Below are 67,164 nucleotides of genomic sequence, written 5' to 3'. Positions count from 1 at the left end.
GGGCCGAAGCCTGCGCGGGGTTAGTTTGCGACTTGCTGGTGTGAAGGACAATTTGAGATCGAGTGTGTGCTTTCGATTTGCGATGGAATTACAAGTTCCGTAGAATCGCCGTGGCGTTGCCCGCGCTTTTCACTGCACTCATTGTACTTCCTGTAGTTTCTTGTTGGGCGGATTTCCAGAGCAGGAGCCCAGGTAGTGCAGGAGTTCTGGCAAACTTGCCAGTGCTGTAGCCAGCGCCGGGCGGGCTGTGGGTGCTCCCATCCCAGAGCTGCCCGCGCCCTCAGCATCCCTCCTGCCGAGGGCGGAGAGGGTAAGACATGTTTGGGGGATGCGCTGGCGGTGTGAGGATCAGTGATACTCCTTTTCACTCGCTTTTGTTTCAGATTTTAGGCCAGAAGTGTAGAAATTCTCCAGGTTTTGATGTGTGAGTGTGTAAATCATTTAAGGAGGAAGCCACATTTTGGCTCAGAAATTTCCAGTGCTATGTAAATTAATAATTTTTGCCAATTTTTTTTTATTAAGCAAAAATAGGATTTTGTTTTTCGTTTTGCTGCTTATAGACTCTGTAGTTACCTCTGGCCTTGGTAATGAAATGTAGTTACCAAAAGCCTTTGCATGTTTGCTCACTTGGTGTTATTAGAGTAGGAGAGTTTTATTTTTGTATCCCCTTTATGACCTGGTCCAAATATTGCCAAGAAACATTTTTTTATCTTGCTTTTGGTTTGGAATTGCAAGTACGAGCTGAACAGAAAACTTGAGTAGTAAATAGGTTTTAATTTATGGACAGTGGCTTTCAGGGAATAAGACATTTTGGGATTTCAAGTATAATTAGACAGAGAATAATTAATTATTTATTTATGCAACTGAAGAGGTGGTGCACAAAACCAACCCAGATGTGGCCCCTTTCTTTTCACAGTTACATCATAGACTTTTTCGTCATTTACTATTTCTGTACTGATGATACTAATTTTTAATATACAGTAATAATTAATTTATGGGAATTGTTTTCTGTCCTGTTTCTCAGTTCTGCAGGGGTACATGCAGGCACTTAACCTTTCACACCAACTCGTCCATCCCAGAGAATTCAGCAGGACAGTGAGAGAATGTGGGGTCAGACGTGTGTTCATCAGTCAGGGCCTGTTAAGGGTGTGCTGTCCCTGCCTTTCCACCCTCATACACTTCCCCCTCACCCCAGTTTCCCACTCCTCCAGATGTCCAGGCTGTGTTTCAGTAGTATTTTCCCCCTGCTTTACATTCTAGATCTTACTTGTTTCTTGTTGTCAATATTATTTTATGTGCCAAAGAAAATAGGGATAGTACATACCTGGATCCATAAGAATGTTTCTATTGAGAAGTGAGATAAAATAAGACATGCTTAGCTCTTGGGACTTATTTCCGGAAAAATACATCTTGGGAAATCTCAGCGGGTGAGGTGGTGTGTTGGTACCTTTTGTTTTGTCATTCCATGAGTGTCTGGATATGTATATCCATAGAGATACTTCTCAGAGGTCTGCAGAAAGAAGTATGATGTAACAGTACTGGAATTAGTAATATCCTTTTTTTTTTTGGTAATTAATTTATTGACACAAGGATAAAAATGTGTATTTTTAGTTGAGCTTGTATGAAAATGGTTTAACAATTAAGCAAATAACCACTTTGCTCAATTTCTTAAAGTAATTATTTATCAAAAATTTTGATTTTTTAAAAATAATTTTAGACTTCATTTAGTGACATATCAATATTGAAGTTGTAGGCTTCGTTTCTTTTGGTGCATTGTATTTGCAAGTTGTAAGAGTAATTGTACTTGCAAAACAAATATGACCTGTTGATTCCATAGATGTGTTTCAGTGGCAATTCCAATATGTGCCTTTGCTGGCTTCTAGTTACCTCCTGGGAAGACACAGTGACCTTTCATTTTCTGTGCTCTACAAAGAACTGTGACCTAGTGCCTGAAATAAAATAGAGTTTTTTCCCTTCAGAACACTTGGTCTTTGTTCTTCACTCTTAGTGTTCAGGTACTGAATTTGAACCATTTACTTTGATTTATAGTGTAGAATCGAGGATTTTTTAAGTCAGGCATTATCTGATTGATCCACTGTTTGAAAAACATCCCTGGAGATGGTGCAGGTTCAGAATCCCCCACTGCCTGTGTGGCTGTGGTGGCAGCTGCCTTGTGTGGTCCTGTCAGCTGCTAAATAAGTTTGAGAGTCTCCAGTGTGGAATATGCTGTGAAAGCATCATCTCTTCCTTTGGCACTCGGAGATCAGAATAGCAGGATACGTACTCGAGATTTCCAGAAATCTAAATAGGGAGGAAGAATAATTAGGGAGAAAATAGAGATTGCTGAGGACTGCATAGAATGTCAGTGTAGGACATGATTTTCAAATGGCAGATACAGATTATGTTCAGTTATTATCTTTATGTAATGACATTTTAGCTGCTCAGTGACTTTTCCATTTTCTTATTTTATCTTCTGAGAATAGAAACTATATTGCATGTCCACTGCTCTTATATATAGTGCTGTTCAAATTGGCTGCCGTGTGCAGAAGAAATAATCCACTTGGACCAAACTGTACTTTTGCCTCTTTCATTCTAAAAAATGTACCTGTTCATCTGAGCTTAATGTTCTGATGGATACTATTCCTTGCAAGTGCTTTGGAGAAAACCATTTTCTGTTTACCTTTGTGTCTGCAAGTTAGGGCTATTTAAATAGGGAATAACACTGATATGCATTATTCCAGTAACTGTAAAGACTAAATAGATTAGCCATAACATAATTTGCAGGTGTTTTCAGGCATTTGTTTTCTAGAGAGTTAGGGAAAGGAAACCTCCTTTTGCTGGATTTTAACATCTTAATTTAAGCTGTGATTCCATTTGCTTTTCCTTGCTGTCAGTGCTGACACAGTCCCAGCTTCAGCTACTTTCCCTCTCCCTAATGTCCTCTTTAGCTGATTTGGAGGGGAGCCTGCTATTAGTTAGAAACTGGTTTGGCTGAACCTCCCCATCTCTCCCTTTCCTGGGTGATCAGTTAGATCAGGAACAGTGATCCAGTTCAATGACCAGCTGCCCATGCTGGGGGCAGGATCAGTGGAAGGTGTTGAAACAGGGCAGGGCTGTCTTACACCAGTTTCTCTAAAAACTTTACCCTGAAGCTGTTGCTTCTTGCAAGGAGGGGCTTTTATTTAAGTTGTAGCCATTACAGTTGCAAAAATACCATTCAGCATTTGGAAGGCCACACATTGTCTCTAGGGTTTTATTGGCAGCTTTTGTGCTCTGTTGTTTTACTAAATGACATCAGTATTAATTAATTAAAAATATTTATTTTATACAGCATATTTTAAATATTTGTGTAACAACAGGAGCATGCCAGCTTTACCAAGAGGTTGTTGAAGTTGGAGAAACTGTAAAGAGCTGGATTTGTGGGCAGGAAGGAAGATGTGGGAGAGCAGTTCTCTGTTTTCTTTGGAAGCTTCCATGAAGCTGGAAGAAAATATAAACATCAGAATCTGAGAGAAGACTCTGCTTTGGCATTTTTGTAGGAGTTCATAAATTTCATCTATATTGTTCTTTGAAGTTTTTTTTTTTCTCTTGGAGGTTGAGTAAAGTTGGCTGGGCTCAGGAATGGAACTTTGGGCCACCTGAGCTCCAGGACTGGCATTTGGGAAATCTGCAGAGTGAAAGTGATGGAAAAAGTGATTTATCTGTAAAATAGTCTGGTTTAGGAAAAAAACTAAATAAGGATAGGTTTCATGCAAAGTGGTAGATGCAGCGAAGTGGGAATAAGACTTTTGCCAGTTGTTTATGGTGGCAGTGACTGAAAGGTGGAGTTGCCACCCTTTTGTGTCGGTATTCTGAACATGGAGGAGCTGTGCTCACGTCTCATCAGGTGCAGGACAGAAATTTGGATATCTTTCTTTCAGCAGTGAAATTTAATTGAGCTACTTAACAGAACAGAAAAAACAATTCCGTTCCAGATTTCAACACAGGTGGGCAACGTCATCTGAAATCCTACCCTTGGTGAGTGTTAGGAAGACACTGATCCCGCTGAGTCAGTGCAGCTGCTGTAACTCTTAGGGAAACAAAATCACCCCTTTCCTCAAGGGTGCAGATGGATACAAAATGCAGTGCTGCGAGAATTTGTGGGTTTTTTTAATAACTGCTATTTAGCAACTGACAGATAGCAACGTGTAATTTTGTGAAGAATCTTGTCATCTTGTGCTTTGTCAGTACAGTTGCTGGGATGGTCAGCAGCAGTATTAAAGGTAGAACCAAATTTATAGATGGGAAGAGAAGACTTTAAAAATAAGAACTGTTGAAGGAGGAGAATAATGTGGCTCTCCAAAGCTGCTAATTGCTGTGGGATAAAGTTGGTCTGAAAGCTAAAATAGCTTTTAGAATTTTTGTGAATGCACCTTAATTCTGCTGCTCAGCTGATGTTTGGAGCGGCTCCACAGTGCCCTGGTCCCTGCAGGTGGCTTGGGAAGCATCACTGCACTCCCAGTGACTTCCAGACTTTTTTATCTTTGGCCTGCTTTCCTGCAGAATCTCTGTGTGCTGCCAGGCACTGAAGCCTTTCTGAGTACCATCATCTGCTTGTTGCTGGAGAAGCAGATTTAGTGTCTGTTACTTTTTTCTATGTTCTTCCTCAGGAATTGTGCTGTTGTACTGAGCATTGATACTCGTTGTTACTCTGTGTGATGCCTTGTCTATTGTCCTCCCTAAAAGCACCTTCAGCACCCACCTCTGTTGGGAGGTGTTGCTTTCCAAAACTTCTGTAAACTAAACAGCTGTGGAGAATCAGGAAATGGTCATTCCATTCTGCTCTTGCCAAACAACCTCCTTTCCCTGAGCAGTGCTCTGTCTCCACTCTGTCAGTGCACTAAGGCAGAGAGCATTGTATCACTGCCTTTTGTGATTGGGATTTTTACCTGCAGGTCTGAAATTGTTTTTGTAAGGGTGAGTTGTAGCTGCTGTGTTGGTTGCCGCAGGGTGGCAGCAGGAAGAATGCAGTTTTCGTGCTCTGAAATTCCTTTGCACAGTGTCTTTTATCTGTGTGATGATGTGCTATACATTCATAAACTCTCGGGGGAGGACAGGTTTCTGTAAGCTCCATATATGTAACTGTGCATAACAGATTACTGATCTGAGGGCCACAGGCAGTTTTGAATCACAAAAAAATCCAGCACCAAGTACAGAGGAAAAGTTTGTGGGAAGTGGTGTTTGTTAGTAAAAGATGCTTGTGATATTTGCTTCCATGTGTATTTTAGAGAACTGCTACTGGTACATGTGAACTTTTTATTCTCTGCAAAGATGTGCTTTGTGAGCCATGTATGATGTTGCTGGAAAGTGGATTTGGGAGGTCTTTGAGAGTAAGACAGAGTTGTTTTCTTCTGTTTGCTTCTTCCTACCTCTCTTTTTCTTAAAAGACCTTCAGACGTATTCCTAGGAGACTTTTGCTTCTCCCATATGAGGGCTGTATCTTTGTGTTGCTCTTTACCTTTGTGGACTTAGTTCTTGTTGTTGAAGTGCTTTTTGTTGCAGACCATTTTTTCTAAGTTGGTTTTACTGTAAAACATAGGAATGTACTTATTGAAAGAGAAATGCCTGAGCTGATGAATAGGGATGCAAAATGAAAACAAGGTCTAGTAGATTATTTTCTAGAGTAGCATTTCCTGCTTGTTCGTTTTGGAAGACTGGAGATGAGCATCATATGTTATTATTTCTGTAGAAACTGTAAGTTCCTGGTAACAAGGAGAATTGCTGATGTTCTGTAACTAATGAAAGATTTCAGCTAATGGAAATCTTTTATTTTGACTTAAAAAGCAATTGAGATATGAATTGTGCATCAGGCAGTAATGTGTTAATAGTAGATGTTATATCATTGAGGGATTTGTTATATCAGTTTTCTGGGATTTGGGCATTACATAATTTAAAAGTGTGTTCTCCATCAGTTAAGCTCATTTAAAAACCTGATTTTGTATATGCTGGTTTACAGTGTAAAGCAATAATGTCAGTTAGTACATACTCACAAATTGGACTTAAATTAGTGTTCCTGAGGTGGCCAGCTTCCATCTGTATACAATATACTAAGATCAGTTTGGAAATTATTTATAGTAAGCAAAAAGTAATCAAGCACTTGATGTAATCTTTAACAGCCTTTAATGGCAGTTCTTGCAGATGCAATGTAACAAACTTTTTTTTTTCCTTATAGTGCTGTTAGTGGTGTGTTTATAAAATCCAGCTGTGGAAATTTAGATGTTTTTAGTGGTAACAAGAACAGTCTATCTTTAATACCTTATTTACCTTATATTGACATTGTTCCTGATGTGACCTGTTCAGATATATCATTAAAATACATTAAATATATCTTTGTTCTTGTGTATTTGGATGTTGAAATTGAAATGAAAATCACATTCAGGGAACTGAATAAAAAAGCCCTGAGGTTGTTTGTCTGTTACTTGTTCTGTGCCTCACCTGCTCTTCATTCTCTCTTCAGGGCAGAGGGCCAGATGCAGTACACACCACTGGATCTGCTGATTCACATGTAAGTCCAAAATATTTTAAAACAAACAAACAAAAAACCAAAACCAAAATTCCAGTGAAACCCACAAACTCAAAATAGGCCTGTTTTTAAAGAAAACTCCTTGCTGCAGGCAGAGCCTGGTGCATTGGATATGTAACCTGTAGGTGTTTGCAAATGAACCATTGATTTTCATGTTTAAAAATATTCCTTGAAACTTTCAAAACAACCAGCAGTGTAGGAAGCTGTGCTGCAGGGTATTGCATTCAGAATAGATCCTTGGACAGGAAGGAGCTGTAAGGACTCTCTGTAGGTTTGTCTCTTACACTGAGGAATAGCTGAAAATAAGAGATGATCAGTGTAAGAGTCAGGATATCGAAGAGCCTTTTTGCATACAGTTGGCTTCTCAAAGGTGAGTTAGTATGGCCCTAATTCCATCCTTTATTTTGCTTTCTGATGGAATACACTTAGAGCAAAAGGTTAGAGAAATTCCCTGATCTCACTGGCCACCCCACCCCCTACCCCCTGGGTAGAGAGACCTTTGCCTGGTTGTAGGGTTGGCATTTTGCATGAAGACCCATCTATTTCTGAGCTAAAATGAAAATAGGCAGGAAGAGCCAAACAGAAAGTTAAAACCAGACAATTCATTCTGTGGTTTGGATTTTCTTCAAAATTTCAGTTTGATTTTGTGTATGCAAAAGTCAATTACCAGCTGTTAAATTGCCTGTAAGATAGCATTATTCAAGTGGTGATAGCAGACATATTTCCTAAAGAAGTAGGTCATTTTATTGATTTGCTTTACTTGCTACAATTTGGAAAATTACCCTAAAATCTCTTTTGAATGTTTTGTGCTGTTGAAGGAACTGGGACTTCAGTACTTTGTGCCACTTCACAGTCAATGCAGTGTTCTGTTTAAGGAGTTTGCTGTCATACAGATATTTGATTACTCAGCTGCAAGTTGTTTCTTTGCTTCTGTCATTTGCTTTACCCTTTTCTTGGTTTTTTTTCCATTTTTTGAAGGAGGAAGGCCTTCAAGTTTTGTATAGTTCTATTGTTAGGAGTTCTGTGAAGCTGTAAATGGGTAATAATAATGTTACAATTGCCTGCTGGAATCTAACTAACATCAGTTCAATCCTATTAACTTTATATTGCTCCAGCCACTTCGAAGGTCTTGGTTTGTTTTTTATTCCTGAGACCCTTCCAAAACCGAGGAGATCTTTAGTGCCAGAACTCTTTTATCTCACAGCTGCTTCCTGTATGTCACTGGAACATACATTCACGTGGCTGACCTGCAGGTATCCTGTAACATTAATGGGAGAGATTATGTTCTGATGCCAGGATAAGCCTCGGGTAGGAGTGTGGTGTTTGTTCTGTCGGCAGTGCTGTGCCATATGCCCATGTTTGCCAAGGTTGTATGTATATTGTTTGTCAGACTGAAATATAAGCTGTTTCTCAGACAACTGGAAAACTGGATTTTATTAAATTTAAAAACACACAGATGCATTAAAAGCTTCTGATAAAACTGTCTCAGCAGCTCATGTTGACAAACATGGTGTCATAAACCAGATAACTTCACAAACCAGGCTGCATTCATTTGTAACTGATAGCTTTCCTTTCAGTGATGAAGCAGGGAACACTTCTCAAAGAAATGTGAGCTGTTTGGTAATATGCTTGGCAGAGATCTAAGAGGTGTTTGTGATACTAAGCAAGGATTATAAACTGGAGATATTTCAGCTTGTTTTTCATTGTGCTTTTTTATGTAAAAAAATTTCTACTAGGAAGCTGATACTAGAAGTAAAACTCTTTACAAAGAAAGTTGTTCCTCGAGGAAACTCTTTGCAGTTGGTGTCAGAAATTTTCTCGTAATATGACAGTTGAGTTGTTCACCTGATTTGTCTTGATGTTTTATTGAGCTGGTTTTTTTTTTAAGACCTGTCATTGCAAAAAGGGTAATTTTAAGCATCACTGTGCACTGTGTAAGAGCACTACAGATATTTTGAAGATGAGGCTGATAGCTTATGTTTTGCTCCTGTGGGTCTTTGTTCTTGTGCTGATTCTTTATGAATTGCTGTGTTAAACTTGGAATTTCCGGAGAAGTTTCTTATCATCTCTCTGTTTTTACTTCCCATTACCCATGTCTTTGGAACATGCTTTTCATCCTGCTGTCTTTCTTCTCTTGACACTTTACTGGCTGTTAACTCCCTGAATAAAATCTTAAGAATTTTAATTCCATACTCCAGAAATTACTGTTACACATAGTACTCCTTCATCAGGGTTTTGGAAAAAAATTCAAAAGAATCTAGGAGTTGAATGGGAGGTCTTTTGTTTTATTTACCTAGTAGCTGAAAACCTCTAGAATGCATTTTCTTCTTCAAGCATTTTACCTTGAAGCACAACTGAAATTTAGCATCCAGTTTGTTGTTCCATTACACCTGTTCAGCCTTGCACAAACATGATTCTGGCAAAAATAGTCAGTAATGCTTTTAGAACTTTTCTTTTTCCGTTGGCTTTTTGGTTTTGTTTTTCAGAAACTGCAATGATCAAAAGGGTACTGTCGTGCAAAGCATGTGTTTCTGAAGGTTTATTAACTGCCTTGCATAGGGATAAGATCTCCAGGTTCTAACAGCAAGTGCCCTTCAGATTTCAGCTGTGTTTGAATGGGTCTATCAGAAGCTTCCTTATTAAACCCAATAGATTTAATTGGTTTTAGTTGTATTAGGTAATAACAACTTCAGAGATAAGTACAGGAAGCCTTTTCTTTGTTTTATTTAAGTTACTGGTCCAGATCAAGGTCAACAGTATCATTATTTTAACTGTTTTGTAAACAGTTTAATGTCTGTTTTCTGACTCCTTTTGCAGCCTCTAATGGAAAGTAAACTTAAAGCCTTCAGTATTGGCAAAATGAGTGCTGCCAAACGGACTCTGAGCAAGAAGGAGCAAGAAGAATTGAAAAAGAAGGTAATGGTGTACAGTGAAAATTTTACTTTGTATGCAGAACTGAAATAAATTTGCTTTTAGGTTGCAACCAGCTTTACCTCCAAATACCTTTATTTTGTTAACTGTAGCTCTCAAAGAATGAGAGTGAATTGTATTTTACATGTTTAATTTGTTTCTGGTATCCATGGCATTAAGATAGAGAGAGGCTTACTCTTTCCTTCTGTGTGAGAAATCAAGTTCTCTGGCTTCCTGAAATAGGAATTACAGTAATCTTTTGATTGTTATATTGCTCAAAAATGGGGACAGCCATCACCTTGAATAATTCTCTGTTCTTCATTTGCTTTCTGTCACTGAATTTCAGTAATTTGAAAGAGTACCTGTCATCTTTGAAATAGGTTCAGTACACATGCTTGTTATTCTGTTAAACATAATTTTGTCTAATGGCTTTATTTAGAGTTAATACAAATCTTAAAATTTGATGCTGCATTTTAGATTACTCAGGAATGTCCAAATTTTAGAAATATGTAGCTGGTGGTTGGTAAGGTGAAAGTTTTGGAAATACTGGGCTTTGAACTTTACACACACAACTCATACTGTATTTCAGTGGCTTATCTCCTACCAGGTTGTTGGAAATACTGGCCTAAAGATCATGGCAGTGCTAAATTCAGTGTCTCAGCTTAAGTCACTGAAGTAACTTGTTCTCTGGGGAATACAGAAAGGTGATCCTGCTGTTGATCTGTGGCCACGTAGGTTGATTGTGATGGGTAGGATGGAATGGGCACTGTTCTCTCCTGCTGAGGTCAGCAAAGCTCCAGGCTCATAATGCTGGTCTTTGATAAGAGCTTTTCTATTTGGCATCTTTTGAATGTTAAATTGCTGTGTAAACTCTTGTGAGGGAACAGTCATATTGGAGGCCTTACTGGCTTTGTGTCTTCTGTGTCGTGTTCTTCCCACATTTCTCAGAAATTTGAATTGCCTAAAATTGAACCTGCTTTGATGCCGTTTGTAGCTTGAATTCTAGAAAATAAAAAGGATTGTCACATAGCTAATTTAAGAGTAACTGTCTAGTGAAGGTTGTTCTGCAATGATAGTAAATAGATGAACATTTGCTGTGTAGGAGGATGAGAAGGCTGCTGCAGAAATTTATGAAGAATTCCTAGCTGCCTTTGAAGGAGGTGATGGTGGTAAAGTGAAAACATTTGTAAGAGGAGGAATCGTTAATGCATCTAAAGGTATAACTAATCCTTTTTTGGGGGTGGTGGGTCATTTGGCTTTGAGTAGAGATGGAGATTGGCTTTGAATTGCATTTTAAAATTGGTATGTTACATCAGAAGCAGAAAAGAAAGCTTAATGCTAAAATCTGCTCTATGCTTTGACTCACTTAGGTGGGCAGTGACGTGACTTGTCTTTTAAACTTAAGAGGAAAAAATGCTTTGTTTTAAAATACCTAATCTTTGCTCTTTTTCTTCATATTAAAAGATGTTAAATTATGTAAAGTTCCTATTATCTCTTTTTTAAATAAAATTATATATTGGATTGAATGACCGAGACTGAAGAACAGCCTTCTTTCTAATGAACAGTGTTGTGCAGCATTCGTTAGTAAAATTTGCTTTTAATTTGCCTTTAATTTCAGAGGAGCATGAAACAGATGAAAAACGGGGTAAAATCTATAAGCCTTCGTCACGATTTTCAGATCAAAAAAATCAACCAAGTCAGCCATCCAACGAGAAGCCTCCATCCCTCCTCATGATCGAAACCAAAAAGCCTGTAAGTTTCTTGCTTGAATATTAACCCCACACTGAAATATTTAGAATTGCTTAGAAAAAGGACCGTGTGATCTTGCAGAGTAGCTTTTCCTGCATTTATCACCTACTGAAAGTAGGTGGACATTTTGCTGTGCCTAATGCCATGGCAGATAAGAAGGTGGTGAAATGCAGAGGCCCAGGAGCCCTGTGTCCAGCAGGATGCACCTGGTGCTGCCCGGCCATGTGGCTGCTCCAGGTTTGTGCTGTGTTCCTGGTAACTGGGACAGACTTCTCAGGGGTGCTAATTTAGTGACTGTTGGAAAGGAACAGCATCTTCAGCCCTGAGAATTTCTGAAGTTTCAGAAGCAGTTCTTGCTGCCATCTGGTTTTAGGTTTTTTTAACTTAAACCCAAAAAATAATTTGACCTTTGCATTAATCCAAGGTTTTCTTGATGAGGTTCTTTGATTTTTTTTTTTTTTTTGTGGCGAAATTTGAGAAGTCTCTTTAGAAGTCCCTCTTTGAGTTGTACAAATAAATTGTAGAACTTGCACAGTTTTGAAGCTGAACACCTTGTTTTTATTTAATTTAGTTTGTCTTCTGCATGGTTTGATAGTTTATTTTTCTTGTAAATGAAGATTTCATCATAAAAAATAATGGAAATATTATGAACAAACATGGTCTTCGAGTCAAGTGATAATTACATATGATTACTGTTACTGCTGTAGATGTGTAATGAATGTCTTGGTTGTCTTAAAGTCTTTTGATAGAACTTACTACAATTTTAAAGCTTAAGTGAAACATGTACCATGCTGCCTGTTAGGGTGGGAAATGAGATGTAATGTGATAATTGTGGGCAGTTTCGTCCCAACCTCCTTCCAGCTTTAAACAACTCTCAGTTTTAGACCAGTGGGGTAATACTGGATGGCAGTTTTGATTTTCATTGTATGTAAAGCTCTACAGTTGCAGGGATGAATTGTAGCATTTTTTTATTATGCTGAGCTCTGTTCTGTCGTATGCAAGTGTTTGTACTGTAAGAATATTACTGCTTTTCAAACTTGTCATAAATACTTATGAAGTAATGCAATCAGTTTACTCACTTGCCCTCACTTGTCCAATGGTGATTGAAGATAATGAGGTAAAAATGATTTTATTTATTTGGCAGACCCTCCCCAAAAACAAAAACAAACAAACAACTTTGCCTGGGGTGAGTAGGAAGTCCAGTTTTTCCAAAGATGTAGTGTGTAACACAATAAATATTTTGTATGTCTGCCTATTGGAAACGTTTTCATTTAAATTTGGTTATATGAAAGCAATGTTGTTGAAGATAAAATTGCACATGAGTTAGTTAAGGAACATATATTACTGTTAAAGAAAAGTACTATTGCAGTATCCATATTCTTTGTCATTCAAGAGTTTTTTCTGAGGATCTTGAACCATTTAGAGTAACTGTTTATTCAGATTGTATTTACATCCAAAAGGAAGCAAGAGAAGGAAATTCTTTTCAAATAGAATGTTTGTGGATAAAATAATTGAATATATATATATGTAAAATAATTTACATATATATGTACACACATCCATCAAATTAATTAGAGCATGACAGATTGCTAGGAGCCTAATTAGCATCTTAGCTTCCAAGTGGAACAAACTGACAAAATACTTCAGTTATTTTAAATTTGGATATTGTAGAGAGTGTTTGATCACACATGCTGCATTTTAAGAATGAGAAGTAACAAAGTTTAGTTTAAACTATCCTTAATTTTATATTTTCTAGCTTTGTGTTTGATAGCACTCAGTCTGAATGTTTTCAAGTCTGTTTGGTTGGTGTTTTGTTTTGGTTTTTTTTTTCTCCTGTAGTTTACTTCGTTTGAAAGCTGTGGGTAAAATATGCATGGAAATTATCTAAAGTTTTGTTATATACTTATGCTTTTTAATTTTGTTCATTTTGTCTTCTGAAATGTTGTCTTATATATCTTTAATTTTAGCCATTGAAGAAAGGAGAGAAGGAAAAGAAAAAGAGTAATTTGGAACTTTTTAAAGAAGAATTAAAGCAGTAAGTTTGACTAGTTTTTACTGTAAATAAAGAAGATCCAAGGTTTTTGCCTTGTTTTACAGACAGTATTTGGGATCATTCTTGCAGAGCTGTTTCCTGAAGGTTTTTATTTTGTTTTCCCCCCAGATGCTTGTGAAATAACTTAATTAACACATAATTACTCCCATTGCTGATGGGCTTGGCCTTGGCCAGCACTGGGTCCGCCTTGGAGCTGCCTGGGCTTGGCTTTGTCAGACAAAAGGGAAGCTTCTGGCAGCTTCTGCCAGAGGTCACCCCTGTAACCCCCCAGTACCAAAACCTGCCCCCCAAGCCCAGTACAGGGAGGGAGCAGAGACTGGGGGGAATTTGAAATATCTGTCAGACTTGGGAAGAATAGGTTTTATCAGTGTGTCTAAAGTATATCCAGAGGAATTCCAGTATGAGGTTGAGCTGTTGTGGTAATGCAGAAATAAGAGTTGTAATTGAAGTCTAGAGATGTGCTTCAGCTTGTGTAACATTAAAACCAAACTGAATAATGCTTGAAAAAGCAGATTCTTTCACTTTTGAATGTGTAATACAACAGAAAGAGTAGCACATATATTGAGTGCAACTGAGTACCATGTATTTATCCTGATGTTAAAGATGGAAAACAAAATAATCTGCATGCATTAGAAAACAATTAGTGCAACATTTTAAATCCATACATGGCTTTTGTCAGTAATATCTGAGCTTCACTGCTGCCTGTTCATTGGTATGAATGAGTTGACTGGACAGCCTTGTATTCTTGGTGCACAATATCTTCATGTCAGAAGAACCAAATGGTTACTGTTTTGAGTACTATCCTCAGAGGTATAAATTGAAACAAAATCCTGTATGTTCTGGCAATAGTCATTTGTGTGTGCCCGTGGGTGTGGCCTTAGAAAAGGTAGCAGGAGAAAGAGACACTAAAGAGTTGTGTGCATCTTGAAAAGTCATCTCAATGGGCAGTGGATCTCTGACAGTTGGATGTGGAACTGGAGTCACTTTTTCAGAGCACAGTTCTTATTCTGGTCTTGCAAACTGCTTCTCAAACCACATTAATTCTGTTTGAGGATAAAATACCCTGACAGTATGAATGAGGAAACATGCAGCTGGAATCATTCCAGTTGATGAAACAGAAGTTCAAACATATTGGCAATTTTAAATTTTTAACAAGCCTGTCATTTCATATTAAGAATTCTCATAATTCTAAAGTTGTTTAAATCAAAATTTTAGAAAAAAACTTTCAAAATGGTTTTAAGTTGTTACTTGCATCCAACTTGTTTTGCAGAATACAAGAGGAGCGTGATGAAAGACACAAAACAAAAGGTAGATTGAGTCGTTTTGAACCACCCCAGTCTGATTCAGATGGGCAGCGTCGCTCAAGTAAGTAGATGTTATTTTTGGTGTTAGTTTGGGCTACAAAATTTGTGGACTAAATGGTACATATTTTCTTCCTTTTATTCAGTGGATGCTCCTTCAAGAAGAAACAGATCATCTGGTGGTAATATAGATTCTTTTCTTACTGAATTTAATGTTGTCATTTAAATGCACAGCAGGGATTATGACTTCTTTTTTTTTTCTTTTTGTTTTCCTCTGTCCTTTTAGTACTGGATGATTATGCACCAGGTTCACATGATGTTGGAGATCCAAGCACAACAAATTTATATCTTGGCAACATTAATCCACAGGTAAGTTTGGAGCCAGGGAATGCAGTGCTGGCATGTTTGGGTCTAGGTCAGTTTTTTTGTAGTATTCCTTGAAATAAATGCTCTGTACATATTGCTGCAAAAGTTAAGGTTTAGACTACCAGTCATTAGCTCCGTTAAAATTATTTTTCCATGGATATCTCCAGGCAAGGTGGATCATATCTCAAAAATTTGAGTGTGCTCAGTTAAAAATGCAATATTTAAATTCTTATTTTTGCAGTAGATTGCATTGGGGAGGTATCAATGAAGTGTCGTGTTTCGAGAAACTGAAAAAATTAAAATTTCAACAACTGGACAATACTATGAACAAATGTCATAGAAATAAAGTAGCAAAATGCTAAATTTTTACCTTTTTTGTGTAGATGAATGAAGAGATGTTATGTCAAGAATTTGGACGCTTTGGACCATTAGCGAGTGTTAAAATTATGTGGCCAAGAACAGATGAAGAAAGAGCAAGAGAAAGAAATTGTGGCTTTGTTGCCTTTATGAACAGGAGAGATGCTGAAAGAGCATTGAAGAATTTAAATGGTAAATGGATTTCTCAGTTTGAAACTGTAATAATCTTTGTAGGAATATTGAGGAGGAACTGTAAGCTCATTTTCAGATCATTTTATCAGACTAGTGATACATATTCTGTAACTCCAGTAGATCCCAGGCTGGCAGTGACTTTAGTTTACACTGTCTTTTTTACTGGCAGGTGAGTGTTGTCAGACTAGAGTAACAGTGTATTGTAGTGTCCTGAACACACACTGGGGGAAGATTAATAAAACATTTCATGTCCTAGGCCTTCATTTGCACATGTTGTAGTCTGATAGATGTGATACAGTCATGAAACACGTAAGCAAAAGGTAAACCATGGCAGGCAAACCTAAATGATGCACTTATGTGGAGAAACCTTGAGCGATGCAGAGCCAGTTTATAACGTGATGGGTTTGTTTTCCTTTCACTTTTTCAGGCAAGATGATCATGTCGTTTGAAATGAAGCTGGGTTGGGGCAAAGCTGTACCTATTCCACCACATCCCATATACATTCCGCCTTCCATGATGGAGCACACCCTCCCACCTCCTCCGTCAGGACTGCCTTTTAACGCCCAGCCCAGGGAGAGATTGAAGAATCCTAATGCTCCAATGTTACCCCCACCAAAAAACAAGGAGGATTTTGAGAAGGTAACTTACAGTACCCTGGGCCATATCTCATTGTTAAATACTACATCTGTGACAGTATTGCAATGGCTTCATAGATTTGCATTGTTCAGCCTGACTCTGGCGGCCCTTAGTCTGCAAACTCACTGGCTCCCTGCTGTAACCCAAGGGAACCTACTTAATTCCTGAAGCTCTGATTCATGTCTGTGTTAGGGGACAGTATATTGGCTCTTGATTAATTTAGTGCTGCTTAAAATCTGGCTATCATTTTCCCCCTCCAGGCTCCCTGGATTTTTTTCTCCTACGTCCCCCCCTTTTTTTGGCTGCCAAGTTGCGGTATCTAAATTGTTCTATTTAGAGAAAATCCTACATTTTAATTTGAGTAGCATTAGTTTTGCACTAGAGGAGTTGATGTATGTTGTGTATAAGGTAATTAATCTGGACATTGAGTAAGTATTTTATGCTACTTATGGAGTCAGTTTTCAAACTTTTTTTCTGGAATATTAGCTGATAAAAGGGTAAGTATCTTGTAATCACAAACCAACTTGATTTACATTTGTAAGAATTTATTGATTCTTTGAATGACACTTAATTGTCAGGGCTGTTTTCCTTAAGACTTGGGAATAAAGTAATACCAACGTGATCCAAGTCAAATAGTTTAGAATTTTCTCATAAACTTAAGAACTCCTTTCTTAAATATATTCAGCATAGTTCCTATTCAGTGCCTCAATGTACATTCTGACAGGAATGTTCTGATACTTTGCAATTAGTGAACTTTTATGGTTCGCTGACACAACCTTTGCATTTTGTGTAATTGCTTAGTTATAACTTCACAGCAGTGATTGCCTGCAAACTTGTGATAGATGTGTAGTATTTTCATTGCATATGTATATTTTTGCTTGTTACTTGTTAACAATACTCACATATTCTATGTTTATTATCTGATGTGACTTCATATACAGACTCTGTCGCAAGCCATAGTCAAAGTGGTTATCCCAACAGAAAGGTACATGTTTTTCTTTATTATTACTGATCTAAATATAGAAAATTTCCCCTTCGGAATTTTAAAGAAAAATGGTGATGTTGAGGAAAAGGTAATGGCTTGACTGAGCAATGGTTCTTTCATGACACCTGAAAGGAATGTGTGTGATTTACAGTCTTACTGTTCTTATCTTAATAACTCTTCTTTAGTGAGGGTAGATTTAAGTAATTATCTTTTGCATTTAATTTGAGCACTAGAGATAGTTGCAGGGTAATTTTGTGAGTGAACACTAGGGTGAAATAGCTTGTCTTACAGACACTACATAAGTCCTGGCATAAACCTCTGAGGACTGGGATGCAGCTGTGGGGCTTTTTAATTTTTTTTTTCTTTTTTTCACTTACATGTTTTATAACCAGTTCAATTAAAGATCACTTTTGATTTCTCCTATTTTTTTTTAAATGTGCAGCAGTTAATAATTTTGGTCACTTGAAAACGTAGTTTTGTATTATTGCAAGGAATTATTTTGGTCCCCAGCGCTGCTCCTGCCTTCACACTAGTCTAGGAATACTCTTGCTCAGTTAAGCTAAAACCCTTTCCCAAACATAGGAACACAACACTGTTTTAAAAGTAAAGAAGCACAAAAGATTACCAAATTCTCTTTGACATTGGCCTTGGTGAGCAACACCAGCTGAACTGTCTGCGGCAGCGGGGGACCAGGAAAACATCATGGGATGGATTGGGAAAGTATACAGTTTTTGACCAGACATTGGTACGATCGGCTCCAATAAATGTGGTTTTATTATAACTGAAAACCTTTTTTTTCGTTGGCCAACTTAAGCTAAATGACATTTTAAAATAATGCACTTTAAACTGTCGTTTTTTTACTACACTGTTTTAATTGTCACAAAGTCCCTTTTTTCTTTTTTTTGCGTGTGTGGGGGGGGCAGAAAGAGATTTGTGAACTAGTTATAGTGCATTAACATACTTGCCAATAGATGCTCCAATGCACTAGTATTTTTGATGAAATTATAGGACAAGACAGTTTTTGTTGGATAGAGACTTGAATAATTAGTGTGACCAGGAGGAGTCTTGATTTGAGAAACATTGAGTATAGAACAAGTACTTGTGAAACTGTGCAGTGCTCACAGAGTAATTAGCTTTCAGAGAAAAAGATGTGTCCATTTTATTTACTGTAGCATTTCAAAATATGATAAAGTGTGATAAGAACTCATGTTAAATGAATTGTATTTGAAGATACTTTTAATTATTCTTTTCCTAATGACTTTGAGAGTTGCTAATGACAGTTGCTAAGGCTATTACACAGTGCATCACATCATGCAAAAATGTCAACTGACTTCAGTGGGATAATGTGTTTATTCTCCTTTAGTTAAAAATTTTCAATACCATTTTTATCATTTTTTACTTCTTAGTATTTTAAGCATAAAACCTTGAGTATATACAATCAGAGGTTTTTCTGAGAAATTCGCTTCCAAGTAGTCATGTCTTATACACCGAAACGCATTTAACAACCCCTTTCAGATATCGGATGTACTGGATCTGTTTTCATACATCTCAGGTCATCACAAAGCAGATGTTCTTGTTCAAGCATAAGCTGCTCTTACACAACTTTTTTTTTACTGGATGAAAGACAAATTAGATGAAAACCAGTGACATCTTTCTGCGGAAGCCAGAAAAGATCACGTTGGACTTGCCTAAAAATAAATGGATGGTGTAATAGCTCAAAGCTAATTGTAGATTTGTTTCTTACTGATGTTTTCAAATACAGTTCATATAACACTAAACTTTGAGAACGCTGCTTTAAATAAAATGGCTACAGAATTGTTGAGACTTTGTCCTCTTTACAATGTTTCTGGGATTATAAAAAGCGGAGAGGAAAAATCAACTGATAGCTGTTTGGTATTTTTTTTTGTGTGTGTAATATTTGAGGTAAAAGCAGATTCAATGCTAGATGGTCTAAAACAACATTTACTAAGTTTGCAGATGACAGGGACAGGTTTCTATTACAACATTTTTAAGTTGAATTTTTTTTGATCTAGTGTATTATATCTGTGGCAGAACTTGGAATACTCATGGTAGAAAATAGTCACATTACTAAGAAGTGATAGAAAATTCTTCAACTTTTCAATGTAGCAGTTATTGAACTTCAATAATTAAAAAAGTACTAAAAAGAAATCTAAAGAAATGTAAAGAACCAAATCCATTTGTGGCATCTAAGAAAATAAAAAATGTAAAAATCTGTATTTTTTTTTGTTTGCATCACATTCAAAGGACACGAGCTATGAAGCTTTTGATATTTGTAGGTAACCTATTTTGAAAATTCAGGACCCTGTTTCCGAAAAACCCCAAAGGAGTGGAAACTGGTTATCATTATTTTTGATAAAGCTTATATGAGTGTCTGCTGTTACCATGCTTAGAAGGGACTCTTCATTTTTAGATGGGGCTTGAAAAATGTGCACTTCACATCCGCTCCTTGCCTGTCTCAGGATGTAGTGCTGAATGAAATGATGCAGATTTTTATTTTTTTTAATTGTGATTTGATTCACTTGGTTGTATGAGGGAGGGAACATGGGATGGTATGACACGAAATGATAGACAGTTTTGGTCTATGCCAATAGCTGAGTCTTGACCAAAAGGAAATTATCTAAATTTTATAAAACCATTGCCTTGCTTGGCATCAAGAAGGCTATTTGCTTTTGCTTTCATACTTGAATAGTTTGAAAGCTGAATGCAGTTTCTATTAAATATTCAAAAGTATGTGTGCTTTATTTTGAGCATAATGTTCAACCACTTGTTCCCCTGTAGAACTTTAGCTGACACTTCAATCTTATTTCTAGACAATATAGATGAGGGCTTAGTTTTTGATAGTTAATTACACTTTGGTGTTCAGTTGCCCATTTTTGTGTGTATCAGGCTTCTGCTAAGCAAGAGAGGGTTGTAGGCTGTGGAAATTCAGGAAAGAGGTCTCCTCTTAAATTCTTACTCCACCAGTGCTAGGTATGTTTGAATTCTTAGAATGCCCGTGTCTGTGATGCAAAGCTATAATATGTTCCATGTTACCTTATCTTTTATACAGATTTCCTAACAATACAGCAAAATAATCTCCTGCAGAGTTGTAGTATCTTAGGTGGAGTGTAGTTTTATATAGTGTTAGGTCTGAATCAATTTTTCTTTAACTGTGTTGTTGTTGTAGGAATTTGCTCGCTTTGATCCACCGAATGATAGAGTTTGTGGTTCGGGAAGGGCCCATGTTCGAAGCCATGATCATGAACCGAGAAATCAACAACCCCATGTTCAGGTGCTTATTACATTGCTTCACTTGAAACAGCACTAACTGTTTTCACTGGTGTTAGTATTTGGCATTTTTGAAATGCTAATAAGAGTTGCTTTTACTGTGTCTATCTTTATGAGCAGATTTAAGCTGTACAAATGGTTATGCTGTCCATTTATAAAGGAGAATGCGTTTTTATTCCAGTTGTTACTAGTGTGTACATATAAATAAATAAAATACTGTACACACAAAATACATTTCTGTGTATATAAAATAAGTGACATTTAACACATACTTTTCTCAGGGAAAAGTCAGTGGAAGCAGTAGCATACATTTTAGAAAAAGAAAAAAATCCCCCCCGAAACAGCCAGTCTTAACTCCCTGTGAAGTCTGCTCTTCCTGGAGCCTGATTTCTAACCTTTAGCAGGAGCTGGGAGTAATTTTTCTTTGATGTCAATGCAAATAGGATTAAACTTTAGCTGACATAGGGAAGTTGTGGGAATTTCCAGCTCTTGTCATTAATAGAATAAAAAAGGATCAATTTCCAACTTTCTTGTGAAATGCAGTCTCTGAAAAACGTTTTCAGGGAAATGCTACATGTCCTTTTAGCAATGCTTTATTTGCAAAAAGTTTGAAGTGCATCACTATGATTGTTATATATAAAGTGAGAAAATATGCAGGTCAAAATATCCTGACCATTAAAAATGGGCTGCTTGCTCCCCATACCCCCATCAGATATTGCCAGTGTTCTTACAGACAACTTAACTGGTGGAAAACTTCAAGTTATTTAGTATTTGATCTGTCACCAAACTGTAACTACAAGCTCCTGCACCGCTTGTGCTGAGGTTGCAGTTGCTCTTGTAGTGACTCCTGGCACTGATGATTCCTCTGCTTTGCTGTGAGGTTGCACAGTTGTTCTTGCTGACCCTGTTCTGCTTTTAACTTTTGAGAAATGGTGTGCCTTTGTGGAGCTGTGCTCTCTGCTTTGCAGACTGTGTGTGTGTGTGTGTGTGTGTGTGTGTGTGTGTGTGTGTAGCAGTTGCACATGCTCTGCCCAGCTGTGCTGTGGGTGCTCGTGTTTTTAGCTGTCTGGTGTTCACTTGGGGGCTAAGGTGGGATTCTGAACAGGGTTTGGTTATTTGTTTTTATTGCCTCCTTTGAATTTGCTTCCATTCAATGATTTGTAATATGTTTTATCTCTTTTCTTTGTGGTTTGCTTTAGGTTTTTATTTGAAAACCAGACTCCAGCCCATGTGTATTATAGGTGGAAGCTTTATTCAATTCTTCAGGCAAGTAGAATATTAGTGACAATTCATAACTTCAAGCATACTGAATTAGAAGAAGACAAAAATACAAATTGGGGTTTTTTTGTAGGGAGATGCTCCAACCAAGTGGAGGACAGAAGATTTCCGTATGTTCAAAAACGGGTCGTTTTGGAGGCCACCCCCGTTGAATCCATACTTACATGGGATGTCTGAAGAGCAAGAAACAGAAGCGTTTGTGGAGGAACCAAACAAGAAGGGTGCACTTAAGGAAGAGTATGTACCACCATCCATTTATAGTGATGTTTTAGTTGCCAATCTGCTTGGTTTTCCTCTTGTGGTTGTTGTGTATTTTTGTATGGGTTTTTTTATATTTTATATATATATTGAATATTTTTGTATATTTTTTAATATATCATCCCTAAAATGTTGTCATACTTGTCATAGTATTATTTATGTGTCTGAGTGTCTCTTAAACTCAGTGCTTTTCAGTTAGTCTGTTTTGATCATACTTGTTGCTAAATATGTTCTGGGTTTGGTTAGATTTGTCATCATTGAACAACAAGTCCTTTCATTCCAGTTCTTACTAACCCTTAATTTGAAAGGGATTGGGAAGATGAGAGAGCTTTTCCTCACTTTCTGTTGCTGTCTGTAGGTGAGGATATACAGCACCTTTCCCAACACTTCATGAGATAAACAGTTATTATGATCTTAAACTTATTGATGCTGTTGATCAGGAATTAAAATTGGGAACAGTTGTCAATAAGCAGGAAGAGCCAGATCACCTGAGTTCTTTGCTGTGAATTGTCAGTGTGCTGTGCTAGTGGAAATAGAGACCTGGTTTTCTTGTGCTGCTGTTGTTCCAACTGTTATTAGCATATGGATTTTTTTTCTTGTTTTATTCTTCTCAGCATAGTTACTATACCAGTCATAGTTTTGAAGGCTTTAATTCACAATTTATTTCTTATACCTTCTTTTGGAAAGTCTCAAAAAGATACTTTTTTGAGAATGTTCTCTAAATATGGAGATCAGGGAAAATATGATGTAATTGTTTTTTACTGGCTTTCTGAATCTAGTGTTTCTTACTCCGTAGCAGAAATTACTTTAATGCTTTAGATTTACCCAGTTTGGTTTAGGCTTAAATCCAAAAAGATAATTACCTTATCAGAGAAACTGATGTGTTGCATTAGGTATTTCTCAGTTATTTTTCCTTGATTTCTCTATGTAGTCAAGACTTGAGTGGGAATTTTTTGCACTTTATGTAACGTTGATGCATAAATTCATGAACCACTGAAAGAACTGAGGTAATGGAATATAAAAACATTTAAAATTGCTTTTCTTCTAAAGATGGAAAATTAAAAAAAAAGTCATTAAATGAAAATTCCCAAAAGTACCTTTAACTTTATATTGAAAGTGTTAAAATTCCTGCTATTTCAGACAGAGGGACAAACTAGAGGAAATTCTCCGGGGATTAACCCCTCGGAAGAATGATATTGGTGATGCAATGGTTTTCTGCCTAAATAATGCGGAAGCTGCTGAAGAAATTGTTGACTGCATCACAGAATCACTGTCCATTCTCAAGACTCCTCTTCCTAAGAAGGTGTGTAGATTTTCTACATTCTTGTTTTTTGGGGGGAAGAGCTCACTTAGCAGCATGAGCATGTAATTTGTCAGCATTATTTCATGAGTTTCAGATAATGTTGAGGTTTGGTACTAAAACGTGGGCTTGGATTTAAATATGCTTTTTTCCTGGAATTTTGTTACATATTTTTAATTTTTCTGGACTTGCTTGTAAACAATGTTCTGCCTTACTGTGAAGTTGAAAACAGCATAACGATCTGTTCAAACAAGGCAGTTAAAATTAGAATGTTGTGATTCCTCCTTTGTAATACTGTGTTAATATGTTAGTACCCTCAAGCATAACAGGGGGCTAATTTCCTCTTAGCATGTGTATTAATAATATAACTGTGCTACGCTTAGTTCTAATTAGGTACTTCTAGACAGTTAAAGCTGTCTCGTATCCTTTCTGGAAACATGCACATGTTCTCAGGATAATTTAAACTGGAGTTAATTTGAAGGTTCTTTATTGCAGATTGCAAGATTGTATCTGGTGTCAGATGTGTTATACAACTCTTCAGCTAAAGTTGCCAATGCTTCCTACTATAGAAAATTGTAAGTATAATATTTTAGGCAATTGGCAGTTAAAAAAACATTCTTATATTCATCTCTGTATGTACTTCTCTGGATAAATGTGGTTGTAGAGAAATTCACACTTTTCTATGATGCTGCTATTACAGACTGATATTATTTATATCTGTTTGCCTGAAAATGTATAAGATGTAGCATGTTGGTAATGCCCTATGTAAGGGAGCACTTGCATGGAACTCCATAAAGGTGAGAATAATGCATGTGCCTCTTTACAGAAAGAGCCTGTAGCTAATATTCAAGATGTGGTATAGCAAAGAATTCATGCAAAGAAGTAAAATTTTGAAACAGATTTATTTTTATTAAAGTGTAGGGGTTTCAACTCCCCATGAACTTTGCAGAAGGTATGAGGGGATTATGTACTTAATTTCTAAGGTGCTGAGCAGAATTCAGGAGATATGTCCGAGGGACAGTATCTTTGTCTTACTAGATGTTTGTGTCTACTCCTGGAGTCTCTCAGATGCTATGGCAGCATGATGGGAAATATTCAGCATGTTCTGGAACTCCAGAGGTTGCAGTTGATGTTTCCTGTTGCAGTGTGTCTGTGCTGTGCCGGTTTATTTTTTGCACATTGAGAGAAGCTCAAGGGAAGTTAGGCAGCTGTTGCTCACTGTGCTTTCACTGAGAGCCTCACTGAGTAAACTAGAAACATAACTAAGATTTTAAAAAAAATAAAATACAAATTGCATTTTGAGACAATTCTTTCATTGTATTTAAGGTTGTAAAACTCCTTTTGTTGTCCTCCAGTCTTTCCAGGGTGTATAAAGAGACTGCAGCAGATGTGAAGATCTCCCTTCACAGTTCTGTTGTTGTCCAAGGTGATTTGATATATAGTAATCATATTTGCTTTATAGTTCAGTTCATGGCTACAGTAGGGATCAGAACCTTGTGCTTTTGAGTCCTGTGTCCCAGGTATTTTCATGAATTATGTATGTCCAGAAAACATATATTACAAAGTTTAACTAAAGAAATGTATATGTTTAATTCTAGTTTTGAAACAAAATTATGTCAGATATTCTCTGATCTCAATGCTACTTACCGTACAATACAAGGCCATTTACAGTCTGAAAATTTCAAGGTATGTATTTCATTGTTATTTACATGACATAGAAGTCATATAAATAGATGTTCCTGCACAAGAGATTGCATACTATGATAAGTGGCTTAGACATCGAGGTTCCTAATCAGGCTTTGAAAAAAAAGAGTTTTCTCTTTTGCAAAGATAGCCTTGAAATTAAGGAAGAAAATTAACATCTTCCACCTGAAGTGTACAGGTAGATGTACAGTTGTGCAGTTGAGAGGATATCTGTCTAATACTTAAATTACAGACAGGGCCTTCTAGCTTTCTTATTATTTTTGGACCACCTCTATTTCAATTTCAAAAATAAACTTGGGTGCTCAGTGTGGAAAGAAACTCCTGGACAGAACAGCATAAAGTTACTTTTAAACGTTTTTGTGATAGGCTTTATTTTTAGATTTCTGATAACCAGTCTGACCATGGGTAGTTGAGAATGATTTTTGAGATAAAGTGCTCTGCTTCTCACGGTTCTCATGCTTGGCCTACCTTTCATTCTCCTGTTTCCAAGATGCCTCTGCACTTCTTTATTCTTCTTTGTTTTTCAATCAGAAGCTTTAAATACAAAGCTGACAGGGTAGTTAGTTTTTTCTGTATTAAGGTCTTTATCCTGGTTGTCCTGCTTTCTTTGCTCTCAGTTGCTCTAGATTGAGAATCAATTTCTTAACTGCTATTTTAAAACTATTTGTTAAATTATAAGAGAGGCAGTAGATAACTTTTTTTTTATCTGCATCTTCAGTTACATTTAGTGTTTCAAACTTGAACTGAAACCTGTCATTTCAAATATGCTTCAATTCTACAATAGAATGATTTGGGTTGGAAGGGACCTTAAAGATCTTCTCATTCCAACACCCTGCCATGGGCAGGGACACCTTTCACTAGAGCAGGTTGCTCAGAGCCCCAACCAGCCTGGCCTTGAACACTTTCAGGGATGGGACAGCCACAGCTTCTCTGGACAACCTGTTCCAGTGCCTCACCACCTTCACCTGAAAAATTTCTTGCTAATATCTGATCTAAACCTTTCAGTTTAAAGCCATTACCCCTTGTCCTGTCACCATATGCCCTCATAAGAAGTCCCTTTCCAGCTTTCTTGTAGGCCCTTTAGGTGCTGAAGGGGCAGTAAGGTCTCCCCAGAACATTCTCTTCTCCAACATTCAGTAATATGTATAAGCCAATGTTAATTTTAGTTATTTTATTTTATGAAGAGAAAGATTTCTCTTTTATTTTTAAAGAGAAAGTTTTCTCTTACTTTTAGTAGAGGCACCTGCTTTTTGAACATTGGGGCAGAATGAAACTTACTGTCAGGAGAGAACTGTGAACAGCTGAAATGGATAATATAACAGGAATTTAAAGGGAAAATGAAATCCAAGTGAGATTTTATAAAAAGTAGTTCCTGTATATGTATTTTTGTAAAATTACTAGTCTTGCCCAGCATGGTATCACTGTAATATACTTTAGTGTGGAACTATTTAGGAGCAGCTCTGCAATAGTAGGTCTCTGTGGTCTATTTCCCGTCACTTAAAATTTCTCAATACAAATTTATTAGCTGCTTTTTTTTTTCCCCTTGCTTCTAGCAACGGGTAATGACATGCTTCCGAGCATGGGAGGACTGGGCAATCTATCCAGAGCCATTTCTGATCAAACTACAGAATATTTTCTTGGGGCTTGTAAACATCATGGAAGATAAAGAAACAGAGGTGAGTGAGCTCAGTGGTGATGCTTGGGGGGGGGCAGGGAAAAGATGTGTAAATATAAAGCAGGGCTGGCAGGGGTTATTTTACTGTCTCTTTTAGGGTGAGTAAACCTTTCCTTCCTCCAAGTCCTTGCTCTTAAATACAGGTGTATTCAAATGGAAATGTTGTTTAATCTGTTTATGAATTTCTTGCTTGTAGGTTAAGTGCTGTGGTGTAGCTGTATTGTGAAACCATTTCAGAGCAAAGACTAGTGCAGAATGACAGGTATTTCCTTTGTATTGGAAATACTCTGTAATATCTGAATTTTGAGTGGCATTTCAGGCATTGTAACTGTGTGGAAACACGCCTTTCAAAACAGCAGGAGGGACACCCCCAGTATAACTGGAAGGGTAACTTATTTCCCTTAGCAGAGGAACAGAGTTAATGTGTGTATACGAAGGGCAGTGCCTGGGCCTAATGAGTTCAAATATGTAGCTGTGTTCATAATTTGTGTGTATTCCTGCTAAAGAGTTGATTTCTGTCAGTTTTTCATTTTACTGGATCCTTCATATCTAGTAAGTAGAATTTGTCTAATTGGCTCATTTTGAGCTAAACCCCCATTTAACATCTTTTCTTTTGAATATAGGTATTGCAAAGCTTCCAGTACATTGTGGACAAATTCCAAGTTCCTGCCTATAATTTTTGAAAGAGGATATTGTTGTATTATTTCCTCTACAATAAACTTGTTAGCAAAAATTGTTAAAGTTGAGGTTTTTGAGGTTTTGATATTTTTAAAAGTACTTTTTTTAAAAGGAATGATTTGATAATTGGAGAACTAAAGAAAAGCAATGTAGATTTGCACTTGAAATAATTAATTATTGTTTGCTTTCAGGAAGTACCGGATGACCTTGATGGTGCTCCCATTGAGGAAGAGCTTGATGGTGCTCCACTAGAAGATGTGGATGGAATTCCTATTGATGCTGCTCCTATTGATGATCTGGATGGAGTCCCAATTAAATCGCTGGATGATGATCTTGATGGAGTTCCTTGTACGAAATTTTTCAACTTTACTTTCAATTTGAATCTTCAGTCTTTGATCTTTTTTTCCTGAGTAGTTTTTACAAATACAACCAAGAATTGATGTGGCATGTAGCTTTGTGAGATGTTGAACTGATTAACTTCAGTTTGCCCTCCTGCTTTAAGTTCATAATTGCTTCAGAATACAGATCAGGTTCCAAACCCTGGTTTCTTTTCTTTGCAACTAGTAAGATGGTATCTGTTTCAGTATTTCATTCTGATTGTTATCTTAGTGTTTTTTGGTTTCAGCTTTCGATGAGCTTTGGAAATTATTTTTCTGTGTCTTTCTCCAACAGTGGATACAACTGAAGACTCAAAAAAGAATGAGCCTATATTTAAAGTTGCCCCTTCAAAGTGGGAAGCAGTGGATGAATCAGAACTGGAAGCTCAAGGTTAGTTTTGATTACTTTTCTAAGTAAACTGAAAGCATAATGTCACCTATGTAATGACTATTTTCAGCTTTTCTGTGCTAACACAGTAAAATTTTTAGCTGTAACTTGTTCACGGAAGCTTTAACCAAAAAAGGGAGATACTGTTTGCTGTTTTGGTTGTTCTACTTCAATAACCTACCAACCTCTAAAAATAATTTCCAGTTCATTAAGAATAAATATTGAAAGCAAAAAAAAATCTGGGTATGTGGTTGGCAATCTTTTCACATCTTGATTTGGAAGATAATATTTTACAAGCTGACAAATACTTGTCTACTTTTAAAGGATTTATCAAAACATGATATGCATTGTAAGTGAATAGCTCTCTGAATAGTAAATATTCTGCTGCTGGGCTTGTTTGAGTATTTCTGTGAAATAGAAAGTCTGTATTAAGTGCATTAAGTGAATTTTACCACATTGTAGTTCTTATTATGTCTACAAATACTAATTTTCTGATTAATTGGTGGGGTTTTTTGTTGTTAAAATTATCTTATTGTCTCTTCTAGCTGTTACTACTTCGAAGTGGGAGCTTTTTGACCAACATGAAGAATCTGAGGAGGAGGAAATTCAAAAGTAAATACTTCTTCATTCTGATGAAAACATACTCATTTTATGAATTGAGTGTCTTTGGAACTCTCTGTAAGATAGATATGCATTGCAAGAGCAGAACAAACGTGAAATTTTGAAAGTAGGAAAATAAGAAGATGGAGAAAGATCAGGATTTTAGTGCAGCGTGCTTTCAGCCCCCATAATTTTTTTCTAACATGATAACTTACACCTTTTGGTAGAGTTGTTAACTATAATCTTTAAATTGATGCTGATTTGATAATTTAATATCAAATGGCAAGAGCTAAGGCAGTAGTGTGGAAATCTTGTTATTAGGTGTATAGGAATGTATCTAAACGTCTGCTTTTTGCTTTTGAGACAAACGCAGTGAGTAATATTCTGAGGTGTACGTATGTTGGATGCTGGTAGGATCCTGCCAACAGAAACTGGGTTTGAGTAGTCTTTTACTTTGCTCTTCAGGCAACTGAGAGCATCTGTTAGTGCTGTAAAAACCTGCCTGCACTGTGTGTAGTCCTGCAGCACTCTAGTGGCCAGTCTGGGAATATCATTTTGGGTATCTGCCGTGTCCCAGGTTTATCTCCCAAAAGCAAAAGTGTTGCAGTTTTTTTTCTTTTATTAAACTTACTATACCTGAAGAACACAATTACAGCACTTTAAGAGATTTTGTGGAGGCAGTGGGTTTGTTTTGTAGCTGAGGTAGGTATGTATTTGATGACCATGAATTTCCTGAATTTTTCTGCATGCCGAGAGCAGTGTACATTATAAAAACTAACAATTTAATTAAAATACTAAATCTCGCAGATGGAGACTGATTTGTAGCTGCAGACTTTTTACATAACTTAATCTTACTTAAGAGATTTCAAAACTAGTAACTAATCATAGAAACTACGTAGGAGAAATAGTAAATTTTATATATACTTAGTTATCTGTTAAATCTCAATTCTGTATGTTTCCTATGAAGTCAAGAAGAAGAAAGTGAAGATGAGGAAGACACTCAGAGTTCTAAGTCAGAAGAGCAACACATGTATTCCAATCCTATTAAAGAAGAAATGCCTGAATCCAAGTCATCGGTCAAATACTCGGAAATGAGTGAAGAGAAGCGTGCCAAACTCCGAGAGATAGAGGTGAGCAGGTGCTGTTCTGTGCCACCCTTCTGGACCTTTCCAATCCTTACCCCACCCTGAGTTCTCTACATATGATAGGGGGTTATTTTAATTGAAATAATCATAGTCTGTTCTATAGTGGTTCTTTTTTTCAATCCAGTGTATTTTTGTACAGGTGTATTCATTCACAGCCTTGCCTTGCCTGGTTTTGACTTTCAGAATAACAAGGGAAAAAATTGAAAAATCGAGTCAGGGGATATTGCATGTTGAGAATTACTGTTCCTTTTCAGTGTCCTGTTTCAGTACCACTGGTAGCCTTAGATTGCTTGGTCCCTGTACACTTTCCTCCTCTTGGCAAATGGGAGTGACTTTTGGATGTGGCCTTAGTCCTATACCTTTCTCATTCTTTCTGTTTCTTGCCTCCAGGTGTCTGTATTTTATTGCATTTAAAAGTGTTTCTTTTCACTGTGTCAGCCATCAAACAAAGAAGTAGATACAACTAACCCAGGCAGTCCTGGAAATGTGGTACTTCAATTGAAGGCCTGTATGCTGTTTGTAGGGCTCACTGGCTCTTCTCTCTTTCTCCAAGCATAGGTGTCAGTGTAGCACAGGTTGTTATGGCTTCGTGCTGGTTTCTGAGCTCGTGTTTTACTGAGAATGGAACTAGAACTGGAATTTAGCACAACCCTTGTCTAGCAGTGAAGCCCTTCTGACCCACTGTGCCACACAAAAAACAAAACCAGTTTAAAACTGTATGTGGCTTTCCAGCTTGTACTCTCTATTCAGTGTAGCCTGGGTTTTAATACTGAAATTCTTGTACCTTCTGCTCGGTGCATTTAAATGATATTAAGAAGCTGCTGAACTACTGATTGCAATTGTAGCATCTCCAAGTGGCAGGTTACAACTTGGGTAATGTTTTGAAGGTGGAATTGTGGCTGCCTACCTGTTTATGCTATAACGTGCTAGTTAGTTGAAATCAGACATTAGGAAAGCCTTGTAATATTATATTAAGATGCTCAGGCAGTAATATTTTAAAATGCCACAACTATTGTTTCTCTCAAATATGTCTCTGTTTAATAATTCAGATTTTGGAATTAATAGACTATAACTAAGCACTTAGAAATCTCTTGCTTTGCATAGCAGTTTGAAAGTTTGTGATCTGTAGCCATACTAAGTTAGTAAAGTCTGCATTTGAGAAAAGCTGAATGGGATTTATGTCTGACCTGACTCATGGTGGCAGTATTTTTGTAGAAAATACATGTTAGACTAATGACAGTACAAGTGAAACTGATTTTCACGTTGCAGTTATGGAAAGGGCTCCTCTCAGATTGTGTATCTGTTTTAGAGATGTTATCCTGGCACTTGTGGAGGCAGTTTAGGAAGTGATTTACTTTAACCATTGGCAGTTTTACACTGCTTGAGTGATTTAAGTTCTTTCCTCAATGTATCCTCTCAGGAACAGTTTTAGGTGGCAAATATTTGAGGTTTTCAAGCACAGGTTTGCATTTAATTTTTTTTGGTAAGTAAATTACCATCTTGGTGTCAGACTTTCAGAATTGCCAGGAAAGTAGAGTAGAGCAATTCTTTTTCATTTTCAGAACATTTCAGACACTATGTAGGAGTACTTAAAATTTCTCCTCAAGTTTGTCATTGGCAGGAAAGTACTCCTTGTACTACTTTAAAGCATTCACACTCAAAGTTTCTTCTTAGTATGTACCCAATCCCTGCCAAAACCCACTTCCATTATTAAATTTGAGGGAAGGAACTGAGGAAAAAACAGCCAATTACCAGCTTTAACAGTTATGCCATCTAATAAAAACTGTAAAAAATGTGTACAATATTTGGCAAAAAAATTGGCAGTCTGATTCTCTAACAGTCCTACACAGTGACTACCAGGGAAGCTGAAACAGATTTTTTTCATGCAGTTTTTGGAAATTCATGGATACAAACAAGAATTCTTTCTCTTGGCACAGTCAGTAAATTAAACTTGTCAGCCGGGAGGGGAAAGTGCAGTAAGAAACAAACTTTGGCCGCAGCAATCAGAGGAGGCAAGTTAGTAACCTTTTGTTTGCCTTCCCTGCTACCCCTCTTAATCCTTCTGAAGTTAGAATTCTTTCCAGAACTTAGCAAGAGCAGAGGCTTTCCTATAACACCAAAGAACAGTGATTTCTCACCTGTTTTAAGTGTGGAAAGATTGGCACTTTACAGCATTAACAACTCAAATTTCAAAATGGTCTTTACAGTGCTGTATAGGTGTGTGTCTTTCTTCCCCCATCCTGTGACATATAAAAGAAAGGTGTATTCCTCTTTGTAAAGAGACCTCAGTGCTGTGAAGTGGTAGAAAAATGGGAATTTTGTTGTTTAAATTGGTCATTTTGTTTCCTCAGAGTGGTCAGAAACTCAGACAAAATAAAGCAGCATTGTCCTCCTTGGACCTTTCTCTGAGGTACTTTACTTCTGTCTCTGCCTTGCTGCACAGGATTTTATAACCCTACTCCAAACAGAAAGCACAGCACAGGGTTCACCTGGAGCAGGAGGCAGGCTCTTCACAAATCCAGACATATCCATGCTTCCAGAAGGGTCAAACAGGGTTTTAGTCCTCTTTAGTAGCTGCCTTTACTCACCTTTGTGTTGGCGACCTGAGACCTCAAAGTAGCATTTGGCTGAGGTAGAAAACTAATGGTCTTGAGTCATCCTGTTCATCCTTTGTGCTGGGAACCACTGAGCTCCGGGAGCTGCAGGGAGGATCCTGTTACACCATCCTGTGTCTGTGCTCTGTCAGTGCCCCCTGCCCAGTGCACAGAGATGTTCCACACCAAACACCCCCTGCCCCAAATGTGTCATGGTATTTGAGGTCCAATTTATTTTTCTACCAAGACCCAAAGAGCCAAAGTGGATGTCACAAGGGAAAGGTGGCTGCCTTTGTCAAGAAACTGAAGCTCCATACAGTTTCCATTATTTCTTTCTCTGGATTATGATGCTTAGTGTGAAGAATACTCAACTTCTGTGTATTTGTTTATCAGATCATAGGAGCTGTGTGAGGCTTGTAATCATCACTAGAACAATATAAACCTTTGGTCTGTGGAGGTTTCTGTACCTGGTTCATTTGAGGCTACTGCAAAATGATAAAAAGATACCCTATTAAATATCTTACTGATTTATAATAACAGATGAGACAAATTGGCTCTTGCTTAACTGATAGTTTTGCTATTTATAGCAGTTGTTCTTAGAAGATGATGACTATTCAGAAGATTTTGATCTATTTTAAATCTTTGAATGTATTTCTATTTTACACAAAGCCAAAAGCAAGGAATTGCTTGGCTCTGAGACACTTCGCAACCTGTGAGTGTGACTGAGCATGCCAGAGGGCTGTTATGGCAGAGGAGGTATTTCACATGTGTACATCAGTATATCTGTCATCTGTTGTTGATAATACTGTAGCTGCAGAAATTCCACTGTTCGTAGACTTGCTGGAAAAATCAAGCTTTCAAAGAAATATTTTTCTCTGCTCCTGCAAAGTCTAGGACTTGTGACAGCCATTGCTGGGGCAAGGCTGTTCTAAGGAAAATCAAAACACTTTGGCCTGCTTGGATGTCTGTCCTGTCTGTAATTAGTCTACATTTGAGTGCAACTTCTTATCAAGTAGAAATTCCTGTCTTTCATAAAGTATCTGATGATTAACTTCCTAGTTCATGCTAATATGCAGTATGCAGCTAATTGACCTTGAACTAGTTATTTTGAACCTGGCCCCCTCAGGTCTGAGACTGTGTAACTGTGGAGTGACCTCTTGTGGAAAAGACCCTGTGTATGGGCTCAGACAGTATCAGCAGCAGATTAGAAAACCAAGAACAGTTTTTGAAAGCATATTAGTTTTAAGTAAGGAAACATCACACCTGTTGCTCTGAAAGTACACAAAGCAGAGCTTCAGTTTGCAGCAGTCTGTGGTTTCCCTGGGCCATGGCAGCAAGGTGTCACCCTTTCCTTTAGCTTGCTTGTTTCCTGGGTGGGCTGTAATCAAGGCCTCACCTTCCAGGAATGCCTGAACCTTTTAAACTCTCCTCAAATGAGTTTGAGGAGAGAGGGGAGAAGTTTCAAGATGAGAACGAATAGAGAAGAGTCATGTTGTGGAGCTGTTTATCTGGAGCTTATGAGGGACCTCCTCCCATTAGTAGGAAATGTGATCCCTGCATGGGAGTATTTGATAGCAGTTGCTCACAGGAACTTCATGGATATATGACACTTCTTCATTGCAGTCTCTGAAGACTATAAAGTGCTGTGGGAGGCTGCTCTGTCTAAGGAATTAGTACTGAAAAGTTTTGGCACAGAGTTTTGAAAAATTTTCCCCTTCCATTTTATCCTGCTGAGTTTGGAGAGAGTCCAGATAAAAGTCAATATATTTATTCCTAAGGATGAACAGGCTTAACAGTTCTTGTCTGTTGGAGAAGAATAGTTAAAGAATAGCCAGTGCAATGAGAATATATTAGTTCTTTCTAAATGCAGGTTTACAAAGTGAAATGCTTACAAAATTCATTGATTAGATGAATTGGGAGATTTAAGCCTAAGTATTAAGGATCTCGTTCTCCTGGGGGGTTATCTGGAACTGTGTGATAGGAATAAGAGCATCATGTCCTCTACAGGAAAAGATTTTAAGATGGTTGTTCACTCTGGTCAATGAATAGTGAAATAGTGAAAGGAGGTAACCAAGTGTCTAAGTTCGTATAGTAATTCTGGGTGCAATTCTTTAGAGAATTCTGTGGATTTTGGGACCTAAGTAATTCCTTGAAAACATAGTTACAGTGGTGATGTGTTAAGAGAAAATAACAAAAGGCTCTATACATGTAGGATGAGCTGATCTATTTAACTGCTCACCTCTGCTGGGTGAGGGAACATCCTGATGCTGTGAACTGTGGCACTTGTTCATTCTTCCCCTGACCCAATACATCTCACTACTGGAGGGAAGATTGAAGCCAGGGGTATGGGTGGGCTTCTGCTGGGACAGTGAATTGGTCTGGTCTATGGAAAACTCAGCCAAGCACTGCAGCTGCTGCAAGGGCAGAGTGGAAGGGAAACCCTGAGCTTGGAGTGCAGTAATAGAGAAGGAAGGTGAAAGAACCTGACCTTTCTTTAGTGAGCTGTTGATACCATCTCAGCATTTTGGAACACTCAGTCACCTTTTCCAGGGGATGTGCTTGAGCTGATTTCCTGTGCCCACAGCATCTTTCTGAAAGGAGTCAGTTTACAGTTTAAAGGGAGATACAGCAAGTGTGTGGAGGAGAGATCCATTGATGGTGGGTCTGTAACAGACCACAGCTGTCTCAGGAAACCATATGATCTCACCACAGTTGGAGTCTGGGGAGGTGTTGAGTGAGTACTTACTGTAGTATAGGCTTTTCCTATGTTCTCTCTTCCTCTGTGCACCTGCCAATGACCACCTTCAGCCTGCCCCCTCCACCCACAGTGACTGGAGAAGTTACATGCAAATAGTTCCTTTTGCCATTCAGAATGTCATGCCAGCAGTGGGTTGTGTGCTGTGCATGGCAGCATTTTTTTGGGTCCAGTTTAGCTTATTAAATCAAATAAAGCCTCTTGTTTGGACACCTCGTTTATTTTCATCTCAGGTTAGTTTTGCCTATAGGCTTAGGCTTCCTTGCTTTCAAAATATGGTTAAACAGTATCACAGCTTTGTTGGCTAAATATGTAAAGGAATAAAATCTTATAAGGATGGTTTTTTTGTGAGCTTTTGCTGGTTTGGTTTTTTTGTTTGTTTTGTGTTTTAAATTATCTGGGTGATTTACTTGGGGAAACAAAGTTCAAGTGCTGTGGGCATGTTCATACCATGACAGCCCAAGAGGCTTTCTGGATCAGCTGAGCCTCCTCTGTGCTCCTGTTCAGTACTGATGACCTTGGAGTGTACATGGTGGTAGGGAATGCAATCCTCACTTCTTACCAGAACAGGGGGTACATGGGCACACTGAGTAGGTGGTTCCAAAAGGTTTTCCTGCCTTTGAAATTTGTGAATTTGAAGGGGACAAGAAGAAAAAATGCCTTTATGGAAGGTGGTATGTGACAAATGGTGGTGTCAGTTTTCCGTTGGCTGCTGACAATTTATTTGGCTGAATTGTAAGGAAAAATGCTCAAGGGCAGGTAGAACCTGCTCTGGGAGGGAGGGAAGGAAACAGAACAGTTGACAGAAATTTACTGTGGTATCAGATAACAGTGGTGGTGGGTTTTTGTCTTTAATTTTTTCCCCCAAAATGAGTGGCTCCATTATATTTGAGACTAAAATGAAAAAGGTGTTTCTGGCATAAGCTCTGTAGCTGAAGGGGAAGGGGATCTTGCTCAAAATAGTGTTATCCTTGCTTGGGTTTTATGCTTCTTAACATGTTTGTTCTTGTGATTAGTTTGTTTTTTGTGATACCTTTCCTTTCTGTCAGTAATTGGAATATATGGTATCCAGTCTGGCCTGCTATTTTTGAGAGGGAAGAAAAAACCTTTGGGGTTTGATGTTGTGCTTACTTCATATTAGGAAATAGAGAATAAGATCCTTTCAGATAATCAAAATGGACACAATTGCAAAGTCTTTTCCTTTGTGTGTTTTCAATGTGGAAAAATTAAATGTTTCTAAAGAGAAACCAATTCTATGTGTTCACTAAAAATAAAACCTTGAGCACTGGAAAAATCTACTCATATATAACTCTGCAGGTCAGTATTGAAACAGAAAATGCAAGAGGGTCAGAGCATAAGCATTTGGAAGAGGGCTGACAAATACAACCTGACTTATTACCAAGTTCCTCCCCATCCACCCCCAAAAGAGACAACTTCAAAAAAATTGAAGGATTGTTTGTACAAGGACATGTCACTAGGAATGAAGGATTGACAAGAGATGTGAGTGAAGTTTCATGATGTGAATCAACTTGGAGAAAGGTTTTAGTGCATCCAGACCAAAAAAACCAAAAAACCAAAAAAACCCTGAAAACAACACAGGGAAAAATTCTGACATTTACTTAACTTTGTGACTCTGCTGGGATACTGCAGTAAATTTAGTGTTACATTTAGCAGCTCTTGTGAACTGAATTTTGTTGCTAAGCTTGACAGCACATGAAAGAGTACTATGTTAGTAAAAATCAGTTCTTTCAAATCAGCCACTCTGTGCAAATAGCCCTGAAGAGATGCGTTTGTTTTATGTCCTAATTATGTCAGTCATTTGATTTTAATATTTAGGGTTAAATGGAAAAAAAGACAATTTCTGAAGGGAACCTTGGAGTAGACAAGAGAAGTTGAAATAATTCATTGACACCTGCAGGAAATGATTTCATTTTGAAAGCAAAAAACCAGATAATGACCAAAGAAATACAAGGGTGCAGTGTTCTAACTGCACAGGTGACAGAATGTAGTAGAATAACAGAAAAAAATCCCTCTATTTTTAGTTCTTTCCCCGTCTGTGAACAACTGCAGGTGCCTGCGGATAAGTGTGGGGTTTTGTTACTTTGATCCAGTTCAAATAAATTTAGTATCTCTGTGCACAAGCTTGTCTAGAAAGAATGAAGAACACAGATTATAAGTCATGGAAATTTCATTTTCAGCCACCTGCCTAACTGGATAATAATAAGCCCAATAACCTAATGGTCAGTATTATTTTCACAGCTTAAGGTGATGAAGTTTCAGGATGAGTTAGAGTCTGGGAAAAGACCCAAGAAACCAGGCCAGAGTTTTCAGGAACAGGTTGAACACTATAGAGACAAGCTGCTCCAGAGGGTAAGAACTGTTCTTTATGTTTGGTTCTGATTCTGTGATAGGCTTTTATTGAGTTTATCAAATGTAAGGTGACATTAAGTATAATAACACATGGTTCTTGTAATGTACGTACTACTGTAATGTTAAACTGCATGTTTAAGTCCAAGTGCTTTCTGCAGAATACATATAATCTCCCTTTTTTAATCAAAATACTGTAGTATTTCACACTGTATAGTTGGGTATCACAGAGTGTGTAGAAACCTTAGAGATCACTTCTAGATCTACTGCATGAAGGAAACTCTGAGATGTGGGAAAGGAAAGGGAGAGCTGTCCATTGAAGATGTTCATCAGACTTTCCATTTTACTTTTAATAATTGATCTGTTGTGCTAAAGGCTTCCCAAGGAAGAGAAAGAATAGTATTAAGTACAGCATGTGTGTTTCTGATTCTCCAGTGTCTAAGTTTCCTGGACAGTTCCAGCTCATACATTCATCCAGATGTGACTGGTTCTAATACTAGTCCTCTCTGGACTATGAAGTCACAGTGGCTTTAAAAATTATCATCATATATAAGACATCATGTGATCTCAAATCACTGAAACACAACAAAAGAACACAGAACCTCTTTGGACAGTGTGTTTAGTGAGGGAGGGTAAGGGACAGTGGCTTTCACAGCCTGACAGATCAGAGATGACATAGATACCCCTGCAGTTTCTTGGAAACTAAGTACAAATAAGTAGTTTCCACCACGTGTTTGTCGCTTGTTATTTGCATTATTAGGGGTTCAATGTCTCACTAATTCACTAAAGCAATTTTCCATAGTACCTTGAAGAATTAGACTTGTAAAAATTAGGCAAGCTGATCCCTGAAGGAGATATATACCTTGGAGGTTGATATTAGCAGTTAAGACTTTAATTTTTATAAGTATTTTCCTTTTAAATGTAGTTGTATCTTAAAGCTTTCGACTTCCTCAGTATTTTCTGTAAAAAAATGATTTATACAGTAAGCACAGAATTTTTAGTGAGACAGTAGCTTAAACAAGCAGAAATTGTAATCCTGATAAATTTTTAGATGCCTTGTGTTGAAGTAGTTCAGCCAGCTAACAATATTTCAGATTTTTAATAATTACCTCTTTCACTTTCAATTATGAAGGTAATATATAGTTAAGAAATATTTAATGATAATCATAATAGTTCTTTAAAACAGTAATAACCCTGTTGTTAAGAGAATAACTTTCTTTTACTTTAATGCCCTAATAAAGTTAGTTTTTATAACAGTAATGTAATACTGGTTCTTCTGTGTAAAGAAAATGTGAGAGTAGATGAGTGTAGCTGCTTTGGTATTTCCTGTACTTGTGTTATTTCCTCTCCCTCTACTGTTTTTTGTTTGTTTGTTGTTTTGTTTTTTTTTTTCTTTTTTTTTCCCCCTCCCTCCTTTCTTTCACTTAGCTAAATCACCCCTTCTTTATCTTCTTAATGGAGTATGCAGGGAATATCTGTTTATTTTTTGCCATGGAAGGCATTTTTTTTAATGCTGATACTTAAAAACACATCTCTCGATATCTGTGTTCAGACTTGCTGATGGTTTAGGTTTATTTTTCTATAGTTAATTTTCTATTTGTGACAGATGAGGTGTACTCAGGTATGTATTTTCTTACAAAATGGACCTATTATACATAGAAATGGACTTATAGTTGTTTTTGACAGCTCTGACATTTCCCTGAAATTTGTAAAATTCAGGAATGTTCATTTCCAATTAGATACTCAGATTTTCTCACACAGGGTGACTTCTTTCACGTTTTTGTTAGTGTTTGTGTTCAGTGAATGTTTGTGCTGTGTCCAAAGCAGGAGGAAAGGTTGGAAGAGCAGGGATGGTGTGACCATTAGTTCAGGTCATGTGCTGTGTTCCCTCAGTGCTCAGTGCTTTTGTGCTGTTTGTCATCAGCTTGGTTGCCTTTAATAATGAGTCACACCTCATCTGAAATCATGATTGCTTCTAATAATTTAGGAAAAAGAAAAAGAGATGGAAAGAGAACGGGACAGAGACAAAAAGGACAAGGAAAAGTCTGAGACCAGGTCCAAGGATAAGAAGGAAAAGGAGGAATGTACACCCACACGAAAAGAGAGGTATGGCTTTCCTTGGAATAAAATGGATGAGAGGAAAAACCTCATAGTGTCTTTGTATGCAATGGTGCCCTTGACATTACATTGTATCATGTGTCTTATTTTAAAAGAAAACCACAAAAGCACCCAAGCAAAACAACAAACACCCAACAACAATAAACATGCTTTGGTTATTAAAACATGCTTTAAGATTGTAAAGGAATGGTCATTTTTATGCTGCCCCAAGTCAGGTACTGTACCCCTTTGAAAGGAGTCCCCTTTTGGAGGAAATGTAGAATGATGACCAGTTGAAAACAGGGTCTGTTAACTCTTGTGGCAGTGAATTGCCTGCAGTGCTTTATAAAGTCAGAAAACTGTCCTGAGGACAGACCACAACTGAATTGTAGTGGCTTAAATGTTATTCATCTCATAGTACAAATCCTTCTGAACAGCTGGTTTTGGGGTAGTCGATTGTACACTTTGATCATCTAATACTTGTATGGCCAAACTCTGCCAGGGTTTTAAGTGTAGATAGGGTAAAAGGCTCTGCTTTTCAGGAAGCTATGACAGAATGTTTTTACACTGTAAGGTGACTCACAGGCCTTCATTTTTTTTTCCCCGCAAAATCTGTTGCACACGTTGGAGTTGATGTTTTTTTTTTTAATAATAAAACACCGCCCTTTATTTGCATAACTGTTATAACATTACGTTGGCAAAGGAAAAGCTGTAGAGAAAGGGATACATTTTCTTAACCCCTGTTTTCCCCTGTGTGTGTGTGGACTCCCTGCCCGCAGGAAGAGGCGGCACAGCACGTCCCCCAGCCCGTCCCGCAGCAGCGGCAGCCGCAGAGCCAAATCCCCGTCCCCCAAGTCGGAGCGCTCGGAGCGCTCGGAACGGTCCCACAAAGAGAGCTCCCGGTCCCGGTCGTCACACAAAGACTCTCCCAGAGATGTCAGTAAAAAAGGCAAGAGGTAAGCTGGTATCTTCTCTGTTTTGGGAAGCACACAGGTGTGTGTTGGGTGGGGTTTGTGTGTGTGTGTTTTAGCAGAGCACATTTGATACTCAAGTACTTGCTCTCATGATGGCTTTGTTTAACTGTTTAGTGATCATTTTGAGAAATACTGCTTTAAACCACAGCACCTTGCTGCTTTCTCAGCTTTTTATTTTCAAAGGACAAGTCTTCTGTAGCCCTTCTAAAATTTCTGTACTCCTACTATAAAACCACTTACATTACAGTGAGCATGCAGTCTTTTACACTGAGGAGCTTACATGAAACTCTCCTCTCCCCTAGTTTGTTTTTTAAGGGAAAAAAGTCTAGATTAGATACTTCTTACAGGGTTTCTGAACTAGGTATTTCCTAATCTCCAAACTGACACAAATATTTGTCTCTAGTTAATGTTAAACTTGAGGTGAAATTTTACTGATGTATCAATGCTGCTGTAACTTGAAACTTGGAGGTTCAGCTTCCACTCGTTTTAGAGGTGTAGAATATCTTATTGATATAAAATTCCTCAGTCATGCTGAGGAAAATACCTTTGCTATTGAGAAAATCATAGTACATATTGACAGTAATCAGATTCTTGTGCTTATATAAGTAAGGAATTCAAATAGAAGTAGAAAAGCATTGGAGGTTTTTCATTAGATTTAATACAATAGTCATTCAATTTTGATTATATTAGATCAGTGTGTTAGGTTTGGGTTAGATGACAGTAAGTTTATCCAGTGTCTATTCTTTTTCTATGGGGTAACATCACAAACTGAATGTGTTTGATGAGAATCAAAAGTACTTAACTTTCCACACAATTCAACATAATTTTTCATTTCTATATGGACATAGGCTGCCATTATTACAAGAACCAAGGTAGTTGAGGCATGTGTGGAAAGTTGTGAATTCCTGATGTGGGTTTAAAGGCACGAATTGGTGTTATTTTTCTTGTGGATTCTAAGCACCGTTAAGCTCAATATACTCTAAAAAATTACAAGGTAAAGATTGCCTTTTTCTCAAAAACAAAATATCATTCTATTACTTTCCCTTACTAGGGAAAAATATTTTCTACCTTGTTTGGCTCAATAAGTGAATGCCAATAACTGCAGAAGAAGATGCTGTTCTCAATTAGTGTTTGACATAAAACCTTATTTTTTTTGCAGGTCACCATCTGGCTCCAGGACACCCAAAAGATCGAGAAGATCACGATCCAGATCCCCTAAAAAGTCAGGGAAAAAATCCAGGTCTCAGTCCCGTTCTCCTCACAGATCTCACAAGAAGTCAAAGAAAAGCAAACACTGACAATGTTAATATTTTTTATGATGCTGTCACTTACTGGAAATGCGGTTTTGTTTTTGTGCCTGAACAGTCTGTTAAAAAACAAAAAAGCATTCCTGATTATTTTTTTTTTGTGAATGCACGTGTATACTCATGAGTATCGGCATCTGTAGACCTGTCATTGTTTTATATTGTACAAATATCTTCATTGTGACTATTTCCCAAAAGAAACATTTTTGTGTTTAGAAGTTTCATCAGAAATGTGTGTAACTGATCTGCTGGCAGTAGTGATATTTTGTTTTAGAATGTTGTGACATAGCAGAAATAACTCCAATGTTCCCCTTTTTGTAGCTTTGACAATACGAATTAGATTTCAAATAAAATCTGAACAGAAAATGAAGATGTTGTTTTCTTGCCCCACTGGTGATACAGATCTCTAAGGGAATGCAGAGTTTGTTTGGAAGTACCGTGTATTTCAGACAGACTATAGTGCTTGGACCTTTGAGTGTAGTGCAGTTCCTGTTTTCACTAGTTTGACTATTCAGATAAAAGCACCTTCTGAATCCAGTGGATGGGTTTTCTCTCCTGCTGTGAGATTGTATTTTAAGAGCAGTTGAACAGTCTGGTACTTACTCTGATAAGCTTTACAAGTAAATCTTTGCTTCCTATTTCTCTGTTTTAATTGCAGGGAACATTTGTAACACCAGAGTAATGTTTTTGTTCATTTTTCACAAAGGGCCTCTGCAGAGACACCTCCCATGGCTGTGCATGTACAGCACATACACCACGGCTCAGGAACAGGCCTAGTTCGTGGCACCCATGGGGAACACTGAAAGGACAGCAACCCTGAGGCTCTCTGACTTCCTAGGTATAGATACAATAATTGCAACCTACAGGACACTCTTGTTTGCTAAAACTGATTTTTACTCCAAAAGGACAGCTTTTACATTATTTTATTGAATTTAATTCCTCTGTTGTGGAAATTCTTCAAAATAGGAAAAATTAATTTTTTATTACATATTTATTAATATTTTGAATCAAGAGGCTGTTTAACTTTTTTTCTTTTCATGAGAAAGGCTTTCCCTTCTCCAAACCTGCTGTGTGTGTTAGGCATTGATGTGGCTTTAAATTACTCCACCCTGGTCTCTTGCCATGCAACCTTTCCGTGGGTGGAAGAGGGATGAGGAACGGGGAGGGTTCAGTGTTTATATGTGGAGGTGTGGGGATATTGTAATAAAAACATGAAATTAAAGGGATCTGGCCTCTCGTGAACTGTTTGTAAAAGCAGAAGCTGGGCTTCACTGCAGGCACAGAGTGCTGGAGGAGGGCCTGCTCTTACACTGGGGTGTCCACGGGCTTTACATAGAGATTTGTAAATGTGCTGGGGAAAATCCTGCCTTGTACTTGTATATAACTTCATTGCAGCACTTTCAGAAGCAGGATCTGAAAGGTTTTGGGGAAAAAAAAATATATATTTTCTCTGTTTTTTTTTTCTGATGGGAGACATAGTTATAAGATTATATAAATTGTTGCAAATGTGAGAATTAAGTGAGAATTCTCTTTGCTAATGAGAACCTTGAGATGATCTGGAGCACTGAAAATGTGGAGAATGCATGTGTACTGTGAAGACTTTCATAGAATGGGTATTGAATAGATGCACTGATAATGAGAAATTAATACCCCTTTTATTGGTTTGTATTGCATTATAAAGACTGTTTCAGAAATATACAGAGTTTATTTTTTATATTTTTCTTTCTCCTGTAACATAAGGTGTTTCAGATGCACAGATTTTGGTAGCTAAACTGTTAGAAACAGATTTTTTTTTCCCTAAATTCTGTGTATTTGCACCTGGCACAGACTAGATGAGGCTTTCTGGAGCAAAACGTAGGTACTAAAATCAGTTGGGAACAGGGAGAATCCTGGCTGCAGTGGGAAGTCAATCACTTCAGATCCAATTAACTTCTTTATTACTTTCATCTTGTAGCTGTTTATAAGTGGAGGAGTGATAAATGTCAATGTTCTGGGTCAAGTGAGACTAAAGATGGTTTGCCACAGGAATATTCTATGTGCAGAATCAATTGTATATTTCATTTAATAGCTAAAAACCCTCAGGGTAGAAAATCACTTAGCATTTCAGGTACTTTTCAATAATTAATTTTTATTTCAGCTTTTATAAAATTCTCATCAGTGATTATAAAAGACTTAAGCCAAGTAGCAAGAGAGCTAAAGGAGCACACCCAATAGATTTTATTTGGTAATCACTTTATTATGCAAGACCTTTTTTCAGTATCTATTTTCTAAATACTGTTCTCGTACCTCTTGTTCTTTGCTTCATATCCTGGGCTCTAGAACAGCTGTTTCTTCACATAATAGTCTCTTAAGAGCAGTTAAGAATCTGTATCCTTAACTGGATGCCTGGTTTTTTGTCCTGTAGAAAAGAGCATCTTTTGATCTCCTTACTCTGTTGATTTCTTCCTTGCTTTTATAGCTTTGTTTATAGCTTGGCTTTTCCGCAAAGAAGAGCGTGAAGGAGACAGCATCTGGTAACAAATATTTTGTAAAATATGCAAGTTAATATTGAAGACTTAAAATTAGGCTGCTTGTGCAATTTATTTTAATTTAGGTCATGTTGCAGTGACAAGGTACAGTCACAGTATGCCATTACTATGTGACTTGTGTTCCTGCAGCCTTTTGGGGTGAAATGGTGAACAGGGTAATGTAAATACTGATCCTGGGATTCAGGAAGTAGCATTCAGATGAATCCTTGTGAAATAAAGTTCTGACCTGGGGAGTTGTGGTCCCAGTGGTTTCTGTGGTTGTAGAGGAAGAGAGCCCATTATGCTGTGAGACCCCTCAGTCTGTGAGCGTCCAGCCCTTTGCTTTGGGAAGGGGAGGAGGCCTGAGTGGGTAACAGGCTTCTCTGTCCTCTCCTGCCCTATGGATGATAGGAGAGGTTAATATTCATGCTTTAGTGTTCAGGTTTAGCCAAAGCAGAGGAAGCAAGTTGCTACAGCTGAGTTCTGGTGCGGCTGAGAACCCCCCTGCCACCTGAAAGGCCCATCTTGGAGTGGGGTCACCTTGGAAAAGGGAATATCCATGGTGTGTTCCCAGACATGTGTCTGACATGTTTTGGTGAAGCCTAGTCCACACTCCAGGACATCCTGATGTTTATGGAAAGGCCTTCTTGGCCCGTGGTTACAGGTCCTCTCTTCTGAGCTGAGAGTGTGTCCATAAGGCTTGCTCAGGCTCGGCCCTGACTGTGGGCCCTGTCCCAGTGCACAAAAGCTGCTTGGGGCATAGAGTCTCCTTCCAACAATTAAAAGTATTTCCTCACCAGTGTTACAGGAGTGTTTGTACTTGAACTGCCTTTTTTTAAACTCTGACTTCCTTTGACTTCTGCGCACACCAGCTGCATATATTTTTTGTGCTATTTGAGGAGGAGTTGGTTTCTGAAGGTCAGTGTCAGGCTATTGTTTGGGCACCAGGCACATGCAATGTGGTCTCCCCCCACCTCCTCTTTACAGGCTTTGAGGTGTGAGAATCAACCACTTGGGAGCAATGGTAACAGAATATGTTTTCCAAAGCATCTATTTAGACTAGCAATGATTGCTAATGTGAGTTCACCTGTCCCAGTGACATGAGAGCGACAAGTTTATGTAACATGACTTAAAAGGCAGGATCTTGTGATGACAAAAGCAAGATCAGCCAAAAATGGCAAATCTGTTCTGACCATCTTTGACCACTTCAGGCAGGTTGCTTGTGGGGTTTTCCTCCACAGGCAGAGGTACAGTGCTTTAGTGGAATTAATGTTTTTAATAAATAAAAATTAGAACCATGGTTGTATTGCTGCAGATGGATTAGGGTCTGAACTCAGTATCTAATTTTTAGATAGGTGGCTTGCTGTGCTTTCATACAGCTGTGTGAGGAGTTTGGGGAGGGACATTTCCCAGCCATTGTGGGTCTGCACTGAACACTTAACATAAATTCTCTACAGCTGAGACAGCAGCAGTGGGATAACCTAGATGAGAATTCTACAGTTATCCTCTCTTAAAATCAGCTGGTCAACATTATGAGATTTATCAAATTACAAACCTAATATTGACAGTCAAACCCTGCAAATTGTATCAGAGTTTACTTTTCTGAATAAGGCTGTTGAATTCATGTATTTTATTAAAGAAGCTCATAATAGTATTTTAAAATTTCTTTTTGTTCTCATTGCTGCATGAGCTGTTGCAAGACTTTCAATTCTTTGCTGGTTCATGCTGCTACTGTAGCTGCTGCTCCTCAGTTCAACCACTCTGGTAAGAATCATAACTAAAATGCTAATTTAATTTTGTCCAAATCTCTTTCCCATGTAGGATGCAGAAGTCATAAACAATTGCATACTATTTTTTCCTCCACCTGCTTCTGTCAGCACAGTCAGTTTTCATGGGTAAGCCTCTGCCATTTGTCACTTCTGATGTCTAATCTTGTGCTGGGATGTTCTATGTATAACTCTGTCATAAGCTGTAAAGTTTTCTGTTTGTGGTTATTTAGAGGGGAAATGGTAGTTTCACATGGCCTTTTTTGTCTTACTTGCTTTGGGGTTTGTATTCTATGCAGAAATTTTTCCAAATGACACGGCGACAATAAAATTGTCAGTTTGCTGATATCCAGAAATGGTTTTATTTTTATCCTGGAAGAGAGCGATGTTTGTGCCTGTTATGCACGAGCAGTTTCTTGGCCTCATCTGCTCTTCTGCTGGTTGCTGCTGGTTCTGCCTGTGCTGTTGAACTGTAGTGGCTGCCGCTGTTCCTCTGTCAACAGTGACCTCTGTGCTCCTCAAACTCATTAATGAGGCATGGGCTGCTCACTGTGTAGTTGTCTGTATAATTCTCTCTTGAACCAAGAAAACTCCCACTCAAAAATGCTGCTCAGATTCAGAGAGGATGAGCAGTTTTCCAGTACTCACAGTGGTTTGTGGGAACTGCAGGTGAAGGGAACAGAGCCCATGTTGTGCTGTAGTGGGAAGTTGTTGCTGTACCTGAGCCAGTGTTGCACCTTGGTGCTTATGTGTGGTGCAGGTCCTGTTCCTGCCTTCCCTGTGCCTCTTGTTCTCTTACTTTTCTGTCCTTTCTGCTGCCTTGTTTGACAGTTTTCCTCTTGGAAAGGTAGGGCAGGCACAGGGTGGGCAGGTCCGTGGGATGAAGTGCACGGGAGGCAGGACATGTGGAAGTGGGACCATCTCGTGGCAGCAGTGAGCTGTTACCCCAGCTGTGCCTCTCTCCTCTCCTTTTCTCCAACTTGAACCCATCAGTCAAAGTTGAAAGGAGCAAGTGCCTCCAAGATAATTTAGGTTCTGCAAGATCTGTGAAAGCCAAAAAAGAGGGAAGAGACCTCAGATGCCCCCCCAAGATGGGAAAGGCTGATGTTGTTAGAGGCCAGAGTATTCCTTTGGGACAGATTACAAGTCCCAGACACTAACAATCTCAACTTGGAGCTCAGAGTTCAGGAACATGGTATGTTGTGACCTTGCTCTATTTTTACTTTTGTGTGGACTGGGGAACTTCCTGTAGCTGTTTCCCTTAACTACAGACCACCAGTTTTACTCTTCAAGACCTTGTTAATAGGTTGCCTGCAGGCAAGTGTGGAACCTGTTTCTTGATTCTGCTTCTTGGGCTCTTGAGGCTGGACCTGGGTCTGAGACTTGGGTCATTAGAGCTTGTGCATGGTAACTGTGCCTGTGGAGAGGTGAGCACGGAGACAGGGTAAGTGTATGGTCTGTGTAAAGCTCTCAGAAATCTTCCATGGAGAGACTTAACCTAGCAGAATAGCTTAATTCTCTGTGACAAACTGTTCTTGTTATAAAATTTAGCTGACATGGGAAGAGGAGGGTGAAATTCATGCATGCAGTTTGGATTTATGGAAGATGGATCAGCTTGTGCTCAGGATTGAACTTCAGGATCATTACCAGCAATCAGAATCATCACCAAAGTCATCACTGAGAGTTGAAACCAGTTTTCATCTTTTTTTAGCCATGCTAAAAACCACCTCTGATGTTTCAGTAATGATTTAGCCAGACATTTTCACCTGCTAATACTGCCAGAGCAGACACTGCACTGTTGCAAACAGAAACTCAGGAGGCTGGAGATGAATCTTCTCAACCTATTATTGTATAGAGGTTTTCATTACAGCTGATACTGGTCATTTTCATCATAAAATCTGCATCTCTTGGGTTGCTGGTGATTTATTTTTTTCCTGGCATTTTAGGTTATCTTCCCTGTGCTATGGGAAAAGAACCATCTGCTGATTAACTGCATGGAGAATATTGCCTTGGGCAAACTCTGTAAAAGAATTGGCTGTAAAATTTAAGATATGAGGCTGGGATTGAATTCTGTCCATTGTGTGAACAGAGGGGCTGTGGATTCTCATCCTCTGTTTTTGCAGAGGGTAATTAGATAACTGAAAAAAAGAGAAGAATTTGCAGTAAAGCCTGATTTCTAGGCAGTTCTGTTTCACTGGGGAAGCTCATCTTTCATGCCAGCCTGCAGGAAGGTTTCACTGTGGTATGGAGTAGAAATTTAATAATGTTAGAGACAGGGAGTCCCCATTTCTCGAATCCTGAGGATTTTCAAGAGTTAATAGTGAATGATTTATGTTACTCTGTGACTACTCTGAGAGATGCAATGCATTAATTTCAAGAAGTTTCCTAGACAGTCATTTGTAGCATGCTGCATGTTAGTTATGAGAGAAACTGAATTCTCACTCTTTGTTCAAAGCTCTGTCTGAATTTTTAGACAAGGATTGGCATCTCTCTCCCTGGGATTTAAATTTGTCCAATCTGTAGTCAAATAAGGGTCGGCTATTTTGCTCCATCATCTGAATGCTCAGATCCAGGGCTGCCTGCTGTCCTTGGGGAGGCAGGAGGCGAGTGAGGCCCCCAGGACCCTGCTGTGTGGGGGGACCAGGAGGTGTGGGGGGACAGCGGTGCCAGGCAGAGCCCCCCGCACAGGGATGTTATCCAGGGACAGGGATGTTATCCAGGGACAGGGATGTTATCCAGGGACAGGGATGTTATCCAGGGACAGGGCTGCACTGAGCAGCTGAGGGGATGTTCCTGGGCACCCCAAACACAGGGGTAGAGTGTGCCAGGACAGTCATCAACCCAGGCCCACGGGTTTGGCTGTAGGGAGTTCAGAGATGCCCTGATGTGCGGGGCTGAGGTAGCTCTTACGTGTGACCCTCTAAAGGTTTTGGAAGCCTTTGGTGTGAAACAGTGTACTGCCTGTTGTTTTAAAGGTACATGGTTATAAAATCTCTTAATTTCCTTTAGAACTTAAACAACAGTTACACAACAGCTGAAAAAAAAGATTTCTAATTTTAATAAACGTCAAATAGAGACTGATCTACACTGCAGTGTCCCCAGGACATTTACAAAGTTCTGGAATTCCTTCAGCTGCACAAACAAGAATTTATAAATATTTTTTGAAATTAAGTTTATTGAAAATGTCACCTGTGCAGCTGGAAGTGAATATAAAAGAGAAACTGCGTGGGGGGCATGGGGATGGGTAGGGGAGCTTGCTACAGGTAGGTTGTCCACTTTGTATTTCTAGTTTATGATTAGCTGCTTTAATTTTGGTCCCTGCCAGCTGCTCCTGCACAGCAGAAGGACAGTGGCACAGTTCAGAAGGAACATCCAAAAGGAAATGGATCCTTTAGAGGGCAGATTGCTGCACCCATGGCTTAATCAAATGGCTGCTGAAGGATTCAACATCACTAGAAAAAAGTGTGTTCTGAGGGAAATCAGGTGCCACTGCTGCAAAACATGGTGAATACGCTGTTAGACTTCATGCACAGCACTAAAAGGAAGGGTGCAAAACATAAACATCTGCAATCCCAAATGCTACTCTGCAGGTTCTTACCCACCTCTAGTGGTGATACTGAAATACAGTCTTAAGGAAACTCACCGGTTTCCCAAATTTGGAGAACTACTCAATTTTATATAAATTTTGTTCATATTTTGTGGTCTGTAACTTTTGCCTTTGTTTTAAGAATGTCACTTTTGTGCAGTGTTTGAGGAATTCAGCATCTATATTTATCCTGAACAGATTAGGCTAGATACAGGAGTATTTAATCAGCACCCAGAACTTATCTCACACTAGGTATATAACAGCATAATTCTCCATCTTTCATACAAACCCAATTTGTTTTAAAAGATAAAGTCTTGCTGAAGTTTGACTTCAGGAAAAACCCATTCCACCCCTGTGAGCAGGAGACAGGCAAGTCTTAAAGCATGAAAAAAAAATCAAGTCAGGAAGTGTTCCAGTAAGGATGAAATCTCTTTCAGCCCCATCACTTAAAAGAAGGGATGTTGTGGGGGGAATCTTGGAGAATTCTGACTGAGGCAGTATCACTTCTAGGGGGGAAGAAATTCAAGTAGTCAGGATTTGAGTTGCCTAAATATTACATGTAAAATTCATAAATATAGTTACTAAATATAAAATATTAAACAGTAACATAAAATATTTAAGCATTAGATGAAAAAAATATTTCTTTCCCCTCGTATTTTAAATTGGGGAGTTTTTATTGCAGTTACTTACCCCTCACTTTATACATTGCTGGCTGCAGAGTCTGAGGTAAATACAGACACCTTACTTATATCTGAGGTCTGTAGTGTGGAACTGCCTGCACTGGAAAAGGTGCATTCTTTTCTGCTCTATCAAGGGAAACTAGATGTAATGTTCACAAACTGAAGCTGATCTAGAAGTAAGTGTTGGGGTCTTGAATTTTATTTTTTTAATCGTGAATTTTACTTCTCGCAGAAAGGAAACTTTTTATTATTTGACATAGGTTGTCTAGTGTAGAAATTAATAAGCCTAAAATAGATTGACATGAAGTAAAATAGAGGATGGAAAAAGCGCACCGAAGTGTCTGAATAATTTTGTGAAGGGCTATATCTGTTCAACTGCAGACTGTTCCTCTTTCACACACTTTCCATGCCTCTTACCACTTAAGTTTTTATTCTTTTGGGTTCCTTTGCCCTATATATTTTTAATACTTTGCAACAGATGTGTAGATGATTAAAAAAAGTTGTGAATTCGATGTTGGCTGTATAAATATTTTCCATATAAACTTATTCAATATTCATGATATTGAGTTACTTAAAGTGATAACTTGACTACCAGGAGTGAAACTTCTGGGAGGACCAAATACAGCAGCTGCACTGAACCTGATGGATTGCAGTCGTGTTCTGCATGGGTATTTGAATCCACCTGCACAGCATAAATACAGACATAGCTCCAGTTTTGAAAAATAAGATTCTGTTTTGCAGCGGGTAGGTCGAATTAAAGACCTTCTTGGACCTGAGTTTTCCCAGTAAAGGTGGAGCAGTCTGGTGAAGGCAGCACTGCTGTCAGTACTCGTGCACTCACTGATTCAGAAATGTTACCATTGCATAACAGCAGGGAAGGTGCAGAATCCAGTCACAGCTCTTAATGTTTGGGTTTACTGACTAGTTTTGCCGTTTCAAATGTTATACTGCAGTTCATGTTTGCTTATCTTTATTTGTGACTTGCTAAATTTTAAACGGTGTAAGAACTGGAGCTGGCATTCTAGGTTTTTTCAGAAAATTTTGTCTCTCTCTTCAACCAAGTTAAATGGAAAGGAGGGATTAATTTGAACTTCATGGTATTTTAATGAATTTTCACTGCTATGAATTGGCTTTGCTCCCTGTAGTCTCTGTCCTTTATTGCATTAGTGCTGCAGTGCAATATTGGCGGGAGATATTGCTTTATGAACTACAGTGTCTCGGTACTGCTGTTGTTATTCATCATCTAATATAGACTAATCGATGCTATTACAGACCATTCCAAAGGGAAAAATAAACTTTTCTGCTTTAGCTGGGTGATGGTCACTTCATCTGTAGTGAGCATGGAAAGCCAAATAAATATTTGATGTGTACCTTTGTAAAAAGGATATAAGCAGTCTTCTTGTTATATGTGAAGAACTCATGGATTAGAACTAAAGAATAAAATAACTGCAAGAATTTTATGTGACAAGATGCTTCAGAGGTTTATCCTTTTTCATTATATACTATGCTTCAAAAGTTACAAGTCAATTTTTTTAAGCTCATCAGGTTTAAAGGCATTTATTTTGCCAACTAGATACAAATAATTTTTACAGAATGTGGCTTTGAAGGCTTCTGCTGGAGCACTGTAGGTAAAAAAAATGGCTTCCCCTTCCCCTCACTGTTTGATGAAATAGAGACTTTTCCTCCAATATTTAGTTGTTGTTTAAATTCTGCAGTTAACAAGTTATTTCTACATGAAAAGTCGCAGTGACATTTTAATACTGCCACCAGCGTCACTGGCAGCTTGTGAAACGGTTCTCCTGACTTGTCCTGTGTGGATTGATCGCTGCATCCCAGGGGGGACAGCAGGGTGTGGGTGGCAGTTACCCTTTACTTTGGGGCTCGAAGGGGCCTACAAGCTTTTCCAGAGACAGCTTGGCTGTTTATATCCCTGTAGAAAATGTGGGAGAAGTCTAGGCATTGTTTTGGTTAGGGATATGAAGACTGCTTACACATTTAGCCTCCTTCACCCTATTGTACTGTTTTCTTGCTCTTTTTAAATAGTGTGCTACCAGGCAAGACACACACCATATCAATTTGTGGTTTATCTGCTGCGTGTAAAAGTGTTTGCTGTAGTGTCGGATCTGTGCTGTTTGGAAAATAAACGTTCCAGGGAAAAGTCAGTGCTCTCCATTGCGGAGGGATCGAAGTATGTTTAGGCCAAGGTACAACTCTGCAGCAGCTCCAGCCTCCCGGCTGCCCTGGAGTGTGGGCAGCACGCTCGTACATTGTGTGCACAGCAGGAAAGGCCACACTGCTGTGACAGAGAGCAGGACAGAAGTGTCACCAAATGCTCCTGTAACTCGTGAGCACCTCTCACACTGCTCTGAGCTCTGCCGAGGAAAGGGAGGAAACCTCTGAGAAAATGCCTTGATGAAACAGTCATTGGGCATTGCCCGGAGCCCAGTGGCATTGGGAAGCCTGTGCCCTACAAGTGTCCTGTCCACACGGGACCTGCCCCTCAGGGCCATTTTCAGGTGCGTTTTGGGGATGTGTGCTGCCTGGAGCTGCTCCACGGCATACACTGCACTGCATACAGCGCTCTAGAGCACAGAAGTCAGGAGAGAGCCCTTCCCGCTTCGATACCCGCTCTGGGGGGGTGAGTTTCGGGGTCCGCCCGGCCAGCTGCGGGCGGGGCAGGAGCTGGGGCAGGGCCGGGGCTCTCTGGGCTCTCCCCCCGCACCCAGGGCCGCGCCGCGCTCTGCCCCGTCACCTACCCAAGGGGCCGAGGGGCTGTCCGACGACCGGGCACCTGTTATAAAAACACCGTAAAAAGCTGCGGGCGGAGCAATTTGTGCCCGAGCTCCGCCAGGAAGATCCACTGTGGGGTGGGGTTTTTTTGATGTTTTTGGAGGACCCTTGAGACCGCCGAGTTTCTGCACACACCGAGCTAAGGGCCCCTCTCAGGCCTTTCGGGTTTCCCCCTCCCCTTTTATTCTTCCCGCTACCGGCGCAGCTCTGCTGTGCGGGGGTCCCCGGTGAGCGGCCTGTACCCGGGGCAGGGCTGACGGAAACCCCCGGCAGGGAACCGCTTCCAAAAGCGCCCGGGCGGTGCCGGTGCCGGTCGGGCCGGGCTCTTCCTGCGCGGCGCACGACGTGAGCGAGGGGCACCCCGCTGCCCCGACTCCGGGGCATTGCCCGCTGCCCCGAGGCGCCTCCCACCTCCCCGGCCCGGCGGGGCGTCCGTTGCCCGCCACCCACCAGCGGGGCCGCGGGCGCGCCAAGAGAACGGCGGCATGGAGCTAAGAGAGGGCGCCGGCCGCCCGGGCCGCCCCTCCGCGGCGAGCGTCACCGCACCGGGGCTGTTCCCCCACGCGGGGGCGCTGACAGCCCTGCCCGCCCCTGCGTGCTCCCGCCCGCCCTGCGCTTGCGCGGGCGGAGCGGATGCGCGGCGCCGCCTCGGCCCGGCGGCCGCGTGAAGCTGCGCTGCGCGCCCCGCGGCCGCTCGGCGATGGCGGCGCGGAGAAGCGCGGGCGGCGGGCGGCCGCGCCGCTGCAAGTTAGCGCAGCGCGGCGCGGCGGCGGCGGGGCCGTCGACGGCCGGCTGCGCTTATGCGCGCAGGCGCGGGGCCGGCCGGAAACGCGCCGGGGCGGCGCGCCCTGCCCGCCGCGGCCCCGGGGCGCCGGCGGCGCTGAGCATACATTGGCCCCCGCCGCCGCCACATGAAAGTGGCGCGGAAGCGCTGCCTGTCCTGGGCTACCGCGCTGCTGTCTGCTCGCCACCCTCAACCTGCTTGATAGTACAAGTGCGCGGGTAGCGCGCCCCGGCGCTGCGGGACACCCCGCGCCCCCCGCACCAGCCGCCGCCGCCGCCCCCGCCGCACGCCGCCAGCGGAGCCGCGGCCCGGCGGTTGCCCGGCGGCAGGCTGGTCTATGTCTTCACCAACCTGGCGCTCGGGCTCGTCCTTCTTCGGGGAGCTCTTCAACCAGAACCCCGAGGTTTTCTTCCTCTACGAGCCGGTGTGGCACGTCTGGCAGAAGCTGTACCCCGGGGACGCGGTCTCGCTGCAAGGGGCGGCCCGCGACATGCTGAGCTCCCTGTACCGCTGCGACCTCTCCGTCTTCCAGCTCTACAGCACGGGGGGCGCCGGCAAGAACCTCACCACGCTCGGCATCTTCGGGGCGGCCACCAACAAGGTCATCTGCTCCTCGCCCCTCTGCCCGGCCTACCGCAAGGAGGTGGTGGGCATGGTGGACGATCGGGTGTGCAAAAAGTGCCCCCCGCAGCGCCTCAGCCGCTTCCAAGAGGAATGCCACAAGTACCGCACGCTGGTCATCAAGGGCGTGCGCGTGTTCGACCTGGCGGTCCTCGCCCCGCTCATGCGGGACCCGACCCTGGACCTCAAAGTCATCCATCTGGTGCGGGACCCCCGGGCCGTCGCCAGCTCCCGCATCAAGTCCCGGCACGGCCTCATCCGGGAGAGCCTGCAGGTGGTGAGGAGCCGGGACCCCCACATCCACCGCATGCCCTTCCTTGATGCTGGCCACAAGCTGGGCGGGAAGAAGGAGGGGGGGGGCGGCTCGGACTACCATGCCCTGGGTGCCATGGAAGTGATCTGCAGCAGCATGGCCAAGACCCTGCAGACTGCCCTGCACCCCCCTGACTGGCTCCAGGGCAACTACATGGCCGTGCGCTACGAGGACCTGGTGGTCGAGCCCATCAAGACCCTGCGGCAGGTGTACGGCTTCGTCAACCTGGCGGTCAGCCCAGAGATGGAGAAGTTCGCCCTCAACATGACCAGCGGCCCCGGCTACTCCTCCAAGCCCTTCGTGGTGTCGGCCAGGAACGCGACCCAGGCGCTGAGCGCCTGGAGGACTGCGCTCAGCTACCAGCAGATCAAGCAGGTCGAGGAGTACTGCCACCAGCCCATGGCCCTGCTGGGCTACGAGAGGGTCGGCAGCCCCGAGGAGGTGAAGGACCTCAGCAGAACGTTGCTCAGGAAGCCGCGGCTGTGACGGGCTGTGCCGAGCGCCCCGGGGGTGGCTGAGCCCTGCGGGCAGAGGAGCCGCTCCGGCTGCTTTGAGTGAGGGAGGGAGCCGGGAAAAGCAGCCTGGTTTCTGATTTCCTCCAAAGACTGCTGAAGGGTAACATACAGTAATGTGATGATTTCTTTTTTTTTTTTAATTACCCTCCCCTTTCATTGGGTTAGATGCGATTTGAAAAAAAATCAAGTGGGACTGAAAATATGTGTAAAGCCCCTTTCTCGTTCTCTAAAAGCACCAGGCAGTTATTCTGTACCAAAATCTTGTTTATGAAGTTCTTGTGGGTTTGAAGATGGTAACAAAAACTCTTGCACAATTCCTAACCCATCTTTATCTCCCTTGGTGCGGAGGGGATGCCCTTGGAAAATATAATGCTGAAAATCAGACTTTTGTATGAAAGCAAATGTTCAGACATGATAGTAATAAAAGAAAATAATAAATGATATTCATTTTTATAATTACCTCAATTGTTTGGGAATTACAGTGTTGCTTATGTACAGCTGGAAGGGATGCTTGCTTAAAATAGCGACATGGACTTTTTAAAGGGTATGAGTGGAGGGCTGGAGTGCAACATTTGATGTGTTCAAAGACAGGGGCTGCTCTCACAAAATCAAGTAGAGATCTCACGAGTGTAGTGCAGGTTTTATGACTGTGTCAGAGCAGGTTTCTATTTAACTATTGTCTTTTTTGTTGTATTTAAAAAGTCTTTTTAAGTGCCACTGTATTAGTGTCCTAAGAGTTTTAAAAGGTTTGCCATCACAGCAGTATTTATTTTTGTCTTGACATGTATGTCCAGGAGTCACTGTCAAACAGAAGTGGATCTACAGTGTGACAAGAAATGCAGGATTCAAAAAGACATTTGTCATATTGGAAACATTAGCATGTGTAAAAACAAAAATAAAATTATATATGTTATATATATTCTATAGTGCTAACAATACATAAGATATGTAAGATATTTCTTGACATTGATTGGTAACAGGCATAGCAGGGAAGCATAGAAAAATGCATAAAATGATTTATTTTTTCCCTTTGTCTGTGTCCAGGGGTATATTTATGTACGAAGAGGGAGGAAGCGTACAGCTGTGTGTTCATAGCTGTAACAAAGCTTTTATGGAGCCAGCCTAGCATTTGATTTCAGAGCGCTGGTTGGAGACTCGGTGCTCGTGAATTGTCATTGCTCTATGATGGAGCCAGATGGTGGTCTGGCTCTTTCTGGGAGCTTTGCCTAGAGACTCGTCCCATCGTTAAAACTTGATGATAAAAAAACAAAAAAAAAGAGAGAGAGATTTTGCTACTTCTGCTTTTGTAATTTCCTGGAAAAAGTCCTGATTTATTAAAGGTTAAGTGGTGTGTTGCATATGAGAAGTGCAGACACCTCAAGTAATTTTTAATCTTGGTGGTGTTCTCTGCTGCTCTTTGAAGGCTCATTTTGCAACTTGAGGTTTTTAAACAAACGTGGTTTTGCCAAACTGTTCTCTTAGGAGACTACAGACTTTTCTACAGGAAGTACATTTTACATTGCCTATTTGGGTGTTGTGCCTTCAGAAAATGTGAAGAGTATGAGTAGGAGAAAGGAAATTGATTTGTGAAAATAAATTGATATAAACAGGATGCTGATGTGGGTATGTGTGTGTATGTGTGAAAATTCTAGTGATGTGTATATATGTCTATTTCTTGTATTAGTACTCTCAGTTAAACAGCTGATAACTGGCTACTAGGCTTTTTGAGTTCTTGATGAAATTTTGGCATTAGATGTTAAACTTATCCTGAAAAGGAAACACATTTAATAAACTAGTTCAAAGATTATTGCATAAGGTTGCCTATACACTTGCTGAATGACTGCATTACACATCTTCTTCCCTCAGTTCATCTTCATCATCAGTAAAATCACACAAAATCTAGCAATGGGAGATCTTTTAATTGGCCCGTTAGGATATATTCCCAAATTCCAGACAGCAGTGCTAAGAATGGGAGGGATACTTTATTTGGTGTTTAAAATATATACAAAGGTACTTGTGTTGTGGATTGAGGTCTTTTGTGTTACCATTGTACGTGTTCCAGTGCGGTGCTGAGTGGATTTTGGATGTTTGGGTTTGGGCTGCATCTGTGGGTTTTTTTCGTTTCTTCAGTCGGTGTGTCCTGGGGCAGGGCTTGAAAATCTGATCTGCTTATGGAGCATGTCGCTTGCTTTTCATCCCTCCACTGCTCAGTGAAGCTGCCCCGCTGCCACCCACTGTCCTGTCTGTGCTCGGGCAGCCGCGTGTTTGGCAGCGCTGCTCCCGGCAGGAGAGCGGTGGGAGCTGTGGAGCCCCTCTGCAGAGCAGGGAGCTGCCCAGAGCCAGTCCAGCTCCCTCGGGGATGGGACACTGCGCCGGGAGCTCGGCTCCCGCTCTCTTTACGCGTGGAACTTTGCTGAGATTTCTAAATGGGGCTTTTTCATGATAGCATGTTACAGCATAAGCTGCTTTGATTTTGGAAGCTGAAGCACAGTCCTTTCTGTGTGCAGAATTCCTTGCTCTCTTCTGGAAAAGTTTTCGGGATGAGTAAAGTGGGCAGGAATTAACTGCCTTTGGGAGTGTGAAACAGATGAGCCCAATTGACTTAGCTTCCAAAAATCTCCTTTGGATTCTAATTATATTAAAAAGCTCATCCTGTCATTCCGCGAGAGCACTCGCTGCTCTTCTAATAATGGTGCATTGCAAGCATCTGCTTCACTTTACTGATATGAACACTGTGCCAGTAGAGTTACAACATCTGACTCTGGTCCATAATTTGAGCTCCACCTACTACATTGCAGCAAGGAATCACCCAACGTACTGTACAGTTGTACCTCAGCATTTTTTGGGTGAACAGAAGAAGTAATGCAATGCTCATTTTGTGAAAATAAAGGACTGCAATTTTGTTCAGGTAAAGCTTCAGGAGAAGTGAATGGGACCCTGCTTGTGGAAAATGCTGGTGGGCTAAGCCCTATGTTTCATGCTGCTGTATTAAAAAATAAGTATGTGAACAACTGGCTGTTAAAAGACCATTTTTAGTCCGTTTTTATATTCAGAAAAGAGGATTAGAGGAATTAAAAAAACAAACATAGCTGAAAAAAACTTTTAAATGTGGAAAATTATAGAAAAAATAGGATATGAGAAAGATGATGAACATGATTAAAAAAGAGCTTTTCCTTTTGTGAGAGGGACAGCTAGCTGAGGTCAGAATACTTAAATAAACTTGACTCTTATGCTTAAAAATAGTGCCTGGGTTTGCTTTCTGTCTGATTTAATAATTACAGTGTGTTTCTTCAGCTGAAGCTAATGCTTAGTGAAGAATCAATAGCATACACAAGGTACAGGGTGCACTAAGTTGCATGGGAAGTGAGACTGTTCTGAAGACTTGACACGTTGGTTTGATGGAAGAGAAAGGCCAGTGGGCAACTATGTGTTGCCTTTTGCTGTGAACAAAGCCAGAAAATTGTACAAGTATGGTAAAATGGCAAGGATCACTCAGTGCATGAAAACACAGGAAAACCCTCTGTCCTCCACTGAATCAACTAAAACACAAGCTGTGTAAAGTGTGTAAGTTGCTGCCCCTAAGCTCAGAGCTGACAATGAGAAAATCACTAGATCAAGTGTCTTTCAGTCTTTCTAACAAAAGGAGGAAATTCTTTATTTGTCTGATCACTTTGTAATTTGTCAGGTGTCAAACTTCATACCCTGACGGCGAAGAGGAACAAACCATTTTTCTCCCATTATGATTACAACTTGGATCTCTGGAGATGAAATACTGGGGATTATAATCAATCCTGAAACAAGTGTTTTTCATCCCACAGGCCACGAGAAGAGTAGTGAGATTATTCTGTATTTCCCCCTTCATTTCCAGTTGCTGTGTCCTTGAAAGTGAAAAGATGTTTAACATGAGCCCTTGCACACCACAAGAGGTGGTCTAAGAGTGTCCCAGCTTTGCTCCTGTGGGACCCGTTAATGCAGGAATGGGTGGGTCTCTTTGGAGTGGTGAGTGGCAACTGTGGCAAAGTGTGTGGGGCTGCTTTACATGAACAGACATCAGGCAAATGCTGCCTGTATTATGTTACTTAATCAAATGGATCAAAAATGTTCTTATTCTAGTGCCATTTCAATTAAGAGTGTTGTATAAATATTACTCTGCTGGAATTATGCATATGAATAAGGTAAACAGATTTAATTTGGAGGCTCTGAGTGTGAGACTGCTTTCTATTGAAGTATCCAACTTCAATTGTCAGTGCTTTCTTCTAGTTACCCTGGCAGTCTGTAGATGTGGTTTGCATTTTGAATCAGAGATCCTGAGCAAGATCTTACAAAACCGTGCAAGTTTTATAATTTAAAAATACACGGAATAACATTTCAGCAATACTCATTATATTGCACACATTTAAAGTAAAAAAATAAGGTTTATCTGGTTTATTTGGATTCCCTGGCAACAAATGAGTTCTGTTAATGTGTCTAAATAATGGCTCTTGGCTGCCATGACATCCATGATTCTTCATGTAAGTTGTCATTTCTGCAAAAAAAAAAAAATGCATAGAGTTGGTACAACACAGAATTGTTTTCAAGTTGGAAAATTTCCTTGTATTTATTTTAATTTGAGGCTCAGGGTTCCTTGTATCGTGAGATTGTGAAAGGATCACAAGAGTGGGCCTGCATTGTTGAGTATTTAGAGTTGGATCAGTGCAAGTTCAAAGAGAATCAGCGCAAAACTTCAGGTGTCTTGTCTTCCCTCGATTCATGAAGAGCCAGCACTCCTCACACACACTGATACCACGAAAACTATGAAAAAAAAATTCATAATATTAATGGCCTTGCAAATGGGAGAACTGGGATTAAAGAATCATCTGCTTCTGCAGTGAAACACAAGGCTGTAAATTTGTGTGTAAAAATATGTGGCATATTCCTTCACAGAAGAAAATTCTGTATGCAAGGGACCCATTTACAGCCACTGATGTGGGTGAGCTCTCTGGTGTCCATTTCAGTGTCTGAGCTAGAAATGTGCTTGTTATAAACAGGGTGATGAGAAGGGACTTGAGGCTTAGTGGTAAGTTACCATTTCGTTGTTCCTATCAAAAAAATTGGTGAGTAGCCAGGACAGCCTGCAGGTCTTTTAATATGAGGTACCACAGACTTCTACCTGGATATAATGGCATTATTCTGATGGGGTTTGAATGAAAATAGGACTTTTGTGCTGAAAAACGAGATGAAAATTGGGTTGCAGGAACTCCCCAAATGAAAAATTATTAGCAGGGCAGTCTGAGTGAGGAAGGCTGGTAGGATCTGCTGAGCAACCTGTTTGCAATGGCATCAGTTGAAGTGGGAGTTGCTAACTGGAAGGGGCTCTGCAGGTACAATTTTAAGAACTCTGAAGATGCTAGTTAGCTTTAAGTGAGATTTTCAAGAATATTTTCCTATGCCATTTTCACTGCAATGGGAATATTATGTGTTAATCAGTGGGAGTTATATTTCAGGGTGCCTCTGGAAATCATGGCCTCATACATTCAAATTGGAGAGGACCTCTGGGGGTTTCTCATCCAACCTCTTGCCCAAAGCAGGGCCAGCTTATGAGATCAAACTAGGTTGCTCCAGGCTTTATCCTGGTGGGTCTTGGAAACCTGCAAGGACAGAGACAGCACAATGTCCCCGAGCAATCTGTTGCAGTGCTTTACGGTCCTCATGGTGACCCACGATGCTTCAGCAAAACCAGCCCCAAATCACTAATTATGTTACATAAATTCATTAATTTTGTGTTTTGCCTGTGACTACTGACTTGGGTCATGTCCTCACTTCCCCTTGACTGCAATAGATGTTGGCTGCAGCTCAGCTGTTGTGAAGGGTCAGCAGCAAAATGGCTAATGAGTAGTGATCTCAGTGGAAAAATGCGGATTCACAATTAGAATGCTGCATCCAGCAATGTCCATTGTTTTACCCAGGAGGGATAAAGGGGAGAGCAGAGGGAAAAGAAATTCACTTAGAAGAAAGGAAAGGAATACAAAGCGGAGCTTATCAGAAGTTGCTCTTTCTCTGCTATAGGAAGAAAGAAATGCTGCTAAGGAAAATTGAAAGAAACAAATGATACCACGCAGCAAGGTCAGGAGAGGATGAATAAAGGCATTTGCATGTTAAAAGCAGCGAGGATAGAAACCTGAAGGATAGAAGATAAAATGTGGTGATGCTATGTGCTATAAGCATTTGTGGTTAATAATGATATGCACAAAGAATTCCTCACTTCTAAATTCACAGTTTTAGATTCACTGATTTTGCTCACAATTCATGATGAATTTCAAACAGGAATCATTTTCATAATTACTTGGATACTTTTGATGTACCAATTTGTTTTGTGTATAGATAGAAACAGAGTTGCTGAACTTTTGTCTAAATATTCCTTTCTTCAGACCTCTGTGCATAAATTCCCAAGCCCCCTAGTCTGCTAAATTCTTGGCACCTTCTTATTTTCCATCTGCCAGATGGTTCCTTCTCCCACCAGTCAGGGTTATCAACAATTATCTGTTTCAAGCCATGTGCATGTCTCATAACAGTTTATCATGGGAGACATAAAATGGAAAAGTGACATATTTAGTGTTTATGTAACTTCCAGAATCACTTCTGGCAGCTTTCATTATTTGCTTATTTGCCACTGATGGTTCCTATGGATGTTTCTTGTACTGGTCTGGGATCAGCCCTTCAGATCTCACATTATTTGGTCCATTTGCTAAAATCAGACACTTTGCATGCTCAGTGAGCAGCTGTTTTTAGGTGTACTACCTTAGTTGGTCGAGTGATGACCTGTTTTGTTCTTCAGAACACCCTTATATCTCCTTACCCTCTCTTTTCCCAAGTAACAAGTGATAGGAAATGAGGAAATAGCCTCAAGGTGCATAAATGGAGGTTTAGATTGGAGATTTGGAAAAACTTCCTCACTGAAAGGGTTGTCAGGCACTGGAACAGGCTGCCCAGGGAAGTGGTAGAGTCACCACCCCTGAAGGTATTGAAAAGATCTGTAGCTGAGGTGCTGAGGGACATGGACTTAAAAGTTCTTAAAGGTCTTTCCCAACCTAGATGGTTCTGCAGTGAGATGGCTACATCAGACCCTGCCAATGCCACAGTGGGGTGGTTAGAGACACTGGGGGTCTTTCAACTCATGAAGCAATGAAAAAATCTGACTCCCAGAGCAGAGCTTGGGGCTGAATCACGCTGACTTTGATGGGGTTATGTGCTTTGCACTTGCTTCACTGGCTGTAGCTCCAGTGCAAACTGTCAGAGCTGTCAGTGGTAAAGGATACCTGTTTCAAAGAATAACAATGGTGAAGAGTAAGTGGTGGGAAACAGTTTTTTGTGTTTCTCTGCTCCTCTATAGGAATGCAACAGCTGGTGCTGACCACAACATTTTGATTTTGTAAGAGTTTAATATCTGGTCCCTAATTGCACATTCTTTCCTACTGAGAAGAGGTAAAAATATAAAAGTGCAGTAATGTGGCTACTGCCCAGAGAATACCTGCTGTGTTGTTTTAACCCAGGAGCTCTCATTCCAGGCACAACTCACACACAAACCACCACACCCCCCCCTTTTATTTTACTTTAAATAGGAGACGTTGTATCTGATGCCACACTAGAGGGGCAACCACTGCCTTTCTGGAGACTGTGCCCTGCAGGTGCTAATTAGGAATGTCTGACACCTGATATAGAAAACGCACACCTGAAAGCGGTTGGGGGCTGTGCTGCTCAACCCTTTCACCTCACAGACAGGTAACAGTTTCTCAGGAAAACAGGATCAAAGCAGAAGTCTTCCCTGCCTTCCCAGGTCCCACGGGGCTGATCTGCCCCCCGTTATTTCTGTCTATACCTGTGCCCTGCCAGGTGCAGGGGATGCCAGGCCAGGCCGGCTCTCCAGGCCCATCCAGCTCTCCGGCTCTCGTGGTTCCAGGGCTGCCATGTGCCATCAGCCTGATGGGTCACAGCTGGGTGAGGTGGGGCAGCACTCAAGGAGCTCTCCTGGGGTGGCCTTCAGGGAGGATAAATGCAGCAGGGGAGGTGCTTTCTGGGCTGATGGGATTTTGCCTGAGGTACCTTTGAGGGGAAGGGCGTCCATAGCCCCAGGACTGCCGTGAGCCTGCAGGAAGCTGCCTGAGCAAAAGCCCCTTTCAGTGCAGAGGCTTTGCTGTGCCCTGAGCAATGGGAGAGGTGGCAGGGCTGTCGTGCTCAGACACTCTTCAGTGTAAAGAGTTGACAAAACACATGGAAGAGCATCAGTTGGGACTGAGGAAGCTCCTGAGTGCATTGAAGCAAGAAACAAGACTCCCAAGTGATGCGGGTGGCCATGCACTGTGCAGGAGCTGCAGCCCGTGAGGTGCCTCAGGATGAGGAGGTGAGCCACGGACAGCAGCTGAGCTGTGGAGGGTGGGGGTGACTGTGGCATTGGGACGGGGCCTCCACCAGGACTGTGCGTGAGGGTGGAGCTGGTTTGGGAGCACTGTCTGCTGAACTGTGCCGAGGACATGGGCACTGGCAGCCTGCTATTGATGGCAACAGGGCTCTGGGAGGGTTTTGGACTGGCAGTGGGAGAGGCTGAATCTTGAAGAAAACTCATCTGGGGAGGTGTTATAAATGAGTCAATAGAACACAAAGCCCATGCTTAGTCAAGTGGGCTCTGAGGGGGAAATGAGATGTGGGGAAGGCCTCTGCTCACTGGGAGCCCAGGGTGGGTGAACTGTGATGGGAAGTGGGAGTAAGCTCCCACCTGGCAGCCCAGTTGCTGCTGCTGGGGAGCCCCAGATGTATTTTGGGGAATGACTGGAGCCTGTGAGGGGCATTTCTGGAGCAGTGATGCCCATGGGCTGCTGATTGCAGCCAAAGGGGAAGGTTTGGTGTGCCTGGGGTGTGGGGTGGGTGCTCTGCTGCTGTGAGGTCACTTGGCTCCTGTCTGTGCCATGGAATGCTGGCACACCACTGTGGGCTGCGTGGTGCCACAGGCGTCGTGTTCTGCTGGGCTCCGGGCACCTGAGCCCTCCTGTGGATGTTCACCTCTTCAGGGACGTGCAACGCTCAGACAAATCTACAGGTAAGGAGAGGCTTTGGAGCTGATAATTCATTACACACATGTACTGACAGAAAAATCTGTGTATGCTGCCTTACCATTTTTAAGTCTTGTTGGGGTTCAGTGCAGAGTCCTTTAGTGTATCTAGTGGCAGACATGTCCTGTGCCTGTAGTTGCTGATGAATTACAGAAAGTGTCCGTTTCTCTTCCTCTGCTTTCTGAACTGGATGCAGCTGCCCTGACCTCTCATCCCTCTTGCACAGGTGAGCTCTTGTCTCCTCGCTTCTGTCTCATTCAGAACCTGGAGGTGATCAGACTCCCTGTCGCTTAATTAGTACTTTCATAATGAATAATTTGGATAAGTGCTTTGCTCTGAAGGGTAGCCAGCCATTTATCTTTGTCACTTCTATCTGAATGGTTATTTTGAAGTTTAATGTTTTGCAATTGCTGGCTTTGGCTGTGGCATAGCCTGTAAACTATACTTAGACAGATGCCTTAAATCCTATCAAGAAATCAATGGCCTTTTTCTCACTGCAGGCTTCAGATCTTGGTACAACATCTGGTAATGGCTCCTCATTTTCTCTTATCAGCCTCTATATAGGAGATGCTGAGAGAACGCATGTGTGTGGGCTCATAGCTGAAGTCCTATTGACTGCTCTGAGCCCTGTGAATATGTGTCCTATAATCTATAATTCCTGGCTAAAACAATAGACATAAATTATTCTCACATGTAAACCTTGGATTTTCTTGCCTTTGGTATACAGGCAATGTGTAACAACCTTGTGCATAGCTGCTGAATTTATTCCTGTGGGAAGGTGAAATGGAAGAAATGAAAAATCTAAACATAATTTTAGAGAAAGAGGAGCTAAGTGCACAGGCGGATGATGCATTTAAAATGGTTTATGTTTTAAAAAAATCTCATAACTATTTAGTTAGTACTTCTGTTCTATAATTAAGACAATTATCTCAAGTGTTCTCAGCAGTTGTTCTGCATTAGCTTACTGAAGCTAAATCAAGATGCCTACCCTTATTATTTCTTCTCTGACTCATCTGTAAAGGGCTCAGAGGGGAGAGCAAAGGGCTCTCTTTGGAAGCTGCTAGTGCCTGGGCATTCTGCTTCCATGTTATGCAGGTGGGCTTGGAGGGAGAAGGGTGGGTATCCCATGATATGCAGATGATGAATAAACTCCCTGTACTCACACTGCCTATTAGTGCACCAGCATCTTTGGTACAAGGTTGTGCTGGGTACTCTGGGAATTGAGGAACAAGGGGGGTAGTGAGGAGATATGTGGCACAATGACCATGTTATTGTCTGAAAAGCTTGACATATGGCTATTCTAACACAAACAGTAAATACCTCATTATACAAAGCTATTACTGTTTCTAACTCAGCTCTGGTACTTCAGTGAAAGCAATGTATCTCTGGCATTTATTGGACTATAATACTGACACAAATGCAGCACTCTGGCATCCTTATGTATGTGCAGAACTCTGTTTTCAGGCCACTGGATACATCACTGATGCAGATTACTCCTCTCCATTATCCACTTACTTAGCCATAAAGTCTTGGTGACTCTTCTAGAGGCAGTGTGACCTGGGAGAGGCACCTCATGTCTTGTGTGGGACACTTCATTCTAACCTGAGCAAAGCTTCTCTACAGAGAGAGGTTATGATGAGGATCGATGGAGGAGATCATGTTGCTCCTGGATGACTCTGGGGGTTTTGGACAACCCCAGATGGGGCCAATTAGGACTTAAAACAGCCATGAGCAGCCTACAGGGCACTGTGCCTGATAGGGAGCCTGTGTCCAAGAGTTCTTGATTTCTGTCCAGATCCCCTAAGAATAATCAAGTGTTTTGAGCCAATGGCTGTGGGGAAAAAAGCCATAAAAATAGTCAATCACTTAAGAAAATGTTTGCAGTAAGTCTTTTTTAAAATGGTCTAGCAATGTTGCTAATTGCATATACATTTGTATTTCAGCTCTCCAGGTTTAGGCTGTGTGATAAACATATACAGGGGCAGGTGCTGTGGTACAAGAGGTGGTTCAGTGGCTGGAGGGTCAGGACATGGTTGGGCACAGGGGCAGTTTGGCTTGCTGATTTAACAGACTTATTTAAAAATTTATGATTAGTTAAAAATATAATTATGTTAATATTAGAATATGGTCAACTCATAGATGTTTAATTTTCAGATAAACCTCTCTTAAGTAAAAAAAGGAGCTGTAAGTAATTTAGAAAGAAGAAATCTTTTCTATGCTTATGTCAGGCATTTAGGGAGCAAGTGGTGCATAAGCAGGCCACAGAAGACATGGTGTCTGAAGAACAAAAATGGAAATCACTTTCAGTTTTACACTTAATAGCAAGAGCTTATCAGGCAGCAGAATCAAAATAAATTTCTGAGAACTAGGACTGGAAGTTAGGTATGGCAGGACAGATTTACAGTAGAGGCTAGGTAAAGAGGTGCAAATATAGGGTTTTATGTCTTGTTCTAATAAAGCATATTGCATTGTAACACTTCTTCCCTTCTGTTAGGCTGAGCAGTCCTTGAAGTATATTTTCCCACTGAAGTATATTCTTCCACTTCTTAAAGTGGAACTGGAATCCCTAATAATTGCTTCCAGATGTGTTTGTATTTTGATTTAGACTTGCCTTGCTTCTTAGGTT

At 40.3% G+C, this 67,164-nt stretch overlaps 2 protein-coding genes across 4 annotated transcripts; both read left to right on the top strand.

The window, feature by feature from the left end:
- The first annotated feature begins 6,500 nt into the window (after positions 1-6,500).
- U2SURP (U2 snRNP associated SURP domain containing) lies at positions 6,501-42,263 on the top strand. Of its 3 annotated transcripts, none has more exons than XM_018074894.1 (26): positions 6,501-6,544; positions 9,380-9,478; positions 10,575-10,689; positions 11,091-11,224; positions 13,189-13,256; positions 14,545-14,639; positions 14,722-14,754; positions 14,862-14,944; positions 15,325-15,490; positions 15,918-16,129; positions 17,068-17,111; positions 20,299-20,403; positions 21,599-21,665; positions 21,751-21,914; positions 23,076-23,238; positions 23,731-23,810; positions 24,834-24,921; positions 26,493-26,615; positions 27,484-27,640; positions 27,965-28,060; positions 28,603-28,669; positions 29,625-29,787; positions 37,411-37,521; positions 39,506-39,624; positions 40,395-40,571; positions 41,749-42,263. In XM_018074894.1, the coding sequence occupies exons 2-26, from the start codon at positions 9,386-9,388 to the stop codon at positions 41,885-41,887; spliced, it is 2,862 nt and encodes a 953-aa protein (XP_017930383.1). In that variant the 5' UTR covers positions 6,501-6,544; positions 9,380-9,385; the 3' UTR covers positions 41,888-42,263. The 3 variants fall into 3 exon arrangements, with proteins under 3 accessions (XP_017930383.1, XP_017930382.1, XP_025751133.1); XM_018074893.1 differs by having other exon boundaries at positions 14,722-14,757; XM_025895348.2 differs by lacking the exons at positions 6,501-6,544; positions 9,380-9,478; positions 10,575-10,689; ... (5 more) ...; positions 15,325-15,490; positions 17,068-17,111 and having other exon boundaries at positions 15,962-16,129.
- Positions 42,264-53,922: 11,659 nt separating this feature from the next.
- On the top strand, positions 53,923-58,695 carry CHST2 (carbohydrate sulfotransferase 2). Its single transcript, XM_029960745.1, is given in 5 exon segments — positions 53,923-54,009; positions 54,141-54,209; positions 54,212-54,257; positions 54,260-54,354; positions 54,356-58,695. Coding segments are annotated over 5 exon segments (1,368 nt in total). The 3' UTR covers positions 55,427-58,695.
- The last annotated feature ends 8,469 nt before the right edge of the window (positions 58,696-67,164 follow it).

This window comes from Manacus vitellinus, unplaced genomic scaffold (genome assembly GCF_001715985.3).
Source record: "Manacus vitellinus isolate BGI_N305 unplaced genomic scaffold, ASM171598v3 scaffold_29_pilon, whole genome shotgun sequence".
Taxonomy (NCBI): Eukaryota; Metazoa; Chordata; class Aves; order Passeriformes; family Pipridae; genus Manacus; species Manacus vitellinus.
Note: the sequence above shows the minus strand (reverse complement) of the source record. Positions and strands in the feature narration are given on the sequence as shown.

Bases quoted from the DNA above. Each gene is read 5' to 3' on its own strand.
- U2SURP (XM_018074893.1), top strand. From the start codon at position 9,386: ATGGAAAGTAAACTTAAAGCCTTCAGTATTGGCAAAATGAGTGCTGCC. The intron at 24,922-26,492 runs GTATGTATTTCA...CCTTGCTTCTAG, and splicing joins TACAGTCTGAAAATTTCAAG to CAACGGGTAATGACATGCTT. The intron at 40,572-41,748 runs GTAAGCTGGTAT...TTTTTTTTGCAG, and splicing joins GTCAGTAAAAAAGGCAAGAG to GTCACCATCTGGCTCCAGGA.